This window comes from Amblyomma maculatum, unplaced genomic scaffold, assembly GCF_055883805.1.
Source record: "Amblyomma maculatum isolate TAMU_Amacu unplaced genomic scaffold, ASM5588380v1 scaffold_19, whole genome shotgun sequence".
NCBI lineage: Eukaryota > Metazoa > Arthropoda > Arachnida > Ixodida > Ixodidae > Amblyomma > Amblyomma maculatum.
Genome location: NW_028146744.1, coordinates 10,293,413 through 10,350,827, shown reverse-complemented (window position 1 = coordinate 10,350,827; position 57,415 = coordinate 10,293,413). Strand labels below are relative to the sequence as shown.

Here is a 57,415-nt window from a genome sequence, read left to right as displayed (position 1 = left end):
TTGCCACGTTGAACAGCGTGGGCGAAATGACTGCTCCTTGAGGTGTCCCTTTGTTGGGCGGGGAGAAGGTCTCTGTTTCTATATTGCCAATCTTGATTCGGCCGTCCGGTTACTCAGAAAGCTCCTAACATACTCGTAGACTCTGGTTCCACAATTCGTGTCTGCCAGGCCATCTAAGATCGGCTTGTGACTAACATTATCAAATGCACCTTTAATGTCCACTGCCAAAACTATGTGTTCTGCCGAGCGTGGGATACCTGTCAAGACCTCTTCTTTAATCTGCAGGAGAACGTCCTGGGCTGATAGCTTCTCTCTGAAGCCAAACATGGTGTCCGGCATCTGAGCGCTATCCTCTAAGTAATTTTTCAGTCTATTACTGACAACCCTCTCGAAAATCTTTCCCAGGCACGAAGTTAAAGAAATGGGCCGCAAATTCTATATTGCCAATTTTTTCCCGGGTTTCTGGATCATGATGACCACCGAGTGTTTCCACTGCGCTGGCACCGCTCCTGCTTCCCAATGCTTGTTCATGAAATGCGCCAGTCCCTTGATATTGCTGTTGCTCATGTTTCGAATTATGCCATTAGTAATCTTGTCGTCACCAGCCGCTGTGTTTCGAGTGGCACTTGCTATTGCCGTCCGGACTTCTTCCTCCGTGATCGGCTCGTCCATTCTCGGATTTGGGTTTCCTTTGTAATCTTCTGCGTATGGATATGGATCCTCTAGGTCTACTCCGTAGCATTTGTCGTGGACGGCCTTGATCACATCTTCCTTCGTGCCTGGGAATGTGTGTAGCAACCGCTCCAGCGACTTCTGCCCCTCTCGCTTGGTTTTGGTGGGGTCCATGATGGCTTTTAGAATTCGCCACGTCTTGGAAGTGCTGAGCGTCCCCTGCAGAGAGTCGCAGAATTTGCCCCAGTTGGCTCTCGTCAGTTGTTCAGCGTACTCCGCCGCCTTCTTTGTGATCTCCACAATTTTCATCCTAAGCTTTCGATTGTGCCTCTGTTTCTTCCATCTTCTTAACAGTCCCCTCCTCGCTTCCCACAGGTGGAGTAGATGGGCGTCTATTTCTGGTGTCTCATTTGTGCGTGTCAGTTCTTGGGTAAATCTCTGCTTGTTTTTCCGCAGCGCCCCGCACCAGCTATCAAGATCCTCAATCTCGCCTTGGTCCTCCTCCTGCGCTTCTCTGAACTTGTGCCAGTTGGTAATCCTGGCTGCGCCAACCTGTCGCCTGATCTTGTAGGTGTGGATGGTCGTGCTCACTATATAGTGATCACTGCCGAGATCGTTAAGCGTGTTTATCCACTCAACATCGCCACAGTTCTTGACCATCGTAAGGTCCGGGGTAGTGTCCTTGCTCACACTGTTGCCCGTTCTCGTGGGCACTCCCGGGTCCGTTACCAGTGTTAATTCATGTCTGTCTATTAGCTCTCTAATAATGCGGCCTCTCTTGTCCTGTCGCGTGTATCCCCAGGCCAGGTCTTTTGCATTAAAGTCGCCTAATATAATTAGCTGATTTCCTCTTACCAAGTTTAATGTTTCTCCGAGAAGTCTGTCGAAGTCGATCTTTCGTTGGGAGGGGGGGCTGTATACATTTAGGATAAAAGTGCCCTGTTTTTTGTCACTCTTTTGGACCACCTCCACAAGGATATGGGGTGTTTCAATCCCTTTAAATTGGTCATGCCGAATTGTTGTAATGGTCTTCTCCACCATTGTCGCCACCTTCCAGCTCTCGTCATCGGCAGCAAAGACCTCGTACCCGCTAATTGAAGGGGAACTGCCAACCTCCTGTAGGGCAATCACAGCCGGTGGTTCCGCTTGCGAGGCCAGCAGCTGTGACAACATCCCTTTCTTGCGTCGGATGCTTCTACAATTCCACTGCCAAATCTCTAGGCGGTCTTGCTTCGCCTTCTGGTGTCTAGTCATGATCGGTCTCAGATTGCAAGCTTGTCAGTACGGGCCTGTGATACGGCTTCTCAGCCCTTTCTCTTACTGTGGTGGCTGTTGTTTGCTTCCTAATCAGTTTGGTCATCTCGATTTGCATCGCCTGAAACTTTTGCTCTATATAGCCTGTGACTTGTTCCATGGCTTTCTTTGTGATTTGCTCAATGATGTGTGGGAGCAGCTGTGCTAGCTTTTCCTCTACTATTCTTCCTACGTCTTCGGCAGTCAAAGGGAGTGTCTGATTTGCCGATGGTGTGGATTTGTCGAACCTGTTTTGTGTAATGTTAATTTGGTTCTGCATCTGATCTAATCGTTGCTTAATCATTGCGTTCTCCTTTCTTATTCCTTTTAGCTCGGCTAGAATTTCTGTTCTTTCCTCATCTAGCTGTTTTTGGGAGGGCAATGCTGGCCAGCTCACCTGATCAAGGTCTTTTTTCTTCTCTTCATTCTTCTTCTCCCAGGCGCCTGGCTTGCTTTTCTTCGCTGGCTTCTTGAGTTCCGTGTTGGCCTCCGACCTGGACTGGGACCTGGACCGCTCACGCGATGTTTCTTCCTCCCTGTCCGAACTGAACCACCTCTGATGCTTCTTCATGATGCCACTCGTTTCTGGGCGGCTCTGACGTGACTTTGGATGTCCCTTTGTCTTCTTTGTGATCTCCTTGAGCTTGCTTCGGCAGCCGGCGGCTCCAGTCTCATGTGCTCCTCCACAGAGAGCGCATTGGAGTTCGCACTCGTGACTTTCCTCCGGATCTTGCTTGTTGCATCTTCTGCATGCCCTGATAGACGGGTTCGGGCATACGTCTGTTCGGTGTCCTGGCTTTCGGCAGGTGTAGCAAAATTGCTTCGTTGGCTTGTACGGCTCGCATGGGATCTCTCCCCCATAGTAGTACACCCACTTCGGTACGATTGGCCCCTCAAAGACAATGAGGGCCGACTTGGACTTGCCCATTGCTCTGGCCGCGATAATTTTCACGCCCTGGGTCCTGACGAACAGGTTCTCCATTAATTCCTTCTCCGTTGCCCCGGGGTTGATGCCATGGGCCACCCCTTTGAGGTACTCTTCCGGTGTAGTCATAAAAGCGTTGACCGGATGGTCTTTTCCCTCGAAATTCAAGCTTCGGATGCTCATCATGCGCTCCGCCATCTGTATGTCTGGGGTGCTGGTGACGATGATGTTGGATCCCGGTCGAAGGCGGACCAACAAGTCTTTCAGACGAAAATTCTGTGGATCTCCGCAGGCTTGCGCTATAGCCTTGGCTACTTGGGGTGTTGTCAAGTTCTTCACCACCAGACCGTGATGGGGTCTGAGGATCACCTTAGCGTCATTCATCGGCAGTGGTTTCGCGCGCCTGAGTCGCCACTCCGCCTTTAAAACGGTTCGAATTTCGCGCTCCCTCCTCCGCGCCGGGCCGGCGTCCTCTCAGAACAGGCGCGTCAGCTACGTCGTGACGTTGGCTGGAATCCTGCACGGTGGCGCTGCCTCCGCGGCCTCCCCGGCTGCTCTCCGCGCCGCTCGCCATCTTGGATTCATGTACCGCCGCAGCGGCCATCTTGGCTGGTGGCGCCGTCGTCGCCGTCTCACCCACTTGAGTGTTTGCTGTCGTATTCTCGGTAATCTTGGCCTGACGCTCCCGTTTTTTCGCTTCTTTCTGCCATAGTCTCGAAACTACGGTTGTCCACTCGCCTTGAAAGGTGTTTTCCGTGGTATTCGTGTCAGTGGTCTCGATGGTGTTGCAGCCGGCGTTCCGCCTGTTTCCCCGTCGGGTGGAGGCAGGTTCGGGCACGGTGTGGTGTCCATCGATAGATCTTGGCCTTGGGTGCCGTCCATTCTCGAGCGAAATGTTGGCCTGGATGGACCTCCTTTGTCTAGATCCTCGCCCCCGCGGTGGCTGCCGCCAGCCGCAGGGCGCTCTCGGTTCCACTCGCTCCTCCGCTGCCGCGCTAAGCCTAACGCCGGCGTAGTCGATGGAAGTGCTGCGATAATCGAAAAATCGGTGGTCCGCTCACCAAAAAGTTGGTACTGTCAGACTCCTGTCATGTTCCGATCTTCGCTTGTTAATTTGAAGGTGGTCCGATGGAAGTTGGCACCGCAATAGGCTCTTTTGTCGGGAGCCGAAGTGGACGCGTCCGCCCTGTCCGGCGTCAGTAGTTTGTCTCTTTCGAAGAACAGCCAGTCTGTTTGTCGCTTCTGGCCAGCTGTGTTCAAGAAAACAGAATAAAGAAAATGGCAATGAGGATTTTAAGGGATGCAAGTTTGCAGAAAACATTTTACACTAAGACCACTCATTTCCATATTTCACCAATGTTTACCAATGTTGGTCATACGGCATGTCTCTGGCAGGTGGTAGCTGGCAGGTGATATGGCCAGGTAGTGATTGGTTGGTGCCTTGTGTTATGCCATGAGATCACGTAATGTAGGCCAAACTGGCAGAAGCTACCAACTTGGGCAGCAGTTTTGAGATGAGGGGCCAGACATGCTACTCCAAGGCCATGCAGGCATGTTCATACAGCTTGGTTAAAGCAGGGCTTCAAATCTATTTCGGTGGCCTTTCACATAAATGTGGCACGTTACAACTGCATGCTAATGAGCATATGCGAACAGAAACTGAAGTGAAAACAGAAGTGGTAGTGCACCAAAGCATCTGGTTTAACCACACTGAATTGGCTATATATTTTGTGTGTAAGTAGTTGTTCCAACCACTTAACTGAAAAACCTAGAAGCATGAACGGAGCTCTATGTGCTGGAATGAACACCATAAGACTGGGGAGAAGGCAATGCAAAAATAAGCGCTTGCTTTTTAGCAAACCCACACTTCATAAACTTTTGCCCAGGGTGGTACAGAAACCTCAGAAGGAAAACTGAGCACACAAACGAACATTTTTCCCCCCCCCCCCCCGCCGTGCTTTAGCATCATATTGTTACTGGGATATCCTTAATGTAACTGGCGCTGCAATGGGCTGAACTCGACGCCAAGACTTCAGTAGCCATGCAGCATCCACTCTGTCAGCGTCGTCTTCTTTCTCAATGCTTTGTAGTGCCCGCGTTCCTCGGTCGTCATCTTTGTCTGTGAGCACATATCGGTGGAGGTTGCGGGTTCGACACAATCTGACGCTGGATCTCCGCAGTGGCCGTCACCTCGAAACCGTCACGGTGACAACCGAAGTGGCTCCATCTACCTCCGCAACTCCAACCATTGTCGTAGCCCACCCCCGTGACCCTGGCCCATTCTGCGGTACAGATGAGGTTGATGTCGAACACTGGCTTTCGCTTTATGAGCGTGTTAGCCAGCACAACAGGTGGGACGCCACGTCGATGCTGGCCAATGTCGTCTTCTATCTCACTGGCACAGCACACGTGTGGTTCGAAATGCACCAAGCAGATATTCCCTCCTGAGATGTTTGCAAACAAAAACTCCATGACCTGTCCGGAAAACCGGTTGGCCGTCAACTTGCCGCCAAGAGGGACCTTGCCACACGGGCCCAGACATCTATCGAGCCTTATATCACCTATATACAAGACATTCTGGCTCTCTGTCGAAAAGTTGATAAAGACATGACAGAACCTGATAAGGTGGGGCACATCCTCAAAGGCATAGCCGATGATGCCTTCAATCTTCCAATCTGTCGGGACTGTTCTACGGTTGACTCCATTCTGCAAGTTTGTTGACGTTTCGAGCAGGCCAAACAAAGACGCATTGCACATTGCTTCGACCGGCTCCCCAACACCGCCCCTAGCTCCATGTGCAAGGATCTGCCAACCCTAAGGCAGCCTTCCAACACTGAAAACGTGACCCGCATCGTACGTCGCGAACTGGAAGCGCTCGCTCCTGCTGCATCCAACCCGCCCTCCTCAGACAGCAACCTAGCAACGATATCCGTTATTCAACGGTCATCTGTCAGGAGGTTGCCAACATGGGTGTCCCCTGTAGCCGCACCGTGGAACACCAGAGTTCGAGTCCCGTCCCTCCCTTGGTCGTCACCGCTACGCCTCGCAACACCTACACGGCACTCTACAGATACCGCAATCCTGATGAGTGGCGCACCCCTAACGATAGGCCGATCTGTTTCACGTGCTCGCGTATTGGCCACATCTCTCGCCACTGCCGCAGGTCTTCACCACCTCGACGTTTCACTTACGTTTACCGCTACTCAGATTACAGTCACCGCCGTTTCTCGCCTCGTTATGAGCCGCCCAGCACCAATACCACTCCACCTTCTCCTGCATCCAGTCCAGACGATATGAACGTGCACATAGCTCGAGAGCGTGATGGACATCTGGATGACCAGGGCTATGCTTTTGGTGCTTGTCTGATCAGCAGCCCAGACAAAGCAGTGCAGTTTTTCCACAGACCAGTTCTCTACTGTACACTTGGGGCACCCATACAGCAGCTCCTTTTCAGTCAAACAAAGATTAAAACTGCTTTCTCAGCTTTTCATAGCCATACTTGCAGTTTAGAACAGAACAACAAATCTATGTAAAGAGCATAATGCTTTGAAAACCCAGTTTCTCATGCAGAGACAAGCAGACAGCTGAGGTTGTTATGCTTACATTTGGACTTGCAAGCAATGAAACAGGAACACCACCAACCTTGCTCGCTGCAAGTAACTGCATCTCAGCACTCTCGGCCTGAGATACATTTAAATCGGTACCAGAGTTTTGCATTTTCCATTCGTTGAGCACGCCTCATTGACTGAACATGGCCAGGTACAGTGAAATCTCGTTACTACAAACACCACATTAACAAAGTTTTCAAATTAATGAATTTTTTAAGAATCCCAGGCAGATTTGCTATGTTTTGAATGTAAAACTATTTCAGAATTACGAATTTCAAAATAGTGTATATTTCAGAATAACGAAAGTATTTTATTTCTTCTTCTATAATTTTGGAACATCAGTATTACGAATTCGGCTGAAATTAACAGCGCCGCAGCTTGCAACTCTTGCGTGAAACGAAACAGAAACCGCTGTTTGTGTGTATGGTCCGTGGGCTGTAGCTATCATCATCAGGACATCTAGGACCAGCTTCTAGCGCCACCATGAAGCTATGGTTATGGTGAGGTGGCGCGACCGCGCATTCCGCCGCTTGGAGAAAACGCGCCTTCGGTTCATGCCGCCGCCACTGGTCGCCGCTGTGGCGCTGCTGTCAGCTCTTCGATGCATTCTCTCCGGCGCACGCCGGTTCGTTCGTTCTTGTTTGCCTGTAGATGCTGCTTGAGCTGTGGTGCTATTTTTCAATCGGCTTTGCCCTAGCTCAGGTTATCCTGTTTTGTTTGGTGCCTATGTAGTTTTTCTTGCCGAGGTGCTAGTGGGAGTATGTAGTACATGTGCATACTTTTCTGTTTCTCTTGCGTTTAGAAACCCCCCGCTAAAAAAAAAAAAAATGAAAGAATCGTTGTCAGGCAAAATTACCGTCAATTGCTAAACAAAAAAATTAATGAAAGCATCGTTGTCAGGCAAAAGGCCAGTCAATTGCTAAAAAAAATTAATGAAAGCATCGTTGTCAGGCTAAAGGCCAGTCAATTGCTAAAAAAAAATTAGTGAGAGCATTGTTGACAGGCAAAAGGCCAGTCAATTGTTAAAAAAAATTAATGAGAGCATCGTTGTCAGGCAAAAGGCCAGTGAATTGCTAAAAAAAATTAATGAAAGCATTGTTGTCAGGCAAAAGGCCAGTCAATTGTTAAAAAAAATAATGAGAGCATCGTTGTCAGGCAAAAGGCCAGTGAATTGCTAAAAAAAATTAATGAAAGCATTGTTGTCAGGCAAAAGGCCAATCAATTGTTAAAAAAAATTAATGAAAGCATCGTTGTCAGGCAAAGGCCAGTCAATTGCTAAAAAAATTAATGAAAGCATTGTTGTCAGGCAAAAGGCCAGTCAATTGCTAAAACATAATAATGAAAGCACGGTTGTCACGCAAAATGCCAATCATTAACTAAAAAAAATCATGAAGCATTAATGTCAGGCAAAAGGCCAGTCAATTGCTAAAAAAAAAGATTAGTGACAGCATCATCCATGACCAGCTTCTTATATGTGCGAGACCTGAGTGAGGCAAATGAAGTTCTCAAAGACTGTGGCATCGAACACACATCTGACATCACTCAGGCCAGTTATTCAAGGCTGATATTTTATATCGTTGGATATGTGGCGAAGAAATGCATCGCTGGCACCAAATGTGAAGACTGATGCAGACAACTCCCAAGTCTCAAGAACGGAGCTGAGCGTGTCTTAATTACCAGTTGAAAGTCAGCGCTCGTTGTGGCGTCTTCTAATCTTGTGCTCCCGTCCACGTTCCGCGCTGTTACCTCAAGATGCATAACCAACATATGCCCAAGCTGCTATTCTAGTTAATTACCAGTGCAGTTGACATAGGCGGTCTTATGTTTCCATCAACCAATCTAAACGCCCCTGTGACATCCCATGAAAACACCTTTACTCGCTGTTTTAGTGCGCGTGAAATCCGAAGAGACAGCCTTATTGACTTGGTATCCATTCTCCAAATGACCAAACTGCAGCTGGTTGGTTGTCACGGACATATTAAATTTGTGACAAAGTGATCAAGTTCTATGTTCTCAGCAGACTACACCTGAAGACGCAGAATTCATTTTCAAAAGAAAGGCAAGGGAGAATGAAACTGTTGAAACTGAGGTGGGTTGTTTAATTTGCTATTTGGTTGTGAGCAGTTGCGTCTGGAAATTGTGTTTATTCTACCTGCATTACATGTATATTTGAGGCCATCAACAGCAACCTCAACATTGTGATATTTCACTTTTCTTTCCAGCATTCTTGCCCTTAAGTGCAATAAACAAAACTTTGCTTATCCATGAGAGGTTTTTGTGAATAAAACTGCAATTTGTTCCTTCTGTACTTATAATACCGTTTCACATCGCATGTTGCACGTTCTGGCTATCATCTGGCTAAAAATTGCACTTTCCCACTTTAGACGCACCGGAAATTCGCAGACAACAAAGAATAGAAATTAGCCTGATGCCTGCGTACTGTGCGACGTAACCGCACGTTAAATAATCGCTTGTCATCTGCATTCTCTGTAATCTTCGACTGCAACGCCCCTCAGCCCGAGTCGCTTTGGCTTTTTTAAAACTCACGACACCAAACCAAGATATTTAGCTTTATAACTTCGACCACTGTGCCCATCGGTAAATGATGTAATGCATCTTCAGACCAAAACTTCGTCATTTAAGCAGCATTTAGTAGCACGACAAGCAAAACAACCGGCACAGCCGCATCGCCCGCTTTCACGGTGCCAAAGAGCATATTAGCAGTCGACGTCACTCCTGACTTGCCTATTTTGCTTACCTGGTTAAAATATTTCAAGTGGTAACAATAATTTTAACATTTTGTTGGTATGACTGCGCAGCAATCGCACCAAAGTTTACCCCAGCCACGGCCCGTCTCGAGGGGGAGCGCGCGCTCTCCCTCGAGACCGGCCGTGCCCCAGCGCGAGCCGAGCATGCATCGAAGTGCTGAGAGCAGCGCCACCTACGAGAGGCATGAAATGTAGGAGCGGCGCTCGCGTCACCTAACCTTTCTAGCCACCATAGCTATGGTTTATTACGCAGTAGCCAGCAGGCCTAGCTGCCTGCGTTTTTTTCTTCCTGTGTTGTGTGCCATACGCGGCTCGGGTCGTTCACGCATGCGGGGCGGTATTTTAGTTGTTTTTTTTTTGCCGCAGATTATCTTATTGCGAAGTTTGTGCGAGATTGGAGACATTAGCCAGCGAAGTGCCAAGAAGATATGAACGCAGCTGCTTTCACTGCAAGGAATCGACGCAGGGAAAAAGTGATTCGGCCTCTACAGACAGCGAGCATTGCCCCATCGACTGCCGCGATCATTATGAAAGACCGAGACAAGATTTTCAAAGTTCAGGGAGCATTGAAGATGGGGTCATAGAGACCTTTGATGTTTTTTTTTGTTTTGTTTTGTTTTGTTTTTTTTTTTTTGCACATGGACAAAGTCTGTACTTTCATCGCTCGATGCAATCACGCATGAAATGAGTGAGGTGTTCCGGAAAGTTGAAGGTGTATGTGCTGTAGTGGTGTAATGTAGTGCGCAGTCGTGTTTGTTGCACGCAGCAGAAGAAAATAATTGATTTCTTCAAATAAATCAGCTCTGAGTTAGTGCAACATTTTCACTTGAGGTTTTACTTGTCTACACATGTGCCTACTGCCAAGGTATGTCATTTTCATACTTAGGTATGACCACTGTCTTATAATCGCAAAATTTTCATTAAAACGATATTTCAAAACAACGAATAATTTTTTGCGCTCCTGCGGGATTCATTATATCGGGATTTGACTGAAGCTCCAAAACATCCGTGCACAACAGAGAAACAGACACCTTTGTGCCATTTCTCTGCCAAAAATCCACGGATTTAAGTACTGCCCTCATGCTTAGCGAGATATCTTTCTGCCCAGATGTGTCACTGAAGTGTTTTAAGGTGAAAGCCTTTAACAGCTCAAGAGTGGCATCGGCAGAAAGTGTGCGCCGATGATAAAGTCGGTGATGTGTAAGAGTGAGAAAGCTCCTCCCCTCTTTCCCCTTCGTCTCTTTTCCTCCCTCTATCAGGAGACCAAAGAGAGAGAGAGTGCCCTTCTCCCTCTATAGACAGAGTCTCTGTCGAGGAATCAGGAGCGTTCAAAGTATCGTAGCAGCGCGACCAAAAGGCTTCCGCTTCGCTGCATGTAAGGTGACCTGACCTAAGTGTTCCCCTGAAATTTTTCTATCAAGAACAAGCAATCTCATAAAATGTTTTCTCGTATCTTAGAAACGAGAGTATTAGTGCAGCTGACAATTACCTCACAACCAGCAGCAAACCAAAGCTCTGCCATGAGCAGTGCAGAAGCGAATGTGGCGGCACTTTATTGAGTGGCAGAGAAGAGCACTGTAATCACAGCACATTCAGATGCACAAAGCAAGCTGTCATGTCGTATTTTTTAAACTTCTCAGGCTTTCATTTTTGTCCGGTAAAAAGTGCTACGCGAAGGCTACCTCGTTAGCATTTCGGTCAGGCCATTCTCGCAATGCTTGAAAACTTCCCCGCTGGCACCTGAGAGTTTAAGCAATATTTAAATGTTAGTTTATGTTGACTACTTTCGAAGTAGGCAGAAAAAAAAAAAACAGCACTAGGTGGTATTTTAAATACAGAAATGTTGTGGGCATTCCCAATCCCCTGCCCCCTTTATAACGCAGAGCGTAATTATAACGCGAGTTATGCGCGCTGTAAAGGAGGTTAGTGGAAGAGAGGGCACACTGGACAGGCCACCCCCCCACCGCCTCCCAGTCTCCCGCAGTGACGCTGCCCAGTCTCCCGCTCTTTCCTCCCGGCGTTATTACGCGCTGGCGTTAAAATGGGGGCAGGAGATTGTGAATCCCCACAATGCTCACTTGAATAAAAAGACAAAATGACAAGTAGGTATTTATAAAATATTGGCCCACCTTAGCTGGGACAACTGCATAAACTTTACAGTCACTAGCCTCCTGCAGTGCTCAACACAGAACTCACCATTGGGGCTGCTGGAGCTGTGCTTGGCTGAGCCAGCTACTGAAGGCGGTGGGGTAAGCAGACCAAACCTCTACCTGACTCCCCAAAGGACCTGTGTGTCCGATGGAGTGCGTGTGCCACCCAGGGCCCACATGCTGCCTGCCATCCACGATGAGCCTTGATGCAGGCGCAGCTTGGGAGGCCACAGCAATGACGACGCCGAGCCATTAGGCATGCCACATTCACTCGTGCCACCTACTTGCCCAGCTCCTTCAGATGCTGCCTGCAGGCTTGTTGGCTTCGACCACGTGCCTGTACAAGCAACAAACAAGAAGAAAAACAGATAGATGTACTTTTCTTTTTCCCGAGTTGGCAGCACCTGCCGATCGAGGCTTCAGACACACCTGTTTTTCTGTCTTACCCCACTTACCCCTTCGCACTAAAATAGTCTTTTGAAACTTGCATTAGGCAATTTTCAAGCAGCAGAACTGAGGTGAACTAAGCATCATTGTCTCAAGCCGTTATTGTGCGGTTATTTACATGCTGCTAAATTTAAATATAAAAGGTGCTACATGTTTTTCGGACATAGCTTACAACCTAAACTTGCACGACGCTGAGTCATCCATTCCTTAGGGTTCAGTGTAAGAGCATGAATTAAATTTCGGACGCATCGCACCTAATGCCACAGTTCTACCTCTGACATTATTTGCGTTGCACATTTAAAAGGGTTCAAGGCCTTTGAATTTTTTTTTTTTTTTTTGAAAATCAAGGATTTAAAGGGTTTGTGCAAATCCTGCAGTAAAAGGACTGTGGCACGGCGCCAAACACCAATCAGACGTAGGGGTTTTGACGATTTCTGACTGCAGTCTTCGCATATACTAATCTCGCAATGAAGCGCTGCTCTGGATGGAGACGTGTTGTCTGTATAGGCTAGCACAAGGCATGATGTGCACCTATCCTTAGAGAGCAGGCTAACATGGTATTCTTCGAAGGTAAGTACTTGTGTTTAAACACGTGAAAAGACAGCAAAGAAGAGCAGGGGAGCACAGGGGGCAAAAAAAATCATGAGCGCAATAAAATGGTGGCCTTGTTCAGAATGAACGCTGCAAAGCCAAAGCAGCCACAGCTGGTCAGGCTCTGGTCAGCTGCTGAACCTATGATGCTGATGGTGCTAGCGTGGCCATTAATAGTGATGCTGACTATTAGGATACAGTTGCAGATTCCGCCATGCCAGCTGCAACCGTGCCAGTTCCACAAAAGCTATTCTTGCATTGGCAGAGGCAACTTTTGGAAGATACAGGGCTTTGGTAGTACAAATGGGAAGTCCAGAGAGAGAGAAAAAAAAATTGGAAGCCTCATGGGCAAATTGGGAGGGTTGGCAGGTGCAATATACTGTGCGATATTAGTGTACATCGAAGAATATCAAGTGATCGAAATTTCCAGAGCCCTCCACTAAAGCGTACATTGTAGCCTAAGTCGCTTTGGGATGTTAAATCCTCTAAAACCTAAAACAATCATTTATACACGCAAAAAAAGGTTTTTTTATTATTTTGCAAAAATATTTGCTGTCCTATAAAGGGTTAATTGGAAAGAAACATGCAGACCAAACCAACTAAATGAAGTATTACAGATTGGCTATTGCTTATTCAACTCTTTTTGGCTTCGAGGACAGCTAGATCAATGCCAGTTTCCTTTTTCATTTTTGATGGCATGATCATCAAATTTACATCTTTGTTGTTAATCAGCACGGAGACCAATTAACTGGTCTTGTATTGCACAAGAATGGCTACATAGGAAAAATGCTGATGGTTCATCATGAATAAAATGGACAGAAACAAAGAACCAAATGCAGTGCCGACATTTCAGCGAAGTCCCTGCTTTGTTCCACTTTTACAGCCATCTTTCTATTATTAATATACGGGTAGAATTCCTTAATTCGAGGCATTACAAGTGTGCTGTCATAAGATATACTACTTTGAACACCTTTATTTAATCCTGATCTGCAGCTGTTAAGCATGCACTATGATTTCAGTGCATCTAATTAGAAATAGTAATCACACTCGCAGAAAGCAAGTTTAAGGGGACTAGCAACTGAGTGAAACGTGACACAAGATCATGATGCAAACGAGAAGATGAAAGGCAACAATGCACTCTCGTTTTATCATGCACTCTCGTTTTATCACTACACCCCCCTATCGCTCTTCTCGTGTCGACCATCAACATAAGACTGGATCTATTTTTTGCCGTACTGACACTTTTTTGCATTCTTTCATTCCTCCCACATCGAAAGAGTGGAACCACCTTCCCGCTGCCGTGGCTTGTATACAGGATTATACTGCTTATCGTCAGTCTCTGATGACGATGCTTTTATCTGATGCGAATAGTTAGTTTCTTTGTTGCTTGTTATTTTCTTCGTTTTTATTACTTTTTTTTCTGCTATGTTTGTTCAGTTTCTTGCGTTGCATTTGTTACAGTTGTTGTTTCTGTACTTTTTCGAATACTGTGTGTTGCTACATTTTAACTACGTTGTTGTGCCGCCTTTAACAAAAAATAATTTTTTTCTTGCGTTGTTTGCTTGCCCACTCCCCTCTGTAATGCCTCGGCGCTTGAGGGTATTGAAAATAAATAAATAAATAAATGAATTCCTTTGCATTGCCAGTGAAGTGTTTTGAGCTTGTGTCAGTAGATGGCACTACAGTGTTTTGCATTTATTGTTGTGAAGCAGTAACCATCGTGCACTAAACCCGTTGCCGGCAAAGTGTGCACTGCAATGTTGCAATGTTTTTGGCTGTTCGAAGTGCAACAAACACTGTGCTAAAGAAAAACTGTACTAATTACTGTCTGGCAGCCACTTCTACCAACGTGCAATGTTATTCCAGCCACAACACTGCGAATGCCCTTTGTAAAAACAGCAGCAGCAGCAGCAGCAGCAGCCAACTCACTAGTGGTCCACGACCGTTCACTCTCGGGGGATATGTGCAGGTCGCTCATCCTGTCGGAAAGGTCTGTCAGACGTGCTGAGCGACGAGAGGACTTCGTCTGCCAGCTGTATGTGCTCCGCCTGTCTCCGAAGTCACTCTGGCCAATGTGCTGAGAACCCTCGTCCCAGCTGGGCAGGTATTCCGCTGAACTGAGGCTCACACCACTAGAGGCACAGGGGCTCGAAGATGACAGGCTGCCTGCACCCGAGCCAACCAGCTTCCTGGGGAAATCCAACACAAGTGCCGCCCAGGGGGAAATCTGTATGCTGTCACAATGACTGCTTCTGCTAGGCTTAGTACTGCGAGACACTTAAAAGAAAGTAGGAAGAGTGAATCCTGCTGGAAGCTAGGAGATCATAATCAAGAGCAAAAGTGACTTCCTGAATTCGTGATGGAAACTGAAAAAGGCAATGCACTCAAACCTCACTGCAATTAAATTCAATTTAAAGAAATCCTGGATGTAATGAATTATTTCAGTCTTCGAAACCTCATACTCACTGAACACCGTATAGTACTTTTAGCATCAAAGCGTAATGAAATTTCACTGCTGAAATGAATTGAACCTGAGCCTAAATTGTAATACAAGTTCAAATGATTGAGCTGAGTGCATACATTTAAAGACGCATTGGAACGGGAAATGTGATGATAAAGATACTAGTGGCCAGCGCGCAGCCTGCTTCCGCCATCTGGGATAATACAGGCAAGGCCGGAGAACGTGACTTCGAGTGAAACCACTACAAAGCTCTAGTGTCGGGGCAACCAGTCACCCACACCAGCCCGCACAGCTGATGTGGCCGTGTTGCTTGCAATCTGCATCGATGGATGTATGTCGAACTCCCTGTGCTCAAAGCTAGTGTGCTATGTTTACCCAAAACCCCGTAAGAGGACAAGGTGTCAGTTGCCTTCGGCACACCCATGACCTTAGAGCTCACTATTGTGTCCTCAAAGCAAATAGCCTTGCCTCTCTACAATGAGCACAAGGAAACCAAAATGCACATTCTTGCACTTATGATAGAAAAGCGGCGAAGTGCACAGTAGGCTTGATTTTATTTTACTGCGTGCCAACTAAAAGAATCCTTCTCTCTCTCTCTAATATGAAAAAAGGGGCGGGGAAAAAAATGTGCCCACAATGGGGCTGCGACAGCGGCGGACACGCCATCATAAGGGGGGATGAGGGTCTTAAAAACTTTTTTTTTATTTCTTAACCTATCTTGCTGAAAATTGCCATGGTGATATATCTTTGAATGGTGATTCCAAATATGTATTTAGATTTGAAATACCTCATCTAGACATGAAAATATGGCAAGATAATGTACTGCGCATAGTGTCTTTTCTTACGGGCCATTACGGCAATTTCTTAATTAAAAAAACTGGTTTTAAAAATATGCTGTCATTTCCAAGAGCCTACTGCACATCCTAAAGCTAAGGAAATTTTTAAGAAGTCATTATATAGGTAATGAATGGATAACAAAGTTGGGAGAAAAAAGACAATGTGGGAGTAATTAGTTTACATCTGATCTAATTGCTAGTCTATCAGACTTTATCGAAAACGGAAAGCTTTAAGATGTAGCCGAGATTTTACTGAAAAAAATGATACCAAGTTCAATAAAATCCATGCATGCAAACATTATGAAAAGTTCCGTAAGGCAAGGCTTTTTACCAAATAAACAAAGCTGAGAAAACTGCATTCAAAGTTTTACTCACTGTGCCACTTTTGTTTTCCAATCACATGGAAAGATTTAATGCTTTAGCATGCAGCCCAGTTATTGGTGAACAAAATGACACCAAATTTACATAAATCTGTTCATGTAATGGCTGTGAAAATCTATGTATGGCATTGGCACTTGACAAAAAAAAGATGCTCAGAAAGTCACTTGCTACAGTCTCTGAATCTTCTGAATCTGATGCAGTGTGCAACCAGCACTACTACCTAATAAATGTGTCTGCTTTCTCTGATGCAACCAATAGTAGTGGCAACTGTTCCATTAGTTAAATCTGCCTTATTTGTTGTCCACAAGTGACGCTGACATCACCTGACGGCCGCTTTCAGCGCAGTTTGAAAAATTGGGTTGCACCGGCACTTTGCAGTACATGCGTCCTGCAATTTAAGCATTTCTTGATTTCGGGTCATCGCTGCTGGAACTACATTAGCTAAAACTTGACCTTTCGCTCTCCAAAATTGTCAAAATCGCACTTATAAGTCCTGCAAATTCCCTAGGTCTATTTTTGACGGAAGGAGGCCTACGCCGACCATAAGTGCGAGAATATGAACTGCTTTCACAAACATGCTTTTCGAAGCAAACGTGAAATTGTCAGTGTTAGGCTACTGTCCACTTCTCTCAGCAGCTCTGTGCCACAGCGCCGCAAAAACGAGACCTGCTCAGTCATGCCTCTCTAGGTGTAATTTCATGCCAATATAGTTTCAAAGTGTTCGACATGATCCGACGTATACGAATTACCATACACTGCCAATTGTCGCCCTTTCTTCAAAAATGAATTTCCGAAATTTGAGGGTTGACTTATAATGGGAGCTGACCAATGTGCAAATTCGTAATTGACCTATATGCATGGCTAAGTGCGTATCCTGCGCATTGAGCTAAAATGTCAAGAGTTGGGTAACAAATTTTATGAGGCATAAAGGCCGGAGCCTAAGGCAACACACAACTAATGACTCGTGGGCAAAACAGTCCTTTCTGCTTGGTCAAACTGGCACTGCCAACTAGACCCCCGTCTGGTTTGACATGGCTAGTTTTTGACTCTAAAGCATTGAAGGACTCCGATGCCTTGCTCCTTCCGTTCGGGATTTCACAGTGATGACATAAGACGATGACAATGCTAACACCCTCCCCACCCCACCCACATGCAGCTCACTCACTGTAAAACAGTTTGGATGAAGAAGGAAGAAATCCAAGCAAGATGCTTCCTTGGGACCACCTACCTGCTCCTGGCCTGGTGTCTGCAGGCTTCCTCATTGCCAGCGATGTTTGGCTGACGGAAGACCTTGCGTAGCCACCATTTTGAACGTTGCGATCAGGACTAGATATGGCTCCTCTGCTGGTGCGCTGCCTAAGTGTTGACGTACCATTCATCCTGGGTGCACTCGCTGTAGACTGTTGGCCATTAAATGGCCTGTTGTAGTCCCTCGATGGACTAGCTACAGAAGCTGGCATCCGCATGTCGGAAATGAAGCGGCCATCAGGTGAGGAGGAGAAGGCATCCCTCTGCTTGAAGAACAGTGAGTGAGTGAGTGAACTTTATTAACTGCTCGGGGATCTTTTTCTTCGCCTCTTCAACCGAGGCTGACGAGCGGTTGGCGCCCCCAGTCCAGGGCACCACTGGCTTTCGCCAGTTTGCGAGCTCTTGTGACCAGGTAGAGCTGAGCCTCCGGGTCAGAGCTGGCCAGCAAAGCCTCCCACTGTCTTTCATTTGGGTTTTCAATTTTTTGTAGTTGATGTGAGCTGCATTCCCATGTTATGTGGTACAGGGTAGGGGTCTTCCCGCACCACGGGCACTCGTCTCTGAATGTCGTGGGATGCATCATGTGTAATATGTGTAAATTAATGAAGGTGCCCGTCTGTAGCCGCCTCAGATCTATGGCCTCCTCGCTGCTGAGCTTTTTATGCGGCTCCGGATATACTTTCCGCAAGCCTCTATAGTGTTGTAGTATTGTGGTGTAGTCAGGGTCAAGCGGAATCAGGTCCTCTGTCCCGAGACTGTTGGGCGCACGGTAGGTTGCATGTCCTCGTGCTACCCTGTCTGCGTACAAATTCCCCGTGACCCCTGCATGCCCCGGAATCCACACTAGTGTTTGAGTGCATTGTTTTGTTGGCTCGCTTGTGGAAGAAAGGATTTGGTGCGCTACCTTAGATAATTTACCCCGTTGAAATTTTCTGCATGCGGATTGAGAGTCGGACAGTATCGTCAGACTCTCTCCCGTTTCTCTTCCTTGCCTAATGGCCAGTGCGATAGCCACTTCTTCTGCCTCCGTGACTGTACAGTTTTGGATCGAGGCGCTAACTACCTCCCGGCCTTCGCAGTCTGTGACCGTGGCTATTGCCCTCTTTGCGTTGGTTTCGTATAAGGCTGCGTCGGTGAACCTTGACGTGTCTTGTTGGCCAAAAGTTTTTTCATAATACTCTGCCCTTGCCTGCCTTCTTCCCGGGTGTAGGCAGGGGTCCATGTTTCTAGGTATGGGCCGAACTCGGTACCAATTTCTGACTTCCCGCGATACCTCTCTTGTCTTGTTATAAACCTGTAGGTGTGTGCTATATCCCAGTCTTTCCAACACCCGTCTTCCCGTCCTCGTTTGTAGAAGTCTGTTTAGCTGTGACTTGATTTGGGCTTCTGCTAATTCTTGTATTGTATTGTGCAGACCCAGAGCTGCTAGTTTGTGGTTCGGTGTGTTCTTGGGGAGCTTGAGTGCGGTCTTGATAGCCATTTTGATGATGACGTCCGCTCTGTCTTCCTCTCCTTTGGTCATATTGAAGTAGGGTAGAGCATACGCTACTCTGCTAATAACGAGGCTCCGGACAAGTTTGAGTGTGTCGGGCTCCTTCATCCCCATCTTTTTGCTGGTCACCCGTGCTATCATTCGGGCGACCTGCTGGGTCGAGGTCTTGAGAAGATTAAGCGTGTGTTGACACCTTTGATTCGATTGGAGCCACATCCCCAGGATCCTCACGGTTGTCTTTTCGGGCACTGTCTCCCCTTGTAGCCGGATCTCGAGCTTGTGGCCTTGATCTGTGGGAGCAGAGCGGTTGCCCTTCCCTCGCCAGAATCTGATCAGTTCTGATTTCCGTGATGAGCACTCCAAGCCCCTCTGCTTTAGATATTCTTCGATGACAGATGCTGCTTCTTGCAATTTCGCTTCCTTCTCCCCGAGTGATCCTGTGGTCGTCCAGATGGTGACGTCATCAGCATACATAGCGTGCTGTATGCCCTCCACCTTCTCGAGGCGCCTGGCCAGGCCAATCATTGCCACGTTGAACAGCGTGGGCGAAATGACTGCTCCTTGAGGTGTCCCTTTGTTGGGCGGGGAGAAGGTCTCTGTTTCTATATTGCCAATCTTGATTTCGGCCGTCCGGTTACTCAGAAAGCTCCTAACGTACTCGTAGACTCTGGTTCCACAATTCGTGTCTGCCAGGCCATCTAAGATCGGCTTGTGACTAACATTATCAAATGCACCTTTAATGTCCACTGCCAAAACTATGTGTTCTGCCGAGCGTGGGATACCTGTCAAGACCTCTTCTTTAATCTGCAGGAGAACGTCCTGGGCTGATAGCTTCTCTCTGAAGCCAAACATGGTGTCCGGCATCTGAGCGCTATCCTCTAAGTAATTTTTCAGTCTATTACTGACAACCCTCTCGAAAATCTTTCCCAGGCACGAAGTTAAAGAAATGGGCCGCAAATTCTCTATTGCCAATTTTTTCCCGGGTTTCTGGATCATGATGACCACCGAGTGTTTCCACTGCGCTGGCACCGCTCCTGCTTCCCAATGCTTGTTCATGAAATGCGCCAGTGCCTTGATATTGCTGTTGCTCATGTTCCGAATTATGCCATTAGTGATCTTGTCGTCACCAGCCGCTGTGTTTCGAGTGGCACTTGCTATTGCCGTCCGGACTTCTTCCTCCGTGATCGGCTCGTCCATTCTCGGATTTGGGTTTCCTTTGTAATCTTCTGCGTATGGATATGGATCCTCTAGGTCTACTCCGTAGCATTTGTCGTGGACGGCCTTGATCACATCTTCCTTCGTGCCTGGGAATGTGTGTAGCAACCGCTCCAGCGACTTCTGCCCCTCTCGCTTGGTTTTGGTGGGGTCCATGATGGCTTTTAGAATTCGCCACGTCTTGGAAGTGCTGAGCGTCCCCTGCAGAGAGTCGCAGAATTTGCCCTAGTTGGCTCTCGTCAGTTGTTCAGCGTACTCCGCCGCCTTCTTTGTGATCTCCACAATTTTCATCCTAAGCTTTCGATTGTGCCTCTGTTTCTTCCATCTTCTTAACAGTCTCCTCCTCGCTTCCCACAGGTGGAGTAGATGGGCGTCTATTTCTGGTGTCTCATTTGTGCGTGTCAGTTCTTGGGTAAATCTCTGCTTGTTTTTCCGCAGCGCCCCGCACCAGCTATCAAGATCCTCAATCTCGCCTTGGTCCTCCTCCTGCGCTTCTCTGAACTTGTGCCAGTTGGTAATCCTGGCTGCGCCAACCTGTCGCCTGATCTTGTAGGTGTGGATGGTCGTGCTCACTATATAGTGATCACTGCCGAGATCGTTAAGCGTGTTTATCCACTCAACATCGCCACAGTTCTTGACCATCGTAAGGTCCGGGGTAGTGTCCTTGCTCACACTGTTGCCCGTTCTCGTGGGCACTCCCGGGTCCGTTACCAGTGTTAATTCATGTCTGTCTATTAGCTCTCTAATAATGCGGCCTCTCTTGTCCTGTCGCGTGTATCCCCAGGCCAGGTCTTTTGCATTAAAGTCGCCTAATATAATTAGCTGATTTCCTCTTACCAAGTTTAATGTTTCTCCGAGAAGTCTGTCGAAGTCGATCTTTCGTTGGGAGGGGGGGCTGTATACATTTAGGATAAAAGTGCCCTGTTTTTTGTCACTCTTTTGGACCACCTCCACAAGGATATGGGGTGTTTCAATCCCTTTAAATTGGTCATGCCGAATTGTTGTAATGGTCTTCTCCACCATTGTCGCCACCTTCCAGCTCTCGTCATCGGCAGCAAAGACCTCGTACCCGCTAATTGAAGGGGAACTGCCAACCTCCTGTAGGGCTATCACAGCCGGTGGTTCCGCTTGCGAGGCCAGCAGCTGTGACAACATCCCTTTCTTGCGTCGGATGCTTCTACAATTCTACTGCCAAATCTCTAGGCGGTCTTGCTTCGCCTTCTGGTGTCTAGTCATGATCGGTCTCAGATTGCAAGCTTGTCAGTCCGGGCCTGTGATACGGCTTCTCAGCCCTTTCTCTTACTGTGGTGGCTGTTGTTTGCTTCCTAATCAGTTTGGTCATCTCGATTTGCATCGCCTGAAACTTTTGCTCTATATAGCCTGTGACTTGTTCCATGGCTTTCTTTGTGATTTGCTCAATGATGTGTGGGAGCAGCTGTGCTAGCTTTTCCTCTACTATTCTTCCTACGTCTTCGGCAGTCAAAGGGAGTGTCTGATTTGCCGATGGTGTGGATTTGTCGAACCTGTTTTGTGTAATGTTAATTTGGTTCTGCATTTGATCTAATCGTTGCTTAATCATTGCGTTCTCCTCTCTTATTCCTTTTAGCTCAGCTAGAATTTCTGTTCTTTCCTCATCTAGCTGTTTTTGGGAGGGCAATGCTGGCCAGCTCACCTGATCAAGGTCTTTTTTCTTCTCTTCTTTCTTCTTCTCCCAGGCGCCTGGCTTGCTTTTCTTCGCTGGCTTCTTGAGTTCCGTGTTGGCCTCCGACCTGGACTGGGACCTGGACCGCTCACGCGATGTTTCTTCCTCCCCGTCCGAACTGAACCACCTCTGATGCTTCTTCATGATGCCACTCGTTTCTGGGCGGCTCTGACGTGACTTTGGATGTCCCTTTGTCTTCTTTGTGATCTCCTTGAGCTTGCTTCGGCAGCCGGCGGCTCCAGTCTCATGTGCTCCTCCACAGAGAGCGCATTGGAGTTCGCACTCGTGACTTTCCTCCGGATCTTGCTTGTTGCATCTTCTGCATGCCCTGATAGACGGGTTCGGGCATACGTCTGTTCGGTGTCCTGGCTTTCGGCAGGTGTAGCAAAATTGCTTCGTTGGCTTGTACGGCTCGCATGGGATCTCTCCCCCATAGTAATACACCCACTTTGGTACGATTGGCCCCTCAAAGACAATGAGGGCCGACTTGGACTTGCCCATTGCTCTGGCCGCGATAATTTTCACGCCCTGGGTCCTGACGAACAGGTTCTCCATTAATTCCTTCTCCGTTGCCCCGGGGTTGATGCCATGGGCCACCCCTTTGAGGTACTCTTCCGGTGTAGTCATAAAAGCGTTGACCGGATGGTCTTTTCCCTCGAAATTCAAGCTTCGGATGCTCATCATGCGCTCCGCCATCTGCATGTCTGGGGTGCTGGTGACGATGATGTTGGATCCCGGTCGAAGGCGGACCAACAAGTCTTTCAGACGAAAATTCTGTGGATCTCCGCAGGCTTGCGCTATAGCCTTGGCTACTTGGGGTGTTGTCAAGTTCTTCACCACCAGACCCTGATGGGGTCTGAAGATCACCTTAGCGTCATTCATCGGCAGTGGTTTCGCGTGCCTGAGTCGCCACTCCGCCTTTAAAACGGTTCGAATTTCTCGCTCCCTCCTCCGCGCCAGGCCGGCGTCCTCTCGGAACAGGCGCGTCAGCTACGTCGTGACGTTGGCTGGAATCCTGCACGGTGGCGCTGCCTCCGCGGCCTCCCCGGCTGCTCTCCGCGCCGCTCGCCATCTTGGATTCATGTACCGCCGCAGCGGCCATCTTGGCTGGTGGCGCCGTCGTCGCCGTCTCGCCCACTTGAGTGTTTGCTGTCGTATTCTCGGTAATCTTGGCCTGACGCTCCAGTTTTTTCGCTTTTTTCTGCCATAGTCTCGAAACTACGGTTGTCCACTCGCCTTGAAAGGTGTTTTCCGTGGTATTCGTGTCGGTGGTCTCGATGGTGTTGGCAGCCGGCGTTCCGCCTGTTTCCCCGTCGGGTGGAGGCAGGTTCGGGCACGGTGTGGTGTCCATCGATAGATCTTGGCCTTGGGTGCCGTCCATTCTCGAGCGAAATGTTGGCCCGGATTGACCTCCTTTGTCTAGATCCTCGCCCCCGCGGTGGCTGCCGCCAGCCGCAGGGCGCTCTCGGTTCCACTCGCTCCTCCGCTGCCGCGCTAAGCCTAACGCCGGCGTAGTCGATGGAAGTGCTGCGATAATCGAAAAATCGGTGGTCCGCTCACCAAAAAGTTGGTACTGTCAGACTCCTGTCATGTTCCGATCTTCGCTTGTTAATTTGAAGGTGGTCCGATGGAAGTTGGCACCGCAATAGGCTCTTTTGTCTGGAGCCGAAGTGGACGCGTCCGCCCTGTCCGGCGTCAGTAGTTTGTCTCTTTCGAAGAACAGCCAGTCTGTTTGTCGCTTCTGGCCAGCTGTGTTCAAGAAAACAGAATAAAGAAAATGGCAATGAGGATTTTAAGGGATGCAAGTTTGCAGAAAACATTTTACACTAAGACCACTCATTTCCATATTTCACCAATGTTTACCAATGTTGGTCATACGGCATGTCTCTGGCAGGTGGTAGCTGGCAGGTGATATGGCCAGGTAGTGATTGGTTGGTGCCTTGTGTTATGCCATGAGATCACGTAATGTAGGCCAAACTGGCAGAAGCTACCAACTTGGGCAGCAGTTTTGAGATGAGGGGCCAGACATGCTACTCCAAGGCCATGCAGGCATGTTCATACAGCTTGGTTAAAGCAGGGCTTCAAATCTATTTCAGTGGCCTTTCACATAAATGTGGCACGTTACAACTGCATGCTAATGAGCATATGCGAACAGAAACTGAAGTGAAAACAGAAGTGGTAGTGCACCAAAGCATCTGGTTTAACCACACTGAATTGGCTATATATTTTGTGTGTAAGTAGTTGTTCCAACCACTTAACTGAAAAACCTAGAAGCATGAACGGAGCTCTATGTGCTGGAATGAACACCATAAGACTGGGGAGAAGGCAATGCAAAAATAAGCGCTTGATTTTTAGCAAACCCACACTTCATAAACTTTTGCCCAGGGTGGTACAGAAACCTCAGAAGGAAAACTGAGCACACAAACGAACATTCCCCCCCCCCCCCCCCCCGCCGTGCTTTAGCATCATATTGTTACTGGGATATCCTTAATGTAACTGGCGCTGCAATGGGCTGAACTCGACGCCAAGACTTCAGTAGCCATGCAGCATCCACTCTGTCAGCGTCGTCTTCTTTCTCAATGCTTTGTAGTGCCCGCGTTCCTCGGTCGTCATCTTTGTCTGTGAGCACATATCGGTGGAGGTTGCGGGTTCGACACAATCTGACGCTGGATCTCCGCAGTGGCCGTCACCTCGAAACCGTCACGGTGACAACCGAAGTGGCTCCATCTACCTCCGCAACTCCAACCATTGTCGTAGCCCACCCCCGTGACCCTGGCCCATTCTGCGGTACAGATGAGGTTGATGTCGAACACTGGCTTTCGCTTTATGAGCGTGTTAGCCAGCACAACAGGTGGGACGCCACGTCGATGCTGGCCAATGTCGTCTTCTATCTCACTGGCACAGCACACGTGTGGTTCGAAATGCACCAAGCAGATATTCCCTCCTGAGATGTTTGCAAACAAAAACTCCATGACCTGTCCGGAAAACCGGTTGGCCGTCAACTTGCCGCCAAGAGGGACCTTGCCACACAGGCCCAGACATCTATCGAGCCTTATATCACCTATATACAAGACATTCTGGCTCTCTGTCGAAAAGTTGATAAAGACATGACAGAACCTGATAAGGTGGGGCACATCCTCAAAGGCATAGCCGATGATGCCTTCAATCTTCCAATCTGTCGGGACTGTTCTACGGTTGACTCCATTCTGCAAGTTTGTTGACGTTTCGAGCAGGCCAAACAAAGACGCATTGCACATTGCTTCGACCGGCTCCCCAACACCGCCCCTAGCTCCATGTGCAAGGATCTGCCAACCCTAAGGCAGCCTTCCAACACTGAAAACGTGACCCGCATCGTACGTCGCGAACTGGAAGCGCTCGCTCCTGCTGCATCCAACCCGCCCTCCTCAGACAGCAACCTAGCAACGATATCCGTTATTCAACGGTCATCTGTCAGGAGGTTGCCAACATGGGTGTCCCCTGTAGCCGCACCGTGGAACACCAGAGTTCGAGTCCCGTCCCTCCCATGGTCGTCACCGCTACGCCTCGCAACACCTACACGGCACTCTACAGATACCGCAATCCTGATGAGTGGCGCACCCCTAACGATAGGCCGATCTGTTTCACGTGCTCGCGTATTGGCCACATCTCTCGCCACTGCCGCAGGTCTTCACCACCTCGACGTTTCACTTACGTTTACCGCTACTCAGATTACAGTCACCGCCGTTTCTCGCCTCGTTATGAGCCGCCCAGCACCAATACCACTCCACCTTCTCCTGCATCCAGTCCAGACGATATGAACATGCACATAGCTCGAGAGCGTGATGGACATCTGGATGACCAGGGCTATGCTTTTGGTGCTTGTCTCATCAGCAGCCCAGACTAAGCAGTGCAGTTTTTCCACAGACCAGTTCTCTACTGTACACTTGGGGCACCCATACAGCAGCTCCTTTTCAGTCAAACAAAGATTAAAACTGCTTTCTCAGCTTTTCATAGCCATACTTGCAGTTTAGAACAGAACAACAAATCTATGTAAAGAGCATAATGCTTTGAAAACCCAGTTTCTCATGCAGAGACAAGCAGACAGCTGAGGTTGTTATGCTTACATTTGGACTTGCAAGCAATGAAACAGGAACACCACCAACCTTGCTCGCTGCAAGTAACTGCATCTCAGCACTCTCGGCCTGAGATACATTTAAATCGGTACCAGAGTTTTGCATTTTCCATTCGTTGAGCACGCCTCATTGACTGAACATGGCCAGGTACAGTGAAATCTCGTTACTACAAACACCACATTAACAAAGTTTTCAAATTAACGAATTTTTTAAGAATCCCCGGCAGATTTGCTATGTTTTGAATGTAAAACTATTTCAGAATTACGAATTTCAAAATAGTGTATATTTCAGAATAACGAAAGTATTTTATTTCTTCTTCTATAATTTTGGAACATCAGTATTACGAATTCGGCTGAAATTAATAGCGCCGCAGCTTGCAACTCTTGCGTGAAACGAAACAGAAACCGCTGTTTCTGTGTGTATGGTCCGTGGGCTGTAGCTATCATCATCAGGACATCTAGGACCAGCTTCTAGCGCCACCATGAAGCTATGGTTATGGTGAGGTGGCGCGACCGCGCATTCCGCCGCTTGGAGAAAACGCGCCTTTCGGTTCATGCCGCCGCCACTGGTCGCCGCTGTGGCGCTGCTGTCAGCTCTTCGATGCATTCTCTCCGGCGCACGCCGGTTCGTTCGTTCTTGTTTGCCTGTAGATGCTGCTTGAGCTGTGGTGCTATTTTTCAATCGGCTTTGCCCTAGCTCAGGTTATCCTGTTTTGTTTGGTGCCTATGTAGTTTTTCTTGCCGAGGTGCTAGTGGGAGTATGTAGTACATGTGCATACTTTTCTGTTTCTCTTGCGTTTAGAAACCCCCCGCTAAAAAAAAAAAAAAAATGAAAGAATCGTTGTCAGGCAAAATTACCTTCAATTGCTAAACAAAAAAATGAATGAAAGCATCGTTGTCAGGCAAAAGGCCAGTCAATTGCTAAAAAAAATTAATGAAAGCATCGTTGTCAGGCTAAAGGCCAGTCAATTGCTAAGAAAAAATTAGTGAGAGCATTGTTGACAGGCAAAAGGCCAGTCAATTGTTAAAAAAAATTAATGAGAGCATCGTTGTCAGGCAAAAGGCCAGTGAATTGCTAAAAAAAATTAATGAAAGCATTGTTGTCAGGCAAAAGGCCAGTCAATTGTTAAAAAAATTAATGAGAGCATCGTTGTCAGGCAAAAGGCCAGTGAATTGCTAAAAAAAAATTAATGAAAGCATTGTTGTCAGGCAAAAGGCCAGTCAATTGTTAAAAAAAATTAATGAAAGCATCGTTGTCAGGCAAAGGCCAGTCAATTGCTAAAAAAATTAATGAAAGCATTGTTGTCAGGCAAAAGGCCAGTCAATTGCTAAAACATAATAATGAAAGCACGGTTGTCACGCAAAATGCCAATCATTAACTAAAAAAAATCATGAAGCATTAATGTCAGGCAAAAGGCCAGTCAATTGCTAAAAAAAAAGATTAGTGACAGCATCATCCAGGACCAGCTTCTTATATGTGCGAGACCTGAGTGAGGCAAATGAAGTTCTCAAAGACTGTGGCATCGAACACACATCTGTCATCACTCAGGCCAGTTATTCAAGGCTGATATTTTATATCGCTGGATATGTGGCGAAGAAATGCATCGCTGGCACCAAATGTGAAGACTGATGCAGACAACTCCCCAGTCTCAAGAACGGAGCTGAGCGTGTCTTAATTACCAGTTGAAAGTCAGCGCTCGTTGTGGCGTCTTCTAATCTTGTGCTCCCGTCCACGTTCCGCGCTGTTACCTCAAGATGCATAACCAACATATGCCCAAGCTGCTATTCTAGTTAATTACCAGTGCAGTTGACATAGGCGGTCTTATGTTTCCATCAACCAATCTAAACGCCCCTGTGACATCCCATGAAAACACCTTTACTCGCTGTTTTAGTGCGCGTGAAATCCGAAGAGACAGCCTTATTGACTTGGTATCCATTCTCCAAATGACCAAACTGCAGCTGGTTGGTTGTCACGGACATATTAAATTTGTGACAAAGTGATCAAGTTCTATGTTCTTAGCAGACTACACCTGAAGACGCAGAATTCATTTTCAAAAGAAAGGCAAGGGAGAATGAAACTGTTGAAACTGAGGTGGGTTGTTTAATTTGCTATTTGGTTGTGAGCAGTTGTGTCTGGAAATTGTGTTTATTCTACCTGTATTACATGTATATTTGAGGCCATCAACAGCAACCTCAACATTGTGATATTTCACTTTTCTTTCCAGCATTCTTGCCCTTAAGTGCAATAAACAAAACTTTGCTTATCCATGAGAGGTTTTTGTGAATAAAACTGCAATTTGTTCCTTCTGTACTTATAATACCGTTTCACATCGCATGTTGCACGTTCTGGCTATCATCTGGCTAAAAATTGCACTTTCCCACTTTAGACGCACCGGAAATTCGCAGACAACAAAGAATAGAAATTAGCCTGATGCCTGCGTACTGTGCGACGTAACCGCACGTTAAATAATCGCTTGTCATCTGCATTCTCTGTAATCTTCGACTGCAACGCCCCTCAGCCCGAGTCGCTTTGGCTTTTTTAAAACTCACGACACCAAACCAAGATATTTAGCTTTATAACTTCGACCACTGTGCCCATCGGGAAATGATGTAATGCATCTTCAGACCAAAACTTCTTCATTTAAGCAGCATTTAGTAGCACGACAAGCAAAACAACCGGCACAGCCGCATCGCCCGCTTTCACGGTGCCAAAGAGCATATTAGCAGTCGACGTCACTCCTGACTTGCCTATTTTGCTTACCTGGTTAAAATATTTCAAGTGGTAACAATAATTTTAACATTTTGTTGGTATGACTGCGCAGCAATCGCACCAAAGTTTACCCCAGCCACGGCCCGTCTCGAGGGGGAGCGCGCGCTCTCCCTCGAGACCGGCCGTGCCCCAGCGCGAGCCGAGCATGCATCGAAGTGCTGAGAGCAGCGCCACCTACGAGAGGCATGAAATGTAGGAGCGGCGCTCGCGGCCAGCTCGCGTCACCTAACCTTTCTAGCCACCATAGCTATGGTTTATTACGCAGTAGCCAGCAGGCCTAGCTGCCTGCGTTTTTTTCTTCCTGTGTTGTGTGCCATACGCGGCTCGGGTCGTTCACGCATGCGGGGCGGTATTTTAGTTGTTTTTTTTTTGCCGCAGATTATCTTATTGCGAAGTTTGTGCGAGATTGGAGACATTAGCCAGCGAAGTGCCAAGAAGATATGAACGCAGCTGCTTTCACTGCAAGGAATCGACGCAGGGAAAAAGTGATTCGGCCTCTACAGACAGCGAGCATTGCCCCATCGACTGCCGCGATCATTATGAAAGACCGAGACAAGATTTTCAAAGTTCAGGGAGCATTGAAGATGGGGTCATAGAGACCTTTGATGTTTTTTTGTTTTGTTTTGTTTTTTTTTTTTTTTTTTTTTTGCACATGGACAAAGTCTGTACTTTCATCGCTCGATGCAATCACGCATGAAATGAGTGAGGTGTTCCGGAAAGTGGAAGGTGTATGTGCTGTAGTGGTGTAATGTAGTGCGCAGTCGTGTTTGTTGCACGCAGCAGAAGAAAATAATTGATTTCTTCAAATAAATCAGCTCTGAGTTAGTGCAACATTTTCACTTGAGGTTTTACTTGTCTACACATGTGCCTACTGCCAAGGTATGTCATTTTCATACTTAGGTATGACCACTGTCTTATAATCGCAAAATTTTCATTAAAACGATATTTCAAAACAACGAATAATTTTTTGCGCTCCTGCGGGATTCATTATATCGGGATTTGACTGAAGCTCCAAAACATCCGTGCACAACAGAGAAACAGACACCTTTGTGCCATTTCTCTGCCAAAAATCCACGGATTTAAGTACTGCCCTCATGCTTAGCGAGATATCTTTCTGCCCAGATGTGTCACTGAAGTGTTTTAAGGTGAAAGCCTTTAACAGCTCAAGAGTGGCATCGGCAGAAAGTGTGCGCCGATGATAAAGTCGGTGATGTGTAAGAGTGAGAAAGCTCCTCCCCTCTTTCCCCTTCGTCTCTTTTCCTCCCTCTATCAGGAGACCAAAGAGAGAGAGAGTGCCCTTCTCCCTCTATAGACAGAGTCTCTGTCGAGGAATCAGGAGCGTTCAAAGTATCGTAGCAGCGCGACCAAAAGGCTTCCGCTTCGCTGCATGTAAGGTGACCTGACCTAAGTGTTCCCCTGAAATTTTTCTATCAAGAACAAGCAATCTCATAAAATGTTTTCTCGTATCTTAGAAACGAGAGTATTAGTGCAGCTGACAATTACCTCACAACCAGCAGCAAACCAAAGCTCTGCCATGAGCAGTGCAGAAGCGAATGTGGCGGCACTTTATTGAGTGGCAGAGAAGAGCACTGTAATCACAGCACATTCAGATGCACAAAGCAAGCTGTCATGTCGTATTTTTTAAACTTCTCAGGCTTTCATTTTTGTCCGGTAAAAAGTGCTACGCGAAGGCTACCTCGTTAGCATTTCGGTCAGGCCATTCTCGCAATGCTTGAAAACTTCCCCGCTGGCACCTGAGAGTTTAAGCAATATTTAAATGTTAGTTTATGTTGACTACTTTCGAAGTAGGCAGAAAAAAAAAAAACAGCACTAGGTGGTATTTTAAATACAGAAATGTTGTGGGCATTCCCAATCCCCTGCCCCCTTTATAACGCAGAGCGTAATTATAACGCGAGTTATGCGCGCTGTTAAGGAGGTTAGTGGAAGAGAGGGCACACTGGACAGGCCACCCCCCCACCGCCTCCCAGTCTCCCGCAGTGACGCTGCCCAGTCTCCCGCTCTTTCCTCCCGGCGTTATTACGCGCTGGCGTTAAAATGGGGGCAGGAGATTGTGAATCCCCACAATGCTCACTTGAATAAAAAGACAAAATGACAAGTAGGTATTTATAAAATATTGGCCCACCTTAGCTGGGACAACTGCATAAACTTTACAGTCACTAGCCTCCTGCAGTGCTCAACACAGAACTCACCATTGGGGCTGCTGGAGCTGTGCTTGGCTGAGCCAGCTACTGAAGGCGGTGGGGTAAGCAGACCAAACCTCTACCTGACTCCCCAAAGGACCTGTGTGTCCGATGGAGTGCGTGTGCCACCCAGGGCCCACATGCTGCCTGCCATCCACGATGAGCCTTGATGCAGGGGCAGCTTGGGAGGCCACAGCAATGACGACGCCGAGCCATTAGGCATGCCACATTCACTCGTGCCACCTACTTGCCCAGCTCCTTCAGATGCTGCCTGCAGGCTTGTTGGCTTCGACCACGTGCCTGTACAAGCAACAAACAAGAAGAAAAACAGATAGATGTACTTTTCTTTTTCCCGAGTTGGCAGCACCTGCCGATCGAGGCTTCAGACACACCTGTTTTTCTGTCTTACCCCACTTACCCCTTCGCACTAAAATAGTCTTTTGAAACTTGCATTAGGCAATTTTCAAGCAGCAGAACTGAGGTGAACTAAGCATCATTGTCTCAAGCCGTTATTGTGCGGTTATTTACATGCTGCTAAATTTAAATATAAAAGGTGCTACATGTTTTTCGGACATAGCTTACAACCTAAACTTGCACGACGCTGAGTCATCCATTCCTTAGGGTTCAGTGTAAGAGCATGAATTAAATTTCGGACGCATCGCACCTAATGCCACAGTTCTACCTCTGACATTATTTGCGTTGCACATTTAAAAGGGTTCAAGGCCTTTGAATTTTTTTTTTTTTTTTTGAAAATCAAGGATTTAAAGGGTTTGTGCAAATCCTGCAGTAAAAGGACTGTGGCACGGCGCCAAACACCAATCAGACGTAGGGGTTTTGACGATTTCTGACTGCAGTCTTCGCATATACTAATCTCGCAATGAAGCGCTGCTCTGGATGGAGACGTGTTGTCTGCATAGGCTAGCACAAGGCATGATGTGCACCTATCCTTAGAGAGCAGGCTAACATGGTATTCTTCGAAGGTAAGTACTTGTGTTTAAATACGTGAAAAGACAGCAAAGAAGAGCAGGGGAGCACAGGGGGCAAAAAAAATCATGAGCGCAATAAAATGGTGGCCTTGTTCAGAATGAACGCTGCAAAGCCAAAGCAGCCACAGCTGGTCAGGCTCTGGTCAGCTGCTGAACCTATGATGCTGATGGTGCTAGCGTGGCCATTAATAGTGATGCTGACTATTAGGATACAGTTGCAGATTCCGCCATGCCAGCTGCAACCGTGCCAGTTCCACAAAAGCTATTCTTGCATTGGCAGAGGCAACTTTTGGAAGATACAGGGCTTTGGTAGTACAAATGGGAAGTCCAGAGAGAGAGAAAAAAAAATTGGAAGCCTCATGGGCAAATTGGGAGGGTTGGCAGGTGCAATATACTGTGCGATATTAGTGTACATCGAAGAATATCAAGTGATCGAAATTTCCAGAGCCCTCCACTAAAGCGTACATTGTAGCCTAAGTCGCTTTGGGATGTTAAATCCTCTAAAACCTAAAACAATCATTTATACACGCAAATAAAGATTTTTTATTATTTTGCAAAAACATTTGCTGTCCTATAAAGGGTTAATTGGAAAGAAACATGCAGACCAAACCAACTAAATGAAGTATTACAGATTGGCTATTGCTTATTCAACTCTTTTTGGCTTCGAGGACAGCTAGATCAATGCCAGTTTCCTTTTTCATTTTTGATGGCATGATCATCAAATTTACATCTTTGTTGTTAATCAGCACGGAGACCAATTAACTGGTGGTGTATTGCACAAGAATGGCTACATAGGAAAAATGCTGATGGTTCATCATGAATAAAATGGACAGAAACAAAGAACCAAATGCAGTGCCGACATTTCAGCGAAGTCCCTGCTTTGTTCCACTTTTACAGCCATCTTTCTATTATTAATATACGGGTAGAATTCCTCAATTCCAGGCATTACAAGTGTGCTGTCATAAGATATACTACTTTGAACACCTTTATTTAATCCTGATCTGCAGCTGTTAAGCATGCACTATGATTTCAGTGCATCTAATTAGAAATAGTAATCACACTCGCAGAAAGCAAGTTTAAGGGGACTAGCAACTGAGTGAAACGTGACACAAGATCATGATGCAAACGAGAAGATGAACGGCAACAATGCACTCTCGTTTTATCATGCACTCTCGTTTTATCACTACACCCCCCTATCGCTCTTCTCGTGTCGACCATCAACATAAGACTGGATCTATTTTTTGCCGTACTGACACTTTTTTGCATTCTTTCATTCCTCCCACATCGAAAGAGTGGAACCACCTTCCCGCTGCCGTGGCTTGTATACAGGATTATACTGCTTATCGTCAGTCTCTGATGACGATGCTTTTATCTGATGCGAATAGTTAGTTTCTTTGTTGCTTGTTATTTTCTTCGTTTTTATTACTTTTTTTCTGCTATGTTTGTTCAGTTTCTTGCGTTGCATTTGTTACAGTTGTTGTTTCTGTACTTTTTCGAATACTGTGTGTTGCTACATTTTAACTACGTTGTTGTGCCGCCTTTAACAAAAAATAATTTTTTTCTTGCGTTGTTTGCTTGCCCACTCCCCTCTGTAATGCCTCGGCGCTTGAGGGTATTGAAAATAAATAAATAAATAAATGAATTCCTTTGCATTGCCAGTGAAGTGTTTTGAGCTTGTGTCAGTAGATGGCACTACAGTGTTTTGCATTTATTGTTGTGAAGCAGTAACCATCGTGCACTAAACCCGTTGCCGGCAAAGTGTGCACTGCAATGTTGCAATGTTTTTGGCTGTTCGAAGTGCAACAAACACTGTGCTAAAGAAAAACTGTACTAATTACTGTCTGGCAGCCACTTCTACCAACGTGCAATGTTATTCCAGCCACAACACTGCGAATGCCCTTTGTAAAAACAGCAGCAGCAGCAGCAGCAGCAGCCAACTCACTAGTGGTCCACGACCGTTCACTCTCGGGGGATATGTGCAGGTCGCTCATCCTGTCGGAAAGGTCTGTCAGACGTGCTGAGCGACGAGAGGACTTCGTCTGCCAGCTGTATGTGCTCCGCCTGTCTCCGAAGTCACTCTGGCCAATGTGCTGAGAACCCTCGTCCCAGCTGGGCAGGTATTCCGCTGAACTGAGGCTCACACCACTAGAGGCACAGGGGCTCGAAGATGACAGGCTGCCTGCACCCGAGCCAACCAGCTTCCTGGGGAAATCCAACACAAGTGCCGCCCAGGGGGAAATCTGTATGCTGTCACAATGACTGCTTCTGCTAGGCTTAGTACTGCGAGACACTTAAAAGAAAGTAGGAAGAGTGAATCCTGCTGGAAGCTAGGAGATCATAATCAAGAGCAAAAGTGACTTCCTGAATTCGTGATGGAAACTGAAAAAGGCAATGCACTCAAACCTCACTGCAATTAAATTCAATTTAAAGAAATCCTGGATGTAATGAATTATTTCAGTCTTCGAAACCTCATACTCACTGAACACCGTATAGTACTTTTAGCATCAAAGCGTAATGAAATTTCACTGCTGAAATGAATTGAACCTGAGCCTAAATTGTAATACAAGTTCAAATGATTGAGCTGAGTGCATACATTTAAAGACGCATTGGAACGGGAAATGTGATGATAAAGATACTAGTGGCCAGCGCGCAGCCTGCTTCCGCCATCTGGGATAATACAGGCAAGGCCGGAGAACGTGACTTCGAGTGAAACCACTACAAAGCTCTAGTGTCGGGGCAACCAGTCACCCACACCAGCCCGCACAGCTGATGTGGCCGTGTTGCTTGCAATCTGCATCGATGGATGTATGTCGAACTCCCTGTGCTCAAAGCTAGTGTGCTATGTTTACCCAAAACCCCGTAAGAGGACAAGGTGTCAGTTGCCTTCGGCACACCCATGACCTTAGAGCTCACTATTGTGTCCTCAAAGCAAATAGCCTTGCCTCTCTACAATGAGCACAAGGAAACCAAAATGCACATTCTTGCACTTATGATAGAAAAGCGGCGAAGTGCACAGTAGGCTTGATTTTATTTTACTGCGTGCCAACTAAAAGAATCCTTCTCTCTCTCTCTAATATGAAAAAAGGGGCGGGGAAAAAAATGTGCCCACAATGGGGCTGCGACAGCGGCGGACACGCCATCATAAGGGGGGATGAGGGTCTTAAAAACTTTTTTTTTATTTCTTAACCTATCTTGCTGAAAATTGCCATGGTGATATATCTTTGAATGGTGATTCCAAATATGTATTTAGATTTGAAATACCTCATCTAGACATGAAAATATGGCAAGATAATGTACTGCGCATAGTGTCTTTTCTTACGGGCCATTACGGCAATTTCTTAATTAAAAAACTGGTTTTAAAAATATGCTGTCATTTCCAAGAGCCTACTGCACATCCTAAAGCTAAGGAAATTTTTAAGAAGTCATTATATAGGTAATGAATGGATAACAAAGTTGGGAGAAAAAAGACAATGTGGGAGTAATTAGTTTACATCTGATCTAATTGCTAGTCTATCAGACTTTATCGAAAACGGAAAGCTTTAAGATGTAGCTGAGATTTTACTGAAAAAAATGATACCAAGTTCAATAAAATCCATGCATGCAAACATTATGAAAAGTTCCGTAAGGCAAGGCTTTTTACCAAATAAACAAAGCTGAGAAAACTGCATTCAAAGTTTTACTCACTGTGCCACTTTTGTTTTCCAATCACATGGAAAGATTTAATGCTTTAGCATGCAGCCCAGTTATTGGTGAACAAAATGACACCAAATTTACATAAATCTGTTCATGTAATGGCTGTGAAAATCTATGTATGGCATTGGCACTTGACAAAAAAAAGATGCTCAGAAAGTCACTTGCTACAGTCTCTGAATCTTCTGAATCTGATGCAGTGTGCAACCAGCACTACTACCTAATAAATGTGTCTGCTTTCTCTGATGCAACCAATAGTAGTGGAAACTGTTCCATTAGTTAAATCTGCCTTATTTGTTGTCCACAAGTGACGCTGACATCACCTGACGGCCGCTTTCAGCGCAGTTTGAAAAATTGGGTTGCACCGGCACTTTGCAGTACATGCGCCCTGCAATTTAAGCATTTCTTGATTTCGGGTCATCGCTGCTGGAACTACATTAGCTAAAACTTGACCTTTCGCTCTCCAAAATTGTCAAAATCGCACTTATAAGTCCTGCAAATTCCCTAGGTCTATTTTTGACGGAAGGAGGCCTACGCCGACCATAAGTGCGAGAATATGAACTGCTTTCACAAACATGCTTTTCGAAGCAAACGTGAAATTGTCAGTGTTAGGCTACTGTCCACTTCTCTCAGCAGCTCTGTGCCACAGCGCCGCAAAAACGAGACCTGCTCAGTCATGCCTCTCTAGGTGTAATTTCATGCCAATATAGTTTCAAAGTGTTCGACATGATCCGACGTATACGAATTACCATACACTGCCAATTGTCGCCCTTTCTTCAAAAAATGAATTTCCGAAATTTGAGGGTTGACTTATAATGGGAGCTGACCAATGTGCAAATTCGTAATTGACCTATATGCATGGCTAAGTGCGTATCCTGCGCATTGAGCTAAAATGTCAAGAGTTGGGTAACAAATTTTATGAGGCATAAAGGCCGGAGCCTAAGGCAACACACAACTAATGACTCGTGGGCAAAACAGTCCTTTCTGCTTGGTCAAACTGGCACTGCCAACTAGACCCCCGTCTGGTTTGACATGGCTAGTTTTTGACTCTAAAGCATTGAAGGACTCCGATGCCTTGCTCCTTCCGTTCGGGATTTCACAGTGATGACATAAAACGATGACAATGCTAACACCCTCCCCACCCCACCCACATGCAGCTCACTCACTGTAAAACAGTTTGGATGAAGAAGGAAGAAATCCAAGCAAGATGCTTTCTTGGGACCACCTACCTGCTCCTGGCCTGGTGTCTGCAGGCTTCCTCATTGCCAGCGATGTTTGGCTGACGGAAGACCTTGCGTAGCCACCATTTTGAACGTTGCGATCAGGACTAGATATGGCTCCTCTGCTGGTGCGCTGCCTAAGTGTTGACGTACCATTCATCCTGGGTGCACTCGCTGTAGACTGTTGGCCATTAAATGGCCTGTTGTAGTCCCTCGATGGACTAGCTACAGAAGCTGGCATCCGCATGTCGGAAATGAAGCGGCCATCAGGTGAGGAGGAGAAGGCATCCCTCTGCTTGAAGAACAGTGAGTGAGTGAGTGAACTTTATTAACTGCTCGGGGATCTTTTTCTTCGCCTCTTCAACCGAGGCTGACGAGCGGTTGGCGCCCCCAGTCCAGGGCACCACTGGCTTTCGCCAGTTTGCGAGCTCTTGTGACCAGGTAGAGCTGAGCCTCCGGGTCAGAGCTGGCCAGCAAAGCCTCCCACTGTCTTTCATTTGGGTTTTCAATTTTTTGTAGTGGATGTGAGCTGCATTCCCATGTTATGTGGTACAGGGTAGGGGTCTTCCCGCACCACGGGCACTCGTCTCTGAATGTCGTGGGATGCATCATGTGTAATATGTGTAAATTAATGAAGGTGCCCGTCTGTAGCCGCCTCAGATCTATGGCCTCCTCGCTGCTGAGCTTTTTATGCGGCTCCGGATATACTTTCCGCAAGCCTCTATAGTGTTGTAGTATTGTGGTGTAGTCAGGGTCAAGCGGAATCAGGTCCTCTGTCCCGAGACTGTTGGGCGCACGGTAGGTTGCATGTCCTCGTGCTACCCTGTCTGCGTACAAATTCCCCGTGACCCCTGCATGCCCCGGAATCCACACTAGTGTTTGAGTGCATTGTTTTGTTGGCTCGCTTGTGGAAGAAAGGATTTGGTGCGCTACCTTAGATAATTTACCCCGTTGAAAATTTCTGCATGCGGATTGAGAGTCGGACAGTATCGTCAGACTCTCTCCCGTTTCTCTTCCTTGCCTAATGGCCAGTGCGATAGCCACTTCTTCTGCCTCCGTGACTGTACAGTTTTGGATCGAGGCGCTAACTACCTCCCGGCCTTCGCAGTCTGTGACCGTGGCTATCGCCCTCTTTGCGTTGGTTTCGTATAAGGCTGCGTCGGTGAACCTTGACGTGTCTTGTTGGCCAAAAGTTTTTTCATAATACTCTGCCCTTGCCTGCCTTCTTCCCGGGTGTAGGCGGGGGTCCATGTTTCTAGGTATGGGCCGAACTCGGTACCAATTTCTGACTTCCCGCGATACCTCTCTTGTCTTGTTATAAACCTGTAGGTGTGTGCTATATCCCAGTCTTTCCAACACCCGTCTTCCCGTCCTCGTTTGTAGAAGTCTGTTTAGCTGTGACTTGATTTGGGCTTCTGCTAATTCTTGTATTGTATTGTGCAGACCCAGAGCTGCTAGTTTGTGGTTCGGTGTGTTCTTGGGGAGCTTGAGTGCGGTCTTGATAGCCATTTTGATGATGACGTCCGCTCTGTCTTCCTCTCCTTTGGTCATATTGAAGTAGGGTAGAGCATACGCTACTCTGCTAATAACGAGGCTCCGGACAAGTTTGAGTGTGTCGGGCTCCTTCATCCCCATCTTTTTGCTGGTCACCCGTGCTATCATTCGGGCGACCTGCTGGGTCGAGGTCTTGAGAAGATTAAGCGTGTGTTGACACCTTTGATTCGATTGGAGCCACATCCCCAGGATCCTCACGGTTGTCTTTTCGGGCACTGTCTCCCCTTGTAGCCGGATCTCGAGCTTGTGGCCTTGATCTGTGGGAGCAGAGCGGTTGCCCTTCCCTCGCCAGAATCTGATCAGTTCTGATTTCCGTGATGAGCACTCCAAGCCCCTCTGCTTTAGATATTCTTCGATGACAGATGCTGCTTCTTGCAATTTCGCTTCCTTCTCCCCGAGTGATCCTGTGGTCGTCCAGATGGTGACGTCATCAGCATACATAGCGTGCTGTATGCCCTCCACCTTCTCGAGGCGCCTGGCCAGGCCAATCATTGCCACGTTGAACAGCGTGGGCGAAATGACTGCTCCTTGAGGTGTCCCTTTGTTGGGCGGGGAGAAGGTCTCTGTTTCTATATTGCCAATCTTGATTTCGGCCGTCCGGTTACTCAGAAAGCTCCTAACGTACTCGTAGACTCTGGTTCCACAATTCGTGTCTGCCAGGCCATCTAAGATCGGCTTGTGACTAACATTATCAAATGCACCTTTAATGTCCACTGCCAAAACTATGTGTTCTGCCGAGCGTGGGATACCTGTCAAGACCTCTTCTTTAATCTGCAGGAGAACGTCCTGGGCTGATAGCTTCTCTCTGAAGCCAAACATGGTGTCCGGCATCTGAGCGCTATCCTCTAAGTAATTTTTCAGTCTATTACTGACAACCCTCTCGAAAATCTTTCCCAGGCACGAAGTTAAAGAAATGGGCCGCAAATTCTCTATTGCCAATTTTTTCCCGGGTTTCTGGATCATGATGACCACCGAGTGTTTCCACTGCGCTGGCACCGCTCCTGCTTCCCAATGCTTGTTCATGAAATGCGCCAGTGCCTTGATATTGCTGTTGCTCATGTTCCGAATTATGCCATTAGTGATCTTGTCGTCACCAGCCGCTGTGTTTCGAGTGGCACTTGCTATTGCCGTCCGGACTTCTTCCTCCGTGATCGGCTCGTCCATTCTCGGATTTGGGTTTCCTTTGTAATCTTCTGCGTATGGATATGGATCCTCTAGGTCTACTCCGTAGCATTTGTCGTGGACGGCCTTGATCACATCTTCCTTCGTGCCTGGGAATGTGTGTAGCAACCGCTCCAGCGACTTCTGCCCCTCTCGCTTGGTTTTGGTGGGGTCCATGATGGCTTTTAGAATTCGCCACGTCTTGGAAGTGCTGAGCGTCCCCTGCAGAGAGTCGCAGAATTTGCCCCAGTTGGCTCTCGTCAGTTGTTCAGCGTACTCCGCCGCCTTCTTTGTGATCTCCACAATTTTCATCCTAAGCTTTCGATTGTGCCTCTGTTTCTTCCATCTTCTTAACAGTCTCCTCCTCGCTTCCCACAGGTGGAGTAGATGGGCGTCTATTTCTGGTGTCTCATTTGTGCGTGTCAGTTCTTGGGTAAATCTCTGCTTGTTTTTCCGCAGCGCCCCGCACCAGCTATCAAGATCCTCAATCTCGCCTTGGTCCTCCTCCTGCGCTTCTCTGAACTTGTGCCAGTTGGTAATCCTGGCTGCGCCAACCTGTCGCCTGATCTTGTAGGTGTGGATGGTCGTGCTCACTATATAGTGATCACTGCCGAGATCGTTAAGCGTGTTTATCCACTCAACATCGCCACAGTTCTTGACCATCGTAAGGTCCGGGGTAGTGTCCTTGCTCACACTGTTGCCGTTCTCGTGGGCACTCCCGGGTCCGTTACCAGTGTTAATTCATGTCTGTCTATTAGCTCTCTAATAATGCGGCCTCTCTTGTCCTGTCGCGTGTATCCCCAGGCCAGGTCTTTTGCATTAAAGTCGCCTAATATAATTAGCTGATTTCCTCTTACCAAGTTTAATGTTTCTCCGAGAAGTCTGTCGAAGTCGATCTTTCGTTGGGAGGGGGGGCTGTATACATTTAGGATAAAAGTGCCCTGTTTTTTGTCACTCTTTTGGACCACCTCCACAAGGATATGGGGTGTTTCAATCCCTTTAAATTGGTCATGCCGAATTGTTGTAATGGTCTTCTCCACCATTGTCGCCACCTTCCAGCTCTCGTCATCGGCAGCAAAGACCTCGTACCCGCTAATTGAAGGGGAACTGCCAACCTCCTGTAGGGCTATCACAGCCGGTGGTTCCGCTTGCGAGGCCAGCAGCTGTGACAACATCCCTTTCTTGCGTCGGATGCTTCTACAATTCTACTGCCAAATCTCTAGGCGGTCTTGCTTCGCCTTCTGGTGTCTAGTCATGATCGGTCTCAGATTGCAAGCTTGTCAGTCCGGGCCTGTGATACGGCTTCTCAGCCCTTTCTCTTACTGTGGTGGCTGTTGTTTGCTTCCTAATCAGTTTGGTCATCTCGATTTGCATCGCCTGAAACTTTTGCTCTATATAGCCTGTGACTTGTTCCATGGCTTTCTTTGTGATTTGCTCAATGATGTGTGGGAGCAGCTGTGCTAGCTTTTCCTCTACTATTCTTCCTACGTCTTCAGCAGTCAAAGGGAGTGTCTGATTTGCCGATGGTGTGGATTTGTCGAACCTGTTTTGTGTAATGTTAATTTGGTTCTGCATCTGATCTAATCGTTGCTTAATCATTGCGTTCTCCTCTCTTATTCCTTTTAGCTCAGCTAGAATTTCTGTTCTTTCCTCATCTAGCTGTTTTTGGGAGGGCAATGCTGGCCAGCTCACCTGATCAAGGTCTTTTTTCTTCTCTTCTTTCTTCTTCTCCCAGGCGCCTGGCTTGCTTTTCTTCGCTGGCTTCTTGAGTTCCGTGTTGGCCTCCGACCTGGACTGGGACCTGGACCGCTCACGCGATGTTTCTTCCTCCCCGTCCGAACTGAACCACCTCTGATGCTTCTTCATGATGCCACTCGTTTCTGGGCGGCTCTGACGTGACTTTGGATGTCCCTTTGTCTTCTTTGTGATCTCCTTGAGCTTGCTTCGGCAGCCGGCGGCTCCAGTCTCATGTGCTCCTCCACAGAGAGCGCATTGGAGTTCGCACTCGTGACTTTCCTCCGGATCTTGCTTGTTGCATCTTCTGCATGCCCTGATAGACGGGTTCGGGCATACGTCTGTTCGGTGTCCTGGCTTTCGGCAGGTGTAGCAAAATTGCTTCGTTGGCTTGTACGGCTCGCATGGGATCTCTCCCCCATAGTAGTACACCCACTTTGGTACGATTGGCCCCTCAAAGACAATGAGGGCCGACTTGGACTTGCCCATTGCTCTGGCCGCGATAATTTTCACGCCCTGGGTCCTGATGAACAGGTTCTCCATTAATTCCTTCTCCGTTGCCCCGGGGTTGATGCCATGGGCCACCCCTTTGAGGTACTCTTCCGGTGTAGTCATAAAAGCGTTGACCGGATGGTCTTTTCCCTCGAAATTCAAGCTTCGGATGCTCATCATGCGCTCCGCCATCTGCATGTCTGGGGTTCTGGTGACGATGATGTTGGATCCCGGTCGAAGGCGGACCAACAAGTCTTTCAGACGAAAATTCTGTGGATCTCCGCAGGCTTGCGCTATAGCCTTGGCTACTTGGGGTGTTGTCAAGTTCTTCACCACCAGACCCTGATGGGGTCTGAAGATCACCTTAGCGTCATTCATCGGCAGTGGTTTCGCGCGCCTGAGTCGCCACTCCGCCTTTAAAACGGTTCGAATTTCGCGCTCCCTCCTCCGCGCCGGGCCGGCGTCCTCTCGGAACAGGCGCGTCAGCTACGTCGTGACGTTGGCTGGAATCCTGCACGGTGGCGCTGCCTCCGCGGCCTCCCCGGCTGCTCTCCGCGCCGCTCGCCATCTTGGATTCATGTACCGCCGCAGCGGCCATCTTGGCTGGTGGCGCCGTCGTCGCCGTCTCGCCCACTTGAGTGTTTGCTGTCGTATTCTCGGTAATCTTGGCCCGACGCTCCCGTTTTTTCGCTTTTTTCTGCCATAGTCTCGAAACTACGGTTGTCCAATCGCCTTGAAAGGTGTTTTCCGTGGTATTCGTGTCGGTGGCCTCGATGGTGTTGGCAGCCGGCGTTCCGCCTGTTTCCCCGTCGGGTGGAGGCAGGTTCGGGCACGGTGTGGTGTCCATCGATAGATCTTGGCCTTGGGTGCCGTCCATTCTCGAGCGAAATGTTGGCCCGGATGGACCTCCTTTGTCTAGATCCTCGCCCCCGCGGTGGCTGCCGCCAGCCGCAGGGCGCTCTCGGTTCCACTCGCTCCTCCGCTGCCGCGCTAAGCCTAACGCCGGCGTAGTCGATGGAAGTGCTGCGATAATCGAAAAATCGGTGGTCCGCTCACCAAAAAGTTGGTACTGTCAGACTCCTGTCATGTTCCGATCTTCGCTTGTTAATTTGAAGGTGGTCCGATGGAAGTTGGCACCGCAATAGGCTCTTTTGTCGGGAGCCGAAGTGGACGCGTCCGCCCTGTCCGGCGTCAGTAGTTTGTCTCTTTCGAAGAACAGCCAGTCTGTTTGTCGCTTCTGGCCAGCTGTGTTCAAGAAAACAGAATAAAGAAAATGGCAATGAGGATTTTAAGGGATGCAAGTTTGCAGAAAACATTTTACACTAAGACCACTCATTTCCATATTTCACCAATGTTTACCAATGTTGGTCATACGGCATGTCTCTGGCAGGTGGTAGCTGGCAGGTGATATGGCCAGGTAGTGATTGGTTGGTGCCTTGTGTTATGCCATGAGATCACGTAATGTAGGCCAAACTGGCAGAAGTTACCAACTTGGGCAGCAGTTTTGAGATGAGGGGCCAGACATGCTACTCCAAGGCCATGCAGGCATGTTCATACAGCTTGGTTAAAGCAGGGCTTCAAATCTATTTCAGTGGCCTTTCACATAAATGTGGCACGTTACAACTGCATGCTAATGAGCATATGCGAACAGAAACTGAAGTGAAAACAGAAGTGGTAGTGCACCAAAGCATCTGGTTTAACCACACTGAATTGGCTATATATTTTGTGTGTAAGTAGTTGTTCCAACCACTTAACTGAAAAACCTAGAAGCATGAACGGAGCTCTATGTGCTGGAATGAACACCATAAGACTGGGGAGAAGGCAATGCAAAAATAAGCGCTTGATTTTTAGCAAACCCACACTTCATAAACTTTTGCCCAGGGTGGTACAGAAACCTCAGAAGGAAAACTGAGCACACAAACGAACATTTCCCCCCCCCCCCCCCGCCGTGCTTTAGCATCATATTGTTACTGGGATATCCTTAATGTAACTGGCGCTGCAATGGGCTGAACTCGACGCCAAGACTTCAGTAGCCATGCAGCATCCACTCTGTCAGCGTCGTCTTCTTTCTCAATGCTTTGTAGTGCCCGCGTTCCTCGGTCGTCATCTTTGTCTGTGAGCACATATCGGTGGAGGTTGCGGGTTCGACACAATCTGACGCTGGATCTCCGCAGTGGCCGTCACCTCGAAACCGTCACGGTGACAACCGAAGTGGCTCCATCTACCTCCGCAACTCCAACCATTGTCGTAGCCCACCCCCGTGACCCTGGCCCATTCTGCGGTACAGATGAGGTTGATGTCGAACACTGGCTTTCGCTTTATGAGCGTGTTAGCCAGCACAACAGGTGGGACGCCACGTCGATGCTGGCCAATGTCGTCTTCTATCTCACTGGCACAGCACACGTGTGGTTCGAAATGCACCAAGCAGATATTCCCTCCTGAGATGTTTGCAAACAAAAACTCCATGACCTGTCCGGAAAACCGGTTGGCCGTCAACTTGCCGCCAAGAGGGACCTTGCCACACAGGCCCAGACATCTATCGAGCCTTATATCACCTATATACAAGACATTCTGGCTCTCTGTCGAAAGGTTGATAAAGACATGACAGAACCTGATAAGGTGGGGCACATCCTCAAAGGCATAGCCGATGATGCCTTCAATCTTCCAATCTGTCGGGACTGTTCTACGGTTGACTCCATTCTGCAAGTTTGTTGACGTTTCGAGCAGGCCAAACAAAGACGCATTGCACATTGCTTCGACCGGCTCCCCAACACCGCCCCTAGCTCCATGTGCAAGGATCTGCCAACCCTAAGGCAGCCTTCCAACACTGAAAACGTGACCCGCATCGTACGTCGCGAACTGGAAGCGCTCGCTCCTGCTGCATCCAACCCGCCCTCCTCAGACAGCAACCTAGCAACGATATCCGTTATTCAACGGTCATCTGTCAGGAGGTTGCCAACATGGGTGTCCCCTGTAGCCGCACCGTGGAACACCAGAGTTCGAGTCCCGTCCCTCCCATGGTCGTCACCGCTACGCCTCGCAACACCTACACGGCACTCTACAGATACCGCAATCCTGATGAGTGGCGCACCCCTAACGATAGGCCGATCTGTTTCACGTGCTCGCGTATTGGCCACATCTCTCGCCACTGCCGCAGGTCTTCACCACCTCGACGTTTCACTTACGTTTACCGCTACTCAGATTACAGTCACCGCCGTTTCTCGCCTCGTTATGAGCCGCCCAGCACCAATACCACTCCACCTTCTCCTGCATCCAGTCCAGACGATATGAACATGCACATAGCTCGAGAGCGTGATGGACATCTGGATGACCAGGGCTATGCTTTTGGTGCTTGTCTCATCAGCAGCCCAGACTAAGCAGTGCAGTTTTTCCACAGACCAGTTCTCTACTGTACACTTGGGGCACCCATACAGCAGCTCCTTTTCAGTCAAACAAAGATTAAAACTGCTTTCTCAGCTTTTCATAGCCATACTTGCAGTTTAGAACAGAACAACAAATCTATGTAAAGAGCATAATGCTTTGAAAACCCAGTTTCTCATGCAGAGACAAGCAGACAGCTGAGGTTGTTATGCTTACATTTGGACTTGCAAGCAATGAAACAGGAACACCACCAACCTTGCTCGCTGCAAGTAACTGCATCTCAGCACTCTCGGCCTGAGATACATTTAAATCGGTACCAGAGTTTTGCATTTTCCATTCGTTGAGCACGCCTCATTGACTGAACATGGCCAGGTACAGTGAAATCTCGTTACTACAAACACCACATTAACAAAGTTTTCAAATTAACGAATTTTTTAAGAATCCCCGGCAGATTTGCTATGTTTTGAATGTAAAACTATTTCAGAATTACGAATTTCAAAATAGTGTATATTTCAGAATAACAAAAGTATTTTATTTCTTCTTCTATAATTTTGGAACATCAGTATTACGAATTCGGCTGAAATTAACAGCGCCGCAGCTTGCAACTCTTGCGTGAAACGAAACAGAAACCGCTGTTTCTGTGTGTATGGTCCGTGGGCTGTAGCTATCATCATCAGGACATCTAGGACCAGCTTCTAGCGCCACCATGAAGCTATGGTTATGGTGAGGTGGCGCGACCGCGCATTCCGCCGCTTGGAGAAAACGCGCCTTTCGGTTCATGCCGCCGCCACTGGTCGCCGCTGTGGCGCTGCTGTCAGCTCTTCGATGCATTCTCTCCGGCGCACGCCGGTTCGTTCGTTCTTGTTTGCCTGTAGATGCTGCTTGAGCTGTGGTGCTATTTTTCAATCGGCTTTGCCCTAGCTCAGGTTATCCTGTTTTGTTTGGTGCCTATGTAGTTTTTCTTGACGAGGTGCTAGTGGGAGTATGTAGTACATGTGCATACTTTTCTGTTTCTCTTGCGTTTAGAAACCCCCCGCTAAAAAAAAAAAAAAAATGAAAGAATCGTTGTCAGGCAAAATTACCTTCAATTGCTAAACAAAAAAATGAATGAAAGCATCGTTGTCAGGCAAAAGGCCAGTCAATTGCTAAAAAAAATTAATGAAAGCATCGTTGTCAGGCTAAAGGCCAGTCAATTGCTAAAAAAAAATTAGTGAGAGCATTGTTGACAGGCAAAAGGCCAGTCAATTGTTAAAAAAAATTAATGAGAGCATCGTTGTCAGGCAAAAGGCCAGTGAATTGCTAAAAAAAATTAATGAAAGCATTGTTGTCAGGCAAAAGGCCAGTCAATTGTTAAAAAAAATAATGAGAGCATCGTTGTCAGGCAAAAGGCCAGTGAATTGCTAAAAAAAAATTAATGAAAGCATTGTTGTCAGGCAAAAGGCCAGTCAATTGTTAAAAAAAATTAATGAAAGCATCGTTGTCAGGCAAAGGCCAGTCAATTGCTAAAAAAATTAATGAAAGCATTGTTGTCAGGCAAAAGGCCAGTCAATTGCAAAAACATAATAATGAAAGCACGGTTGTCACGCAAAATGCCAATCATTAACTAAAAAAAATCATGAAGCATTAATGTCAGGCAAAAGGCCAGTCAATTGCTAAAAAAAAAGATTAGTGACAGCATCATCCAGGACCAGCTTCTTATATGTGCGAGACCTGAGTGAGGCAAATGAAGTTCTCAAAGACTGTGGCATCGAACACACATCTGTCATCACTCAGGCCAGTTATTCAAGGCTGATATTTTATATTGCTGGATATGTGGCGAAGAAATGCATCGCTGGCACCAAATGTGAAGACTGATGCAGACAACTCCCCAGTCTCAAGAACGGAGCTGAGCGTGTCTTAATTACCAGTTGAAAGTCAGCGCTCGTTGTGGCGTCTTCTAATCTTGTGCTCCCGTCCACGTTCCGCGCTGTTACCTCAAGATGCATAACCAACATATGCCCAAGCTGCTATTCTAGTTAATTACCAGTGCAGTTGATTGTTTCCATCAACCAATCTAAACGCCCCTGTGACATCCCATGAAAACACCTTTACTCGCTGTTTTAGTGCGCGTGAAATCCGAAGAGACAGCCTTATTGACTTGGTATCCATTCTCCAAATGACCAAACTGCAGCTGGTTGGTTGTCACGGACATATTAAATTTGTGACAAAGTGATCAAGTTCTATGTTCTTAGCAGACTACACCTGAAGACGCAGAATTCATTTTCAAAAGAAAGGCAAGGGAGAATGAAACTGTTGAAACTGAGGTGGGTTGTTTAATTTGCTATTTGGTTGTGAGCAGTTGTGTCTGGAAATTGTGTTTATTCTACCTGTATTACATGTATATTTGAGGCCATCAACAGCAACCTCAACATTGTGATATTTCACTTTTCTTTCCAGCATTCTTGCCCTTAAGTGCAATAAACAAAACTTTGCTTATCCATGAGAGGTTTTTGTGAATAAAACTGCAATTTGTTCCTTCTGTACTTATAATACCGTTTCACATCGCATGTTGCACGTTCTGGCTATCATCTGGCTAAAAATTGCACTTTCCCACTTTAGACGCACCGGAAATTCGCAGACAACAAAGAATAGAAATTAGCCTGATGCCTGCGTACTGTGCGACGTAACCGCACGTTAAATAATCGCTTGTCATCTGCATTCTCTGTAATCTTCGACTGCAACGCCCCTCAGCCCGAGTCGCTTTGGCTTTTTTAAAACTCACGACACCAAACCAAGATATTTAGCTTTATAACTTCGACCACTGTGCCCATCGGGAAATGATGTAATGCATCTTCAGACCAAAACTTCTTCATTTAAGCAGCATTTAGTAGCACGACAAGCAAAACAACCGGCACAGCCGCATCGCCCGCTTTCACGGTGCCAAAGAGCATATTAGCAGTCGACGTCACTCCTGACTTGCCTATTTTGCTTACCTGGTTAAAATATTTCAAGTGGTAACAATAATTTTAACATTTTGTTGGTATGACTGCGCAGCAATCGCACCAAAGTTTACCCCAGCCACGGCCCGTCTCGAGGGGGAGCGCGCGCTCTCCCTCGAGACCGGCCGTGCCCCAGCGCGAGCCGAGCATGCATCGAAGTGCTGAGAGCAGCGCCACCTACGAGAGGCATGAAATGTAGGAGCGGCGCTCGCATCACCTAACCTTTCTAGCCACCATAGCTATGGTTTATTACGCAGTAGCCAGCAGGCCTAGCTGCCTGCGTTTTTTTCTTCCTGTGTTGTGTGCCATACGCGGCTCGGGTCGTTCACGCATGCGGGGCGGTATTTTAGTTGTTTTTTTTTTTGCCGCAGATTATCTTATTGCGAAGTTTGTGCGAGATTGGAGACATTAGCCAGCGAAGTGCCAAGAAGATATGAACGCAGCTGCTTTCACTGCAAGGAATCGACGCAGGGAAAAAGTGATTCGGCCTCTACAGACAGCGAGCATTGCCCCATCGACTGCCGCGATCATTATGAAAGACCGAGACAAGATTTTCAAAGTTCAGGGAGCATTGAAGATGGGGTCATAGAGACCTTTGATGTTTTTTTGTTTTGTTTTGTTTTTTTTTTTTTGTTTTTTGCACATGGACAAAGTCTGTACTTTCATCGCTCGATGCAATCACGCATGAAATGAGTGAGGTGTTCCGGAAAGTGGAAGGTGTATGTGCTGTAGTGGTGTAATGTAGTGCGCAGTCGTGTTTGTTGCACGCAGCAGAAGAAAATAATTGATTTCTTCAAATAAATCAGCTCTGAGTTAGTGCAACATTTTCACTTGAGGTTTTACTTGTCTACACATGTGCCTACTGCCAAGGTATGTCATTTTCATACTTAGGCATGACCACTGTCTTATAATCGCAAAATTTTCATTAAAACGATATTTCAAAACAACGAATAATTTTTTGCGCTCCTGCGGGATTCATTATATCGGGATTTGACTGAAGCTCCAAAACATCCGTGCACAACAGAGAAACAGACACCTTTGTGCCATTTCTCTGCCAAAAATCCACGGATTTAAGTACTGCCCTCATGCTTAGCGAGATATCTTTCTGCCCAGATGTGTCACTGAAGTGTTTTAAGGTGAAAGCCTTTAACAGCTCAAGAGTGGCATCGGCAGAAAGTGTGCGCCGATGATAAAGTCGGTGATGTGTAAGAGTGAGAAAGCTCCTCCCCTCTTTCCCCTTCGTCTCTTTTCCTCCCTCTATCAGGAGACCAAAGAGAGAGAGAGTGCCCTTCTCCCTCTATAGACAGAGTCTCTGTCGAGGAATCAGGAGCGTTCAAAGTATCGTAGCAGCGCGACCAAAAGGCTTCCGCTTCGCTGCATGTAAGGTGACCTGACCTAAGTGTTCCCCTGAAATTTTTCTATCAAGAACAAGCAATCTCAAAATGTTTTCTCGTATCTTAGAAACGAGAGTATTAGTGCAGCTGACAATTACCTCACAACCAGCAGCAAACCAAAGCTCTGCCATGAGCAGTGCAGAAGCGAATGTGGCGGCACTTTATTGAGTGGCAGAGAAGAGCACTGTAATCACAGCACATTCAGATGCACAAAGCAAGCTGTCATGTCGTATTTTTTAAACTTCTCAGGCTTTCATTTTTGTCCGGTAAAAAGTGCTACGCGAAGGCTACCTCGTTATACATTTCGGTCAGGCCATTCTCGCAATGCTTGAAAACTTCCCCGCTGGCACCTGAGAGTTTAAGCAATATTTAAATGTTAGTTTATGTTGACTACTTTCGAAGTAGGCAGAAAAAAAAAAAACAGCACTAGGTGGTATTTTAAATACAGAAATGTTGTGGGCATTCCCAATCCCCTGCCCCCTTTATAACGCAGAGCGTAATTATAACGCGAGTTATGCGCGCTGTTAAGGAGGTTAGTGGAAGAGAGGGCACACTGGACAGGCCACCCCCCCACCGCCTCCCAGTCTCCCGCAGTGACGCTGCCCAGTCTCCCGCTCTTTCCTCCCGGCGTTATTACGCGCTGGCGTTAAAATGGGGGCAGGAGATTGTGAATCCCCACAATGCTCACTTGAATAAAAAGACAAAATGACAAGTAGGTATTTATAAAATATTGGCCCACCTTAGCTGGGACAACTGCATAAACTTTACAGTCACTAGCCTCCTGCAGTGCTCAACACAGAACTCACCATTGGGGCTGCTGGAGCTGTGCTTGGCTGAGCCAGCTACTGAAGGCGGTGGGGTAAGCAGACCAAACCTCTACCTGACTCCCCAAAGGACCTGTGTGTCCGATGGAGTGCGTGTGCCACCCAGGGCCCACATGCTGCCTGCCATCCACGATGAGCCTTGATGCAGGCGCAGCTTGGGAGGCCACAGCAATGACGACGCCGAGCCATTAGGCATGCCACATTCACTCGTGCCACCTACTTGCCCAGCTCCTTCAGATGCTGCCTGCAGGCTTGTTGGCTTCGACCACGTGCCTGTACAAGCAACAAACAAGAAGAAAAACAGATAGATGTACTTTTCTTTTTCCCGAGTTGGCAGCACCTGCCGATCGAGGCTTCAGACACACCTGTTTTTCTGTCTTACCCCACTTACCCCTTCGCACTAAAATAGTCTTTTGAAACTTGCATTAGGCAATTTTCAAGCAGCATAACTGAGGTGAACTAAGCATCATTGTCTCAAGCCGTTATTGTGCGGTTATTTACATGCTGCTAAATTTAAATATAAAAGGTGCTACATGTTTTTCGGACATAGCTTACAACCTAAACTTGCACGACGCTGAGTCATCCATTCCTTAGGGTTCAGTGTAAGAGCATGAATTAAATTTCGGACGCATCGCACCTAATGCCACAGTTCTACCTCTGACATTATTTGCGTTGCACATTTAAAAGGGTTCAAGGCCTTTGAATTTTTTTTTTTTTTTTTTGAAAATCAAGGATTTAAAGGGTTTGTGCAAATCCTGCAGTAAAAGGACTGTGGCACGGCGCCAAACAACAATCAGACGTAGGGGTTTTGACGATTTCTGACTGCAGTCTTCGCATATACTAATCTCGCAATGAAGCGCTGCTCTGGATGGAGACGTGTTGTCTGTATAGGCTAGCACAAGGCATGATGTGCACCTATCCTTAGAGAGCAGGCTAACATGGTATTCTTCGAAGGTAAGTACTTGTGTTTAAACACGTGAAAAGACAGCAAAGAAGAGCAGGGGAGCACAGGGGGCAAAAAAAATCATGAGCGCAATAAAATGGTGGCCTTGTTCAGAATGAACGCTGCAAAGCCAAAGCAGCCACAGCTGGTCAGGCTCTGGTCAGCTGCTGAACCTATGATGCTGATGGTGCTAGCGTGGCCATTAATAGTGATGCTGACTATTAGGATACAGTTGCAGATTCCGCCATGCCAGCTGCAACCGTGCCAGTTCCACAAAAGCTATTCTTGCATTGGCAGAGGCAACTTTTGGAAGATACAGGGCTTTGGTAGTACAAATGGGAAGTCCAGAGAGAGAGAAAAAAAAATTGGAAGCCTCATGGGCAAATTGGGAGGGTTGGCAGGTGCAATATACTGTGCGATATTAGTGTACATCGAAGAATATCAAGTGATCGAAATTTCCAGAGCCCTCCACTAAAGCGTACATTGTAGCCTAAGTCGCTTTGGGATGTTAAATCCTCTAAAACCTAAAACAATCATTTATACACGCAAATAAAGATTTTTTATTATTTTGCAAAAATATTTGCTGTCCTATAAAGGGTTAATTGGAAAGAAACATGCAGACCAAACCAACTAAATGAAGTATTACAGATTGGCTATTGCTTATTCAACTCTTTTTGGCTTCGAGGACAGCTAGATCAATGCCAGTTTCCTTTTTCATTTTTGATGGCATGATCATCAAATTTACATCTTTGTTGTTAATCAGCACGGAGACCAATTAACTGGTCGTGTATTGCACAAGAATGGCTACATAGGAAAAATGCTGATGGTTCATCATGAATAAAATGGACAGAAACAAAGAACCAAATGCAGTGCCGACATTTCAGCGAAGTCCCTGCTTTGTTCCACTTTTACAGCCATCTTTCTATTATTAATATACGGGTAGAATTCCTTAATTCGAGGCATTACAAGTGTGCTGTCATAAGATATACTACTTTGAACACCTTTATTTAATCCTGATCTGCAGCTGTTAAGCATGCACTATGATTTCAGTGCATCTAATTAGAAATAGTAATCACACTCGCAGAAAGCAAGTTTAAGGGGACTAGCAACTGAGTGAAACGTGACACAAGATCATGATGCAAACGAGAAGATGAAAGGCAACAATGCACTCTCATTTTATCATGCACTCTCGTTTTATCACTACACCCCCCTATCGCTCTTCTCGTGTCGACCATCAACATAAGACTGGATCTATTTTTTGCCGTACTGACACTTTTTTGCATTCTTTCATTCCTCCCACATCGAAAGAGTGGAACCACCTTCCCGCTGCCGTGGCTTGTATACAGGATTATACTGCTTATCGTCAGTCTCTGATGACGATGCTTTTATCTGATGCGAATAGTTAGTTTCTTTGTTGCTTGTTATTTTCTTCGTTTTTATTACTTTTTTTTCTGCTATGTTTGTTCAGTTTCTTGCGTTGCATTTGTTACAGTTGTTGTTTCTGTACTTTTTCGAATACTGTGTGTTGCTACATTTTAACTACGTTGTTGTGCCGCCTTTAACAAAAAATAATTTTTTTCTTGCGTTGTTTGCTTGCCCACTCCCCTCTGTAATGCCTCGGCGCTTGAGGGTATTGAAAATAAATAAATAAATAAATGAATTCCTTTGCATTGCCAGTGAAGTGTTTTGAGCTTGTGTCAGATGGCACTACAGTGTTTTGCATTTATTGTTGTGAAGCAGTAACCATCGTGCACTAAACCCGTTGCCGGCAAAGTGTGCACTGCAATGTTGCAATGTTTTTGGCTGTTCGAAGTGCAACAAACACTATGCTAAAGAAAAACTGTACTAATTACTGTCTGGCAGCCACTTCTACCAATGTGCAATGTTATTCCAGCCACAACACTGCGAATGCCCTTTGTAAAAACAGCAGAAGCAGCCAACTCACTAGTGGTCCACGACCGTTCACTCTCGGGGGATATGTGCAGGTCGCTCATCCTGTCGGAAAGGTCTGTCAGACGTGCTGAGCGACGAGAGGACTTCGTCTGCCAGCTGTATGTGCTCCGCCTGTCTCCGAAGTCACTCTGGCCAATGTGCTGAGAACCCTCGTCCCAGCTGGGCAGGTATTCCGCTGAACTGAGGCTCACACCACTAGAGGCACAGGGGCTCGAAGATGACAGGCTGCCTGCACCCGAGCCAACCAGCTTCCTGGGGAAATCCAACACAAGTGCCGCCCAGGGGGAAATCTGTATGCTGTCACAATGACTGCTTCTGCTAGGCTTAGTACTGCGAGACACTTAAAAGAAAGTAGGAAGAGTGAATCCTGCTGGAAGCTAGGAGATCATAATCAAGAGCAAAAGTGACTTCCTGAATTCGTGATGGAAACTGAAAAAGGCAATGCACTCAAACCTCACTGCAATTAAATTCAATTTAAAGAAATCCTGGATGTAATGAATTATTTCAGTCTTCGAAACCTCATACTCACTGAACACCGTATAGTACTTTTAGCATCAAAGCGTAATGAAATTTCACTGCTGAAATGAATTGAACCTGAGCCTAAATTGTAATACAAGTTCAAATGATTGAGCTGAGTGCATACATTTAAAGACGCATTGGAACGGGAAATGTGATGATAAAGATACTAGTGGCCAGCGCGCAGCCTGCTTCCGCCATCTGGGATAATACAGGCAAGGCCGGAGAACGTGACTTCGAGTGAAACCACTACAAAGCTCTAGTGTCGGGGCAACCAGTCACCCACACCAGCCCGCACAGCTGATGTGGCCGTGTTGCTTGCAATCTGCATCGATGGATGTATGTCGAACTCCCTGTGCTCAAAGCTAGTGTGCTATGTTTACCCAAAACCCCGTAAGAGGACAAGGTGTCAGTTGCCTTCGGCACACCCATGACCTTAGAGCTCACTATTGTGTCCTCAAAGCAAATAGCCTTGCCTCTCTACAATGAGCACAAGGAAACCAAAATGCACATTCTTGCACTTATGATAGAAAAGCGGCGAAGTGCACAGTAGGCTTGATTTTATTTTACTGCGTGCCAACTAAAAGAATCCTTCTCTCTCTCTCTAATATGAAAAAAGGGGCGGGGAAAAAAATGTGCCCACAATGGGGCTGCGACAGCGGCGGACACGCCATCATAAGGGGGGATGAGGGTCTTAAAAACTTTTTTTTTATTTCTTAACCTATCTTGCTGAAAATTGCCATGGTGATATATCTTTGAATGGTGATTCCAAATATGTATTTAGATTTGAAATACCTCATCTAGACATGAAAATATGGCAAGATAATGTACTGCGCATAGTGTCTTTTCTTACGGGCCATTACGGCAATTTCTTAATTAAAAAAACTGGTTTTAAAAATATGCTGTCATTTCCAAGAGCCTACTGCACATCCTAAAGCTAAGGAAATTTTTAAGAAGTCATTATATAGGTAATGAATGGATAACAAAGTTGGGAGAAAAAAGACAATGTGGGAGTAATTAGTTTACATCTGATCTAATTGCTAGTCTATCAGACTTTATCGAAAACGGAAAGCTTTAAGATGTAGCTGAGATTTTACTGAAAAAAATGATACCAAGTTCAATAAAATCCATGCATGCAAACATTATGAAAAGTTCCGTAAGGCAAGGCTTTTTACCAAATAAACAAAGCTGAGAAAACTGCATTCAAAGTTTTACTCACTGTGCCACTTTTGTTTTCCAATCACATGGAACGATTTAATGCTTTAGCATGCAGCCCAGTTATTGGTGAACAAAATGACACCAAATTTACATAAATCTGTTCATGTAATGGCTGTGAAAATCTATGTATGGCATTGGCACTTGACAAAAAAAAGATGCTCAGAAAGTCACTTGCTACAGTCTCTGAATCTTCTGAATCTGATGCAGTGTGCAACCAGCACTACTACCTAATAAATGTGTCTGCTTTCTCTGATGCAACCAATAGTAGTGGCAACTGTTCCATTAGTTAAATCTGCCTTATTTGTTGTCCACAAGTGACGCTGACATCACCTGACGGCCGCTTTCAGCGCAGTTTGAAAAATTGGGTTGCACCGGCACTTTGCAGTACATGCGCCCTGCAATTTAAGCATTTCTTGATTTCGGGTCATCGCTGCTGGAACTACATTAGCTAAAACTTGACCTTTCGCTCTCCAAAATTGTCAAAATCGCACTTATAAGTCCTGCAAATTCCCTAGGTCTATTTTTGACGGAAGGAGGCCTACGCCGACCATAAGTGCGAGAATATGAACTGCTTTCACAAACATGCTTTTCGAAGCAAACGTGAAATTGTCAGTGTTAGGCTACTGTCCACTTCTCTCAGCAGCTCTGTGCCACAGCGCCGCAAAAACGAGACCTGCTCAGTCATGCCTCTCTAGGTGTAATTTCATGCCAATATAGTTTCAAAGTGTTCGACATGATCCGACGTATACGAATTACCATACACTGCCAATTGTCGCCCTTTCTTCAAAAAATGAATTTCCGAAATTTGAGGGTTGACTTATAATGGGAGCTGACCAATGTGCAAATTCGTAATTGACCTATATGCATGGCTAAGTGCGTATCCTGCGCATTGAGCTAAAATGTCAAGAGTTGGGTAACAAATTTTATGAGGCATAAAGGCCGGAGCCTAAGGCAACACACAACTAATGACTCGTGGGCAAAACAGTCCTTTCTGCTTGGTCAAACTGGCACTGCCAACTAGACCCCCGTCTGGTTTGACATGGCTAGTTTTTGACTCTAAAGCATTGAAGGACTCCGATGCCTTGCTCCTTCCGTTCGGGATTTCACAGTGATGACATAAGACGATGACAATGCTAACACCCTCCCCACCCCACCCACATGCAGCTCACTCACTGTAAAACAGTTTGGATGAAGAAGGAAGAAATCCAAGCAAGATGCTTCCTTGGGACCACCTACCTGCTCCTGGCCTGGTGTCTGCAGGCTTCCTCATTGCCAGCGATGTTTGGCTGACGGAAGACCTTGCGTAGCCACCATTTTGAACGTTGCGATCAGGACTAGATATGGCTCCTCTGCTGGTGCGCTGCCTAAGTGTTGACGTACCATTCATCCTGGGTGCACTCGCTGTAGACTGTTGGCCATTAAATGGCCTGTTGTAGTCCCTCGATGGACTAGCTACAGAAGCTGGCATCCGCATGTCGGAAATGAAGCGGCCATCAGGTGAGGAGGAGAAGGCATCCCTCTGCTTGAAGAACAGTGAGTGAGTGAGTGAACTTTATTAACTGCTCGGGGATCTTTTTCTTCGCCTCTTCAACCGAGGCTGACGAGCGGTTGGCGCCCCCAGTCCAGGGCACCACTGGCTTTCGCCAGTTTGCGAGCTCTTGTGACCAGGTAGAGCTGAGCCTCCGGGTCAGAGCTGGCCAGCAAAGCCTCCCACTGTCTTTCATTTGGGTTTTCAATTTTTTGTAGTTGATGTGAGCTGCATTCCCATGTTATGTGGTACAGGGTAGGGGTCTTCCCGCACCACGGGCACTCGTCTCTGAATGTCGTGGGATGCATCATGTGTAATATGTGTAAATTAATGAAGGTGCCCGTCTGTAGCCGCCTCAGATCTATGGCCTCCTCGCTGCTGAGCTTTTTATGCGGCTCCGGATATACTTTCCGCAAGCCTCTATAGTGTTGTAGTATTGTGGTGTAGTCAGGGTCAAGCGGAATCAGGTCCTCTGTCCCGAGACTGTTGGGCGCACGGTAGGTTGCATGTCCTCGTGCTACCCTGTCTGCGTACAAATTCCCCGTGACCCCTGCATGCCCCGGAATCCACACTAGTGTTTGAGTGCATTGTTTTGTTGGCTCGCTTGTGGAAGAAAGGATTTGGTGCGCTACCTTAGATAATTTACCCCGTTGAAAATTTCTGCATGCGGATTGAGAGTCGGACAGTATCGTCAGACTCTCTCCCGTTTCTCTTCCTTGCCTAATGGCCAGTGCGATAGCCACTTCTGCCTCCGTGACTGTACAGTTTTGGATCGAGGCGCTAACTACCTCCCGGCCTTCGCAGTCTGTGACCGTGGCTATCGCCCTCTTTGCGTTGGTTTCGTATAAGGCTGCGTCGGTGAACCTTGACGTGTCTTGTTGGCCAAAAGTTTTTTCATAATACTCTGCCCTTGCCTGCCTTCTTCCCGGGTGTAGGCGGGGGTCCATGTTTCTAGGTATGGGCCGAACTCGG

The 57,415-nt window shown here is 47.0% G+C and overlaps 3 protein-coding genes across 5 annotated transcripts; all 3 read right to left on the bottom strand.

The window, feature by feature from the left end:
* Positions 1–3,788: 3,788 nt before the first annotated feature.
* Positions 3,789–17,598, bottom strand: LOC146171673 (uncharacterized). Of its 2 annotated transcripts, none has more exons than XM_084586434.1 (4): positions 17,361–17,598; positions 14,384–14,620; positions 11,463–11,753; positions 3,789–4,140 (listed from the first exon to the last, which is right to left on the bottom strand). In XM_084586434.1, exons 1-3 carry the CDS (start codon positions 17,596–17,598, stop codon positions 11,533–11,535), a joined length of 696 nt encoding a protein of 231 aa, XP_084442560.1. In that variant the 3' UTR covers positions 3,789–4,140; positions 11,463–11,532. The 2 variants fall into 2 exon arrangements, with proteins under 2 accessions (XP_084442560.1, XP_084442561.1); XM_084586435.1 differs by lacking the exon at positions 3,789–4,140 and adding an exon at positions 9,147–11,006.
* A 5,813-nt stretch (positions 17,599–23,411) lies between these two features.
* Positions 23,412–37,014, bottom strand: LOC146171672 (uncharacterized). 2 transcript variants are annotated; one of them, XM_084586436.1, is made up of 4 exons: positions 36,777–37,014; positions 33,800–34,036; positions 30,881–31,171; positions 23,412–23,538 (listed from the first exon to the last, which is right to left on the bottom strand). In XM_084586436.1, exons 1-3 carry the CDS (start codon positions 37,012–37,014, stop codon positions 30,951–30,953), a joined length of 696 nt encoding a protein of 231 aa, XP_084442562.1. In that variant the 3' UTR covers positions 23,412–23,538; positions 30,881–30,950. The 2 variants fall into 2 exon arrangements, with proteins under 2 accessions (XP_084442562.1, XP_084442563.1); XM_084586437.1 differs by lacking the exon at positions 23,412–23,538 and adding an exon at positions 27,053–30,424.
* Positions 37,015–42,812: 5,798 nt separating this feature from the next.
* LOC146171671 (uncharacterized) lies at positions 42,813–56,389 on the bottom strand. The gene is made up of 4 exons (XM_084586433.1): positions 56,152–56,389; positions 53,174–53,410; positions 50,268–50,558; positions 42,813–42,953 (listed from the first exon to the last, which is right to left on the bottom strand). Exons 1-3 carry the CDS (start codon positions 56,387–56,389, stop codon positions 50,338–50,340), a joined length of 696 nt encoding a protein of 231 aa, XP_084442559.1. The 3' UTR covers positions 42,813–42,953; positions 50,268–50,337.
* Between the last annotated feature and the right edge of the window lie 1,026 nt (positions 56,390–57,415).

What these genes read in the sequence shown, in the direction of transcription:
- LOC146171673 (XM_084586434.1), bottom strand. Translation starts at nt 17,598, where the DNA reads ATGCGGATGCCAGCTTCTGTAGCTAGTCCATCGAGGGACTACAACAGG. An exon ending in AGACACCAGGCCAGGAGCAG is followed by an intron (nt 14,621 to 17,360) that starts GTAGGTGGTCCC and finishes GCTCGGGTGCAG; the next exon opens with GCAGCCTGTCATCTTCGAGC. An exon ending in TGAACGGTCGTGGACCACTA is followed by an intron (nt 11,754 to 14,383) that starts GTGAGTTGGCTG and finishes TTGCTTGTACAG; the next exon opens with GCACGTGGTCGAAGCCAACA.
- LOC146171672 (XM_084586436.1), bottom strand. Translation starts at nt 37,014, where the DNA reads ATGCGGATGCCAGCTTCTGTAGCTAGTCCATCGAGGGACTACAACAGG. An exon ending in AGACACCAGGCCAGGAGCAG is followed by an intron (nt 34,037 to 36,776) that starts GTAGGTGGTCCC and finishes GCTCGGGTGCAG; the next exon opens with GCAGCCTGTCATCTTCGAGC. An exon ending in TGAACGGTCGTGGACCACTA is followed by an intron (nt 31,172 to 33,799) that starts GTGAGTTGGCTG and finishes TTGCTTGTACAG; the next exon opens with GCACGTGGTCGAAGCCAACA.
- LOC146171671 (XM_084586433.1), bottom strand. Translation starts at nt 56,389, where the DNA reads ATGCGGATGCCAGCTTCTGTAGCTAGTCCATCGAGGGACTACAACAGG. An exon ending in AGACACCAGGCCAGGAGCAG is followed by an intron (nt 53,411 to 56,151) that starts GTAGGTGGTCCC and finishes GCTCGGGTGCAG; the next exon opens with GCAGCCTGTCATCTTCGAGC. An exon ending in TGAACGGTCGTGGACCACTA is followed by an intron (nt 50,559 to 53,173) that starts GTGAGTTGGCTG and finishes TTGCTTGTACAG; the next exon opens with GCACGTGGTCGAAGCCAACA.